General features: G+C 21.4%; 1 protein-coding gene across 1 annotated transcript; it reads left to right on the top strand.

Moving 5' to 3' along the window:
* The first annotated feature begins 20,268 nt into the window (after positions 1–20,268).
* spri (Src homology 2 domain-containing protein sprint) lies at positions 20,269–70,164 on the top strand. Its single transcript, XM_011506986.1, has 18 exons — positions 20,269–20,873; positions 30,702–31,019; positions 47,174–47,336; positions 53,115–53,315; positions 55,666–55,850; positions 56,716–56,897; positions 58,029–58,130; positions 58,310–58,863; positions 60,242–60,962; positions 61,443–61,937; positions 62,858–63,002; positions 64,040–64,293; positions 65,716–65,942; positions 66,611–66,856; positions 67,579–67,710; positions 68,372–68,614; positions 69,402–69,597; positions 69,994–70,164. The coding sequence occupies exons 2-18, from the start codon at positions 30,880–30,882 to the stop codon at positions 70,116–70,118; spliced, it is 4,311 nt and encodes a 1,436-aa protein (XP_011505288.1). The 5' UTR covers positions 20,269–20,873; positions 30,702–30,879; the 3' UTR covers positions 70,119–70,164.
* The last annotated feature ends 1,925 nt before the right edge of the window (positions 70,165–72,089 follow it).

The following is a 72,089-nucleotide window of genomic DNA, read 5'->3' as shown; positions in this document are numbered from 1 at the left end:
ATCTAATAAATGAAAGAAATAATAAAGATTAAAGATGCTCAAAAGTATTTTTCACTAAGGCAATAGAGTTTTCTATCATCTATCTCATATATTATATTATATCATAGTAGTATATCTCACAGTGTAGGCTTATATATTTATTAAAAATAAAAACAGTATGATTTATATAATTGATTCTTTCGTCATTTAATCTTCTTTATGTTAATTATTATCTGATAGAAGACCTTAATTTAAAATAATTTTTAGTGGCATTTTAAGTATAACATTAATTAATTTATTACTATATATATATATATATATATATATATATATATATATATATAGTTTTTAATTATAATTGTTTCGTTGCAATTATTATTTAAAATACTATTATATAGTGTAGGTTTGTTAAGTTCCAATACTTATATATATGGAGACAAACGTTGAACTCTTCTTTTCTAAATTTCTTAGATGGATTTTTGAATTTTTAAAAAAATATTTAGTTTATTGTTTTAAAAGGAAGGAACAAACGGAAATCATTTTGTTTAAACAAAGAAAATACTAACATATTTTCCACATAAACAGATACAAGTTTATACAAATATATTTATGATCGTCTCGTTACGTTACATTGAGAATTTTATAATTAAGAGAAAATATATTACTATTTATATGTTGTTCCAATGATACAAGTATATCACAGATTATATAGTAATGCATAGAGAATCATAAAAACAATAATAATTAAAGATCATAGAATTGATCACCTTACATTATACAATACTTTATATGACAATTATATAATAATTACATAATAATAACTAATAATGAAAATTAATATTAAGGTTTCGAACATTTAAAAGCTTAGTATAAAAGGTAAATTTCAACGATTTAAAATATTTTGTCAAATTACATAAATTTTATAATAATGTATAATAAATAATTTATATTAAAAAATTATATAGTTTTTTTATTTATCTATATATGTAACATTTTTAAACAGTCGACTTTTAAGCATTTTGACGTTATTTATGTATACGTTCAAGAGCTTAATAGCTCTTTTGTATGTATAACAATAGTTAATATAGCTAACTATCATAAAGAAAAGTCCCAAGATAATTTTGTAAATTCTGAATCATAATAATTTGTGCCCCGCATATAACGATTATAGTTAGTCATAAAACTTCCAGTACTAACGTTATAATAGCAGGCGTTGGAGATGAATTGCAAAGTATAATCGTAGTACAAGTCCACTAGTTAGAAGCCATAAAATTGAGCAGCAAACTTCTATTAAAATATAATTTTTTTTAAACAATAGTATTTGAAGTATAATTAGTATGAATTCGATAATCATAAATTTTTATTTATTGTGAAAAATTGTTGATTAATATAAAATTATCTCGTTGTATGAGTTTAAAATTCATTTAAATCTATTTATTATTTAATCTTTCAGGAATAAGCAATATTTTATAATATTATAATAATTTGTTTACTACATTCGTAAATTATTTTTATAAAATGTATGCTTTAATAAAATTTGAAGTAGAAAAAATTATGTTAAGAATTCAAGAAACAAATATTATATTAAATATTTATAAAAATGTATTTATTTATATAAAATACAGTACCGTATTATACTTAATAATGAACTTGTAATAAATTAATTCTTCATTGCTTATATTTTAATAATTATTAAATTAAAAAAGATATTACTCATACACTCTATTTAATGTATGTAATTGACCTGGATATTCATTTTTATATAATTAAAAATATATGAATGGTTAAAATAGGACAAAAATACAGACGTATAAATAGAGTAAAATTTTAATTGATATAAATAAAAACATTTGTTAAATTCCAATTAGTACAGTTTGCTTCATAAGATTCTATACCAAATAAATAACAAAATTAATATTTCATAGTTATGTTTCATAAATTGAACAGTAAGTTTAGTATGCTTATTAATAAATTTTTACATTTTGAAAATAAAATATTTAGTTTCTTAATTTTACAAGATTAAACAATTGCCAAATATATATGACCATGAAATGGGTATAAAACTGTCTATAAGATTCTTGCATTCATTATTAATTAATTAGTGTAATGTACATACAATTTTCAAAGAAATAAATATTCAACAATATTGTATATAAAATATTAATAACCTTATCTTTTTGATACGAAATATTCAAGTTAATAATCATAATCATAAATAATTATTAACATAATTAATCATAAGCATAAATAAATAAAAAGAATAAATATCTGTGTTGCATAGAAATTATTTTCCCTCTTTCTTTAAAGTAATTATTTGTAGGTCAGAAAAAGCCTATGACATTGAGATATAAGTTTGTTACGTAAACAAAAGCACAGGAAAAGTCGGATTAGCTGCACAAACGAGTGAGAAAATTATGAAATTATATTGTATTGAACAATATTTATTTATTTAACTTGGTGTAGTTATTGTTGCATAAATATTGATTGATCGATTCACACTGATTATTGAAATGATCTATATATAAATCTAATTAATAATATAAATTATGAAGATTATCAAAATTATTATGATTAAATAGATAGCAATAAAATAAAAATTACTTTAAATAATAATTAAGTAAATAATTGAATTAAATACATTTTAAATTAAGTTTGTAATATTAAGAATATGAAATAATTTATAAATTAATTTCAAAAGTTAAGATTCAAGTTAATTCAGATATTCAATTCAAGAAAAATTACATGAAATGATCCAAATTCAATCCTGCTTGTTCTTTAAATACTAGAGGATGGAAGCGATTTTCAAATAATTATAAAAAGACCTTATAATCATTTAGGTTTGTATTCTTAAGGGCATTTAATAAAATTATTTTGTCACTATTGTATTTTTAAATGAAGATAATGAATGCTTTTACCATCATAACGTTTTTCCTATTATGTCGTTTAAGTAACTCATGAAATAACCTTTTAGTCTTCTTCGAGATAATAGAAAAAAAGTTATAATTTTATACAGCATTTATCTGTAATAATTAAATAAAAATTGACACTTTTAAATTGTGAGATTGATAATATTGATTTAGTATGATTCTTTAATAGAAAACGTATGGTTAAACAAATTATTCATAATTTAATTGTTTTCTAACTAACAGAATAAAAAATTGAAAAAAGTGAATAAATATTAGTGAATTACATTTATTATATATATTACATTTATAGAAACAAATATTTCTTTAAGAAAAGTTTCAGTTTGCTCAATTTTTCTTAATTTTCTTTTTTGTGAAAATTTTTAATATTATCGAGTGGTCTTTATTATTGTGATTTTTTTTTATTATAAGCATATGTATTATATTATTATATTCAAGAAACATATGAATATTTAATTTTTTAAAAATGACATTATACTTTTTTTTATTTATCTTTATTCAATCACTTTTATAACTTCTACATTTTATGTATGATTTATAAAAAAAAAACATCCTTTTAAAAATTAATTTATATCTCTACCAAAGAAGCACAGTCAACAATGACTACATAGAAATCGACAAGAGATAAGAAATCAAGGCACGTTTTACATTAATCTGGCTTTTCCCTGCATTGTTGATGCATAAACAGAAAGATCACTTTGTAATTGGTAAATCTTGTAATTGTAAACTTGTAATTGTAAATGAAAAATAGAAATCAACTCATGATACTTTTGCGATTGTGAAAAGAACAATATAGCAATATAACAAAAAATATTATAACAAAAAATAAAATTATAAATAAAGTGAGAAAGATTTTATTTTATGTATTCTTAGATATATTGAATATTCTAATTTAACATTTTTAATATAATTAATATATAAAGTATTTTAATACTAATTTAATAGATTAATACAATTTGATAATAAAATATAATCAATTCTGTATATGTTCAATTATTATAATTTCTATTCGCCATATATCTATCCATCGCCATATATCATTATATATCCATTCAGACAGATTATTATTGATGAAATTTGGAATTTCAATAATGTATTAAAAGTTAATATTTAAAAGTAAGTTGTTTTGAAAAAATGATTGAATAATTGATAAAAATAGTATCAAATTCTTAAATGGAATATAATATATATTTTTAATTACACAGATTATATTAACTTTTGTTATTCATTAAAAAAATTTTATTATATTAAAATATTTGAATAAATTATTAAACAAACATAAAAGTACGTAAAAATAAAATATATTATGTAGTAAATGAAATGTTATTTTAAGAAAATATTAAAATGTTAAGTATTTAATATAAGTCTGTAATTTACTATTTTTTTTTTTTTTTTTTTTTTTATAATGAAATAGATATATTATGTATTAGTATGTATTTTATATATTTTTAGGTGTTATTATTTTTATTTAAATAATACACTAAATACTATAATAATACTTACTCATTATTGTTATGTACATGAAAAACACGTGAACGTGTGCAAATATTGTGTGTTGGAATTGTTTTTATATTTATATAGTAAAGGATGTTTGAGTATTTCATTATTCCACTACAATAAGTGACTCTTAATATAGTGAAATATTTATGTAAATTATATTAACTATAATTAATTATATTAAATTATATTAACATAGTTACAATTGAAGTTACTTTACTAAATTATAAATAAATACGGAATGTATATCGAACATGAAAAAAGATACAAAGTTCCTTGATTGAATTAAATTGAAATTGAAATTGAAATATAAATTATAAAATGATACACTATGGTATGCGTTATATGTAAATTATTCTTATTTATAAAAATGTATTATATCATAAAGAGAACGAAATAAATATAGATAAGAAGTAACAGAGAAAAAGAGAGAGAATTATCATTTAAATTTCATAATGATATATATCTTTATTATGTAATATCATAAACAGTTACAAATTCAAAATTATAATTTATAAAGAAGAAATGAAATGTTTTTATTCAGAGTATTCATATATATATATATATACACATATATATATAATATAAATACATCTAGCTACAAGCTTATTTGCGTTTAGAAACCGAATTATTTCAATTGAATATATACTTTATTTACAATTAAAAAGAAAAGATATTAATTTATTTATTATTAAAATTCAATCGTATACTCTACTGTCGTATAATTAATCAAATAAAAATCTTATTAAAATTATTAAGAATTGTTATTGAATAGCTTAATTAATGTATAAGCATTGAATAAATTCTGAATACTAATAGGAACATAATTTTATATTTCTAAGACAACAAAATCAAATAACTATATTTCTTATTATTAAATAATATATTCTTTGATATATGTAATAGTAATAATATACAGTTTAGAATGATGAATTTATATATTTCATGATGTATTTATCTTAATAAATGTAATATTTGTTTTAAATAATTTTATCCCTTTAGATTCTAGATATACAATAAGCAAAAAAATTTATTTTACACGTATACAATTTATTTTCATGCAAATAGTACAAAAAAAATTACAAAAATTAAGCTATTAAATTAATTAAATTACAAAAAAACATTTTACTATCAATTAGATATAAGACTTATATATTGTATGTAAAACTTTTTAAGAAATAATATATAACAGCGATATTCCTATTAAAAAACTGACGGAAGTTTCAAACTTTCATAAATAAATATACTAAGAATCGCCTCAAACATTGACAAAAAGGGTGACACGAGGATCGCAGATCAAAGAGCTCTCGGTGGCGCAATCAAACTGTTTTCATTCCACGAAGTTGTTGCAGTTTTAGTGATAGGATACGCAGAAGAGAAAAGGCGTACTCCAGAGGCCTCTTTGCTTCTATGGTTACTTTTTAATTAAAAGTTTTATTTTTTGGTACTTTGTGTGGACAAAAGCAGTGATGGATTTCATTGCCGTTACGTATATAAGCTATTTGTTGTTATGGTCATCAAAAAAGTCACGGAACTTTAAAAATAGTCATTTGCATTTAGAGTTTTAAGGCTACACTTATGTTACATACACTGTATTTCTATGCCAGTGAAGATGAGTATTTATAATATAAATATTCATGTTCTAATGCACATAAATATATAATTATTTGTTTTAACTTCAGTTTATAAATTGTATATGTTTAATTCTTTCTTGGTGAAAAATGATCATAAAATTATTTTAATTTAAATTTGATATATATGTGTGTTCAGTATAAAAAAGAAATATTTTTTAATTGTTATTAAGAAAGATATATTTTCGTTATATCATATAAAATTTCTAAATTAAAATCAAGTATTTAATCAATGAAAATATGAGTACGATGATAATTTTATTATTTAAATTTATTTAAACTATCTGATTCATAAACAATCGTTTTTCAAAATCTAAAAATTGTATTTTTATGTTTCGGACAAACCTTTTCAATAAAAAATGACCAAAGTTGTTTTGCAGCAAGTAAATGACTGCTGTTATGAATGATATAAATAAATCTTAATTTTATAATCATTACTTTTAACACATAAAATTTAATACAAATGTAATTTCAATTTGTTTCTTCTGTTAATTACTTTATAAGTAAGCATATATTTATTTTTTAAAATATATTTCCAGTATTTGTTAGATAATAACAAACTAAATTAATTTTGACCAATTATATTTAAAATATATTCTTCATTGATTATTAGTATGTTTGGATAAATGAAAAAAAATGATGAATACAGAAATGAAATATTCTGCCTAAATAAAATTATCAATTTAAAATTCAAACCACTTGATATTTTGAAAATACTATGATGAAAGTTTCGTTGAACAACTTACACATGATACAATTGTTCTAAATGACAAAGAATTAAAAATGTCACAAGTAAATATATTTGTATTTCATTTTATTTATATTTATATTATTTATTTTTAATTGAAAAAAATTAATTATTATAAATTGATAATTGATTTTTAAAATCTAACAATAAGTATTTTGTTATTTCCAGAAAATGTTTTAAAATTATATCTTAATTTGGATCTATTTATTCCAATTTAGAAACATGTTTTGAATTTTTTCCACCTTATCTTGATCTTCTATAGATACGTGTATAAATGTAGTATTTTTTATAATAATGGTAAAAATAAACTTTATAAATTATTTAATTATAAATAAAATGTTTTTGATAGCTTTAAAATATTAAATAATTATTGTATTGATAATTTTAATTAAATATCAAACATAACTTTCATAACTTTATTTTTTTAAATATTTATCATTAATTTATTATTAATTTTTAAAACTTTTCTTTAACTTTAAACAATTTTGTTTACAATTATGAATAATTTTACCTTTTTCTGAACGTATAATTTTATACATTTTCTAGAATATTAGATCTACTGAAAAATTATTCGTTTCATAAAGTTATGATCAATCATCTTCATTAAGCATATTGTATAATTGTAAAAAATTAAAAGTTGATTGTACAAACAATCCCTCGTGAATAATTATCGAAATCTCCGGGTCAAGGTAAGGAGCTCTACTTTCTGCGATATTCATACAGCTATGATACTGGAGAGTATATGTTTACGAAAGAGAAAGAGAGATAGAAATAAAACAGAGCTACTCCAGAGATGGTCCTATGTTCAGGATTTTGCTATTAAGCCCACGGGACTAGATCCTACTAGTAATGGAGGAACCGTACTTCACTCACAAGATGAAATTTCGCTAATTAAATTATTCTGAAAATGACGGTGTTGCTACTATCTCAAGCATAAGAAATAATGTATAACTCTAGTATCCTAATAATAAAAAATACAGTTAAAAAAAATTAAAAGACGAATGCAATTAATATTATAATTAAAAATATTTATGGTAATTTGTTTTAAGATAAAGTCGCTATCCATTTTCTTTAAAATATTGACTCGGTACTTTTTATTTATAAGAGCCTATTTTTTTAAGTTAATATACAAATTGTATTTGTAATTTTTTAATTACTTAAATTATATTCTATGTTTATTACATATTTGGTCATATGCTCATATTTTTATTTAGAATATTTTTGTTTGTTAATTATTCTTTTATTTTTCAAATTTCTTTAATTAATATACAAAAAATTGTAGGTCTATTATGTAATATTTTTTTATAAATAACATTATAAATTATTTTAATTTATAATTAAGTAGATATTAAATTAGTTTTTACATTATCCTATTAATATAAAATATATATATATATATATATATATATATATATATAGAATGTATAGAAATTATATATTTATACAGAATTTTAAACTTGTATATATACAATTTTGTTTAAAAACTGTAGTGGAAATTTAAAAAGAAGAATTTTAATTAATTATTGTAATGAATTGTATTATATTTAACTATTATTTAGACGCATAAACTGCATTTTACATTTCATCAATAATTTATTATCTTAATTTATTTATTATGCTGAAATTTATGTATTTATATTGAAACATATAGTATATTATAAACTATAAAATAGTTAGTATATATATATATATATATTTATATATACAAAATATGTAATTTTTGTAACGCCAAACTTCTTAAATATAATTAAACTTTTCACAAAGCAAAAAAATATTTTGTCTTTGTGATTATTACAAAAATTTAAAGCATCATTGTTGGTATAATTGATGAAAGCAACTAATTGCTCCAAGTATTAAGTAAACAAGATATCAAGTTGTTGACACAAGGGGAACTTTAGATTAGCATACTTCATCATCACCATTGAATCACATAATCTCCCTTATTGCAGTTTTGATATTCCCCTTTATCGTATAAAGTGAATTTCCAGAGATATAGTAGAAGAAAAGGAGAAAGATAGAACTTTCATACAATATCTCTACGAAGCAACTACAGAATGGAATCAAATTTTTTTTTGATAGCAAAGAATGCTGAAGACTATGCAGACCTTCGAAAAAATTCTATATTTAACAAATCCATAAAACATGCTCAACAACTTAGTAGACTCCTTTTTATTGTTGATTTAATTAAACATTATGAATTTAGATATTATAATATTAATTTTTTATGCACATTACTAATATAAATAGAAACATAATGTTATCGTTATGGTAAAATTATGTTTTATTGTAAAAAACAAAAATTAATATTTTCTGTAATATGTATATAGTTGTGTTACAATCTTTTAAAATAATATTTTAAGATTTTAATAATAATTAATATTTTTAGTTATTTAGTTTAGTAATTAATAATTTAGAAATAAGCTGTTGTAAACAAAGTACAAATAATAAATTATATAATATTTCACCATTTATTCTTTTCTATGCAAAAATTAAAAAAAGATTAATTTTTATTTATGTTTATTTTTAAATCATTAATATGAATCACACGATTCAATTCTTATCTTATTATATATATATATATTACTTTTTATTCCTCTGCTGTGCACCAACAATATCATTTTACTTTATTAAATATTCTTTGATTTTACTTTAATGCAATTTTTGCCTCTAATGTCTTTACTTTCTTATTGCTGTTTATTATAACTTTTTCCAAACAAGATTGACAAATTAACTAAAAATGATTAGACAAATTAATGAAAAGATCAAATTTATCTAAAAAACAGTTTCAATTAAAAAAGTCTGATATAGTGCATAAATGTGATTGTGTAGTAATTTGAAAATATACTTAGTACCTGGAAATTCTATCTCATTAGCTTAAAAATAATAAAAAAAATATTTTTATCTGGTTATACCAATATATTAAAGTATAATATATTCAAAAATTGCACATACACAACGAATTTACATCCATTATAAATATATTGCCACCAATGTATAAATCATTATAATCATATTCAATTAGATTTTAAAATAAACTTAAAGTAAAATCGACATTTTTTCCCTAACATCGAAAAAATTACAATAAACAGGCACAATTTCAATTTCATCATTAGAAAAATTCTTATTTTTTTTTGTTAAAGACACTTTTTCAAACTATTTGATATTCGAAAATAAGTTATATTTAAAAAACATAACTTACTTTCTTTTTAACATATAATGGGCATAATAAAGATATATTGATAAGTTATATTTTCTAAATATATTTATATTTATTTATTTATTTATATTTATAACATATATTTATATGTTTATATATTTATAAGTAAAAAATACATTTTGTTTTTAATTTTTAATTTTTAACTCCGTAAAGATCAAAATACCTATGTACTAGCAATGAAAATTTGAACATAAAATAATTAAATATTTCGTAACCACATAGTAACATATTTAAAAATACAAAAATTTCTATTATGTTATTTCTATGAATGTATGAAGAAATTGTCATTTAAGATATACTAATAACGTGATGAATATTATTGTATTAATGAATTCTTTACTTATACACGAACCGATAAAAAAACATATAAATTTAAAAATAATGAAATAATTAGAAAATAAATAATTAATTTTTTTAATTAAACAACTTTCATACAAATTAATGATTTTCATAAATACTATTTAAAAAAAAAAAATCAATTTTTTGATCTAATACAAATAAAAATTTCAATAATTAAGTCTACTTAAAATAGAAGTTTTATCATCTTTATAATTTTAGTTTATCAATATAAATTTTATTAAATATACAAGATTTATAATTCTACATGAAATATTACTAATAATTGATATATCAAATTTACATATTTTAAAAAAATAATCAATAAGTCCCGGAAAGATTTTCTATAAAAAGGGTTAAAAATATATAATTTATTTGAAAATACATACGGTGTATGTGCACATATGAATATGTACTTGAACACATTTATCTGTATACTCATATATTTGTTAAAGTTCAAAAGGTAAATTGCAACTATTTGAGAACCCCGAAAAAAACTTTCGTGGCTAGCTGAACACATCTCGACTAGGCTTGTGGTTAATGTAGGAACGTAGAGCACAGAATTTCCCTCTTCTCCCTAACTCACAATCAGGGGTCATATATTTACAGAGAAAAGGCCAAGTGTGTTCGAAATGGGTATGCTATCCAACATCGGCTCGACTCTGAGAATTCACATGTTTCAATGCGAAATTAACATTGTTTGAATTCCATACATTCTCGATAACTCATGGTGAACAAGGAAAGGTGAAAAACTTATAAATGAATCAAGTACTGAAGTTATTATTTATTGACATAATATCAATAAAAATATGGATTTATTATGCGCGTACGTGTAATTTCTTTTTTGAGTACTTACTTACTTCTTCGAGATTTTTAATAAATTGAAGTTAATATTGAAAATTGAAGCATTAAAGGATATAAAACTACATAACTGACTTTGGCTGTGAAATGCCAGCACAATTTGTAATTTACCTCTTATTTATAAAGGATTAAGAGCTTTTGATTTTGACGTAAGATACAAATCAAACTATTTATTCGCCATTCATCAGATAAAATTTTGGTAAGCAAATGTACTATTCTTTTCGTCAAATACTTATAACAACATGTTATTGTCTAGTATATACGTATATATATATATATATATATATATATATATTTAGTAACTTGTGTATATTTATATATTTTATATATTTTATATAGTTTATAAAATTAATTAATAAGAAACTTCTTCTTTTGGAGCTTTTAGTTTTATAGAGTTTTATAGTTTTTTAGCTTTTAGAATTTCATTTATAATAGTTTGTTCTATAGAGTTATATTTTCTTCAAAATTCTATATGCAATTAGTATATAAGCGATACAACTTAATAAAAGATTAATTTTTTCATTTAACTGGACTCTTCATTTTTCATTCTTTTTTTGAATATTATCCTTTCCTCTTTTTTCTTTTTTAGATTTTATTTCATATACGCTATTTCATAAAAAATAAAAAAAAACTCGTTTTATGTATAAACAAAATATTATTTTACAGTGTATGTGCATTAGGTAATTTTCAAAACTAATTTTGAAAAAATATATATTGAAAATCTGATTTAGTGCATTTTTTACTTATTTCATCTCTCTCCCTCTCACTCTCGTCCTCTCTCTCTCTCTCTCTCTCACCCTCTCTCTTTCTCTCTAATTTTATGAGATAAATTATAATAAAGAAAATTGAATTTTCAATGTAAATTCGAGAAGTATGACTTAAAAGTAATTAATACAACAAGAAGAGATATTTGATTATACAATTTGCATATTTTTTTTAAAGGTCCTTTATTTATTTAAAAAAATCTTCATAATGTTCGATCGAATTTATGATCAATAAATATTATATACAATAAATTAAAATTTTCTTAACCTAAATAATAGTTCAATAGATAATATAATGATTAAAATGATAAAACAAGTATCTACTTACGCGTGTAGGTATATCAATCTTTCCTTTATGCAATATACATTAAATAAATATAATAAATATCATTTCTACAATGTATTAAATCTTTAACATAGATTAAACCTAATAAAAAATATATAACCCTATATTTTTTAATAATCATTAATTTAAATGGGCATCAAAAAAATAATCATTAAAAATTCATGAAATTAAAATATTATCATATGTATATATTTGTAAAAGTATACAAATTTTATAAATATATATATATATATTTATATATATATATATATATATAACCAAAGACATGCAAATGAAGAGATCAGATAATTTCTAGTTTACATTACACCTGATCTATATTACGCCTGATAATTTCGATGTTCGTCAATTCTAAAAAAAGTACACGATAAAAACTCAATAAAAAAAGTAATATTTTATAAATTTACGCGATCATAAATATTTAAATTATAAAAATTTGTTTAAAAAATGTAGGTATATAATACAAAACATAAAAAAGAGTAAAATGCTTTTTGTTAAAACAAATTTTAATTCTAATCACATATTCTAATCCTAATTTTGTATAAATAAAGTATATAATTATTTTACATTCTTATCACTGTGATTCAATTATATTAACTCAATTAAAATTATCAATGTAATTTTCTAGATAATGATTCATTCCACATTAAAAATAATATGTAATTTGTTATAGTTAACATTAAAGTAATGAGTTTCCATTAAATTAATTGCAATCCAATTACAAGTGAGATTATAATAAAAATTAGAAATTATTTTAATTATTTAATTATTGATATATATTTTGTGCTATATACTAAGTCTAAGCTCACTTAGAATTATTTTAAAAAACTTATTTGCAATTAATGTTGCTTGTAATTACAATCAAGTTTCTATATAATTGGAAGGCATTTAGGATATAGAACTTTATCTGATTAAATTCACTTGAGTCTCGTTTTAAATACAAATCTAAAAAAATTTTAAAATAACACTTTCGCTCTTTTCGTTGAAATGCAATTTCTATTTCTTCGTCGTTTCATTAACTTGACAAATAGTTTCTCCAGTAGCAATTCAAATAAAATAAAGAAGAAAAATGTAGCGAAATCGTAATTCAATGATATAATTTGCAGGGATTCTCACAACTATTGCTAACGAGTAGTTGCCCGGATTGAGTGTTGCGACCAACCGCAGACATCTACACGTCTTTCTTAACGATGGACTGGTCGTTTAGATTTTTGGCTTGGACCTGTTTCGGAACAGCGTAAAGTGTATGAGAAACTTAGAGAAGTCCATTTTATGTCCGTTCTCATTACATGGATTAATTTATTATTTGCACCCACGTGAAAAAGACAAATGGAAAAGTGGATAAATGAAAAGGGCAGGCAAACATTAAATTCTAATGATAAAGAAATTACTTAAAAAAAAAATGTTTTTTACGTTAAAAAACATGAATTTTCTTTTTGTAGAGTAAATTTGTTATTACTCTCAATATTGATCGAATGAATTTTTATGAAAGTTGTTGATTTTTCACTTCTTTTTTACTTTCTACTTACGATTTCGTCTTTCTCTCTCTCTCTCTCTCTCTTTCTCTCTCTCATTTCAATCTTTTACTCCTTTTTTCTTGGTTTACTTCATATTTATATTTGAATCAAATAGTTATATTTTATAATATTGAACATACTATTAAATTTATTTGTATCTTTTCAAAACTCCTAATTTATATTTATTGATATTTACATTTTGTGAAAACTATATCGAAAATTGAATTGTATTAATAGAAGAATTAATTATTGATGGATTTTTTAAAACGTTTATTTTGTAAGTTATGAAATTACTTTCAAATAATTAAGTATTCTGAAAAACTGTAAAATTGAAGGATGATAATTAGACAAAATGCAATTTCAATAATATAAAATTATAACTTGCCAATAATTGCTATATATGTTAAATATAGGATAAATTCCATTACAGAATAATTGAAAAATAATTAAAAACATTTATTCTATTAATACTAAAATTATATACAAAAATTTAATTATTTTCATCTAAGTTGGTATGTCTTTTTATACTTTTAAATTATGATTACTGCAGTTGAATTAAACACTATTAGTAAAATATTATGGATCTATTTATTAATGTTTATATTTATAACATACTATCTGTAATTAGTATGAATATTACAAAAACATATAAACTTTATAGTATATATATATTTATATTTTACATTTATATATATAGATTAAAGTCATAGATTAAATACCATTAACTATTTTTATGCTATTAAAACGAATCGATAAACGTACAAATTAACAAAATATTCTATGGAAAATTTTTCCCCACAATGAAATTTTTTTTGTAAAATTTGAGTTTCCCATAGTCAATTTATTTAAAACAGTTCTGAACTGGTTATATTGTAAAATAAAATAATATTTTTCATTCGATCGTGAAATTGATTTTAGAAAATTTTAATATATAAATTTATATAATAATTAAAAAAAAAATAATGATTTACATTAAAATATAAATATAATTGATATGTATTATTTTTAAATAAATTTTTATTTTATTACGTACTTTTAATTTAGTATTTTGTTTTATAATATTCATATCTATTCTGCATTTCTGTTTTTAAATATTTATAATTCAATTTTTACGAATAAATAATATTAAAATATATGAAAAATAATAAAATTTCAATTTATCTTCTTACGTAATAAAAATATCATTATTTTTATAATTACGTATAAAATATTTGCATTAATTATTATGTGTGCTAATGATTATGATATCTTTTATATTAAAATTTTCAATCTAAAACTTTTTCAATAATAGTTATGTAAGTCTACAAATATATCATTATATTATTAATATATCATTATATATTGTATTATTATATAGTCTCCATTTTATAACAGTTATTATTAATTACTTTATGTTATATGTAATCACTTTTTAAAATTAATTCATATATTTTTAGTAATGTTTTTGTTCGTATTAAACATAATAAATTATCATAATAAATTATTTTCTTTGTCATTTTGATAATTTTCAAACATTAATAATTATAGCAATATATTAGGTAGATTAATAACGCCTTAGGAATTAATCTTAACAATTAAGCAACACTTTCAATAGGAAAATTAATATATATGCGTTCATTATTTATTATTATTCTTTAGTACGTTAAATTAAACACTGGTAATTTTTCTATGAAAATATTATGTTATTTAATTGAAAATTTCAATATCAAATTCATAGTATCAAAAGCTTATTAAAGACATAAATAACTCACATTTGCCCTTCAAAAGCATTGGTAAATCCCTTCATATGCTACAGCAATTTTTGACTCGTTTGAGATGCCGCAAAGAATTTTATGATTGTCATAAATTAGCACGGAATTGCTACTGGGGTTGAAACATTCGATTTCTGAAATTATAATTGACATAAAGTTATTCGAAATAACATTTCTGTTAAATTACTTACCTTTTACTCAACATGATACAATCATATAATTAACATCAAATTCGCATTAAATAATATAAACAATATTTATTAAAAAATTCGCGTTCACTTAATAATTTGTAAAATCAATAATTTGAATATTTATTAATTATAACTTAAGTTATTTGTCTTCAATAACTAAGTGTAATTTATTTTTCACTTTTTATATTTTTAATTAGAAAGAAAAAAAACTTTCAAGTAACTTTGAAAGTCGCAGTTTTTCAATCAATGTAATACATATATATATATATATATATATATATATATATATATGAATATGAGTGAAACTTATTAAACTCTATTTCGTTAAAAATATATAATTATAAATATTTTAATTGCTATTAATACTCTAAATAGTTGTTTGACAAAATACGATTAAGTTTTGCTTCTGGTATAATTACATAATTAATGAAATACTATGGATAAAAAGTTTAAAACGTTCAAAGTAATTCCTGGGAAATCAATATTTTTATAATAACGTACTTCAATAAAATGTAATCAAATACAAGCTTATAATAATGAGATCAATATCAAAATTATTATTATTTTATTAATAAAATAAAATATATTTTGTATTAAAAAATAACAGGACAATGGATTCCTTAAGGATTTTGTTTATTCGTATATTATTCCAGTAGCTACTTATGAATATTTAAAACATGTGGGTAAAGCTATATATACAGTCATAATTAATAACTAATAATATATTGAAATTTATCTACATTTAAATAATTTTATGTAATGTAGAAAAACTTACAAATCTACATATCTATACTTTTAAGTACTTCAAAGAGGTAAAGGATATTATTATAATTTCCTGTAATATAACAGAATGAAAATACATATGAATCGGTTAATTAAACATAACTCAAAATTAATTAATACGCATGTATCGCAACACCTTGCCCTCTTACTCACAGTCAATACTCTTTACCATATATAGTGTGTTAGTTTTCCTCTTTCCTCGTCTTTTTATTCTTTACAGTCCTTAAACCTTTTTATATATATATATATTTTTCTTCTACTCTAGTTGCTTTTCTTTCTTTCTATTTTCTTTTTATATCTTTTATTACATTTTTACGATTGACTTTCTCTTTTACTTTTTCTCTTTACTTTTTACTATTATTTCTCTTTATTACTTATTCTTTACTTTTGCTTTTTCTCATTCGGTTTAACTATGATTAAGTTGCATATTGCTTAATTACGCTATTCATTTTATTATACGCTACAGTTGTACAATTTTTTAATATCTATTTGCATGCCAACTTTTCTCTTTTATTATTGCTCCTTCATTTTAATAATGTGATCGTGTAGCTATTCCACGTATAGGTTCTTTGTCTTCGTTTTTATTTCGCAATCCTTCGTGAATTACAAATTACAATTTATTACGATTGAATATGGTACAAAATTTGCTTGTACTTTTTACGAAGATGCTTTGTAATTATAATTGAACTATATTGTTTTACGTAATATTGAATTAATGATAAAGGATTTTAATAATATTTATCATAATAATAATATTTATATCATCATAATAATATTTACTTACATATTTGTCATTGTCTTAATGTAACTTAATGTACATTAATATAACGATTTCTACTGTGTAATACCAAATCTATAATATAAATAGTCAAATTATTTTCGACAATTTTCTTATGATTATTAGTGATATTGATTTAAAAATAACTATGGCTTTATATAATTAGTACATTAAACTACTCAGTTATTACTTTGTTCATGACTACTTTAACGAAAATTTACATTAGTATATCTGAATATCTTTACTTATATTAATTCTTAAAATTCATAACAAAATACTACGTAGAATAAAATATTATAAAAACTGTACTATTAGAAGTATATCATTAAAAGATGCACAACGATCAAAACATCTTTTAATTTCAATATTTAGTATCTTTTCGGTTAAGATTTATTGTTAACTTGAAACTAGTGTCAAATTTGTACAATATTGGTATTTATAAATAATTTTGGCTGAATATATAATAAAAATAAATCATTATAAAACTCTGGGCCAATGCTTGAATTTACATGAAAAACCATTTGTGCTACGTTAATATTGTTATCGTTCTGGAATTGTTCATCAATTTCTGCGAATATAATTTTCTAAAATCTAATTTGATTATGATTTATAAATTGTAATTTTTATGCACTTGTATTGTTGTACATTATTGGTGAAAACTAATTTATTCGATCCCATGTACATAAAAATATTTATATACAGGTACTTATAACAGTATTTATAACTGGGCTAATCTAAACGTTTTATGAAAAATAAGATTCTATAAAAAATAGTTGGAGAGACAAATATTACACTTTTATTTATAAATGACACTTATATGAATATGCTTTTATTAAATTTTTTACATGTGAAATAATCTTAATTTTATATAATAACTAAGCTATCTTAAAGACCATCCACTGAAATTAAATCCACTTTATTAAAATTGTAAGAAAAATTACCTCTTTTGATTATAATTTATGAAATTTTTAAATATGTAGGAATTCAAAATATGCATTTTTATTTTAAGTATAAAAACTGTGTTTTATTAAGAAAAAAATGTATCTAAATAAAACGTATTGCTGGTAAAGTATCTATAAACTTGAATGCAAGAAACAGTAAAACAGAAATAAAAATATTTGAAAGCTTCTTACTGTCATAAAATATTTGGTTAATTACTTTATATTTTTTATTTCACAATATAACATTCTTGATTATAATATGTAAATCTATGATAGTAGTAGTACATTTATTTTAATATTTTTTCGATATTATTCTAATAATATTATTTGAACGTAAATTTTCCAATAAAAACTTTTATAATTTACATTTGATTAATTAAGAAATATCTAATTTAGAAATAGGTAAGATACACCAAAAACCGATGTTAAAAATAGGAGTAAATATATTTATAAATCTGAACTGTTTTATGCTTTTAATTTTTCTATGTAACATTTATATTATCATTTATTAATATATATATATATATATATATATATATATATTTATATTAGAATTATTTTTTGAAAGCTTCTAACGTATTGTATATTATTTATTTAAAAAATAGGTTTAAATTTTTTTTAATATGATACACATACAATAATACCAATCTACAAAATTCTTAGTTTAATAACTAATACATTTTCAGTATTTTAATTGTAACTTCTGTAGAACTTGGATTTCCTGAAATCTTTTAAGTTAAAATATAAAATATATTATGAAATATATTAATTTGTAATTACTTTAAGGTATCACCTTAAAGTTAATTCAATTTCCGTCTGAAGAATAAATGTGTACATTATTGAAATTATATATACATATAGATAAATTATGATGTGACCTTTTAATTTAAAATTTATTTTTGTTAATAATTAAAAAATATTTTTCATGTTATTTATTTTTAATCATTTTATTATAATATATATATAACTTATCTAAGCTTTTTAAATACTAGGTGGTTTTTTTTTTCCATAAAGATAACATTTTAAACAATATTTAAAAGTATCTCTCTTGAAAAGAGTTATTGTTATGATAGATACAAAATTATCAAAAAATTATTCATTTTTAGTAAGACTTATTTGAATTCTAATCAATTAATAAATTTATAAATAGGTCAAAATTTCAATCTCTTTTATTTAATTTTAAAGTTTTATAATAATGTTACAAATAACATATAATACAAGAATAATTGTTTTTAATAATAATATTCATATGGTATTAAATAGTTATTTATAACCATTTCAACATTATTTCTATTCAAAATGAATTTGTATATGATTTTTTTTAAGAATTATCAAATCATTTAATAGTTTCTTTTAACGTAATTTTCATTATTGAACGTATATACCAAACACCTATCAAACTAGTGTATTTATAAAATATTTTTAATCTTAAATACAAAACATTAAAAGTCTGTGATTTATCCGATAATATACAAATTATATATTCACACAGATACGGTATATGTTAATTGAATAATAACAATGACTTCTTACTTCGGATGAATATTATTTTTTATTAATTTTTATGTATATTGTCAACATTTTTAACATCGAGTAGGCTGTTTATTTAGTAGTAAGTGAAAACACGTATATTTATTTCTTAGTGACAAAAATGCGAGATTCAAGTATGGAAATTTGTGTGTAACGAGTCAATTAGTATCGAACAAAGTCAGTGGACTTTGAATCTTTTTCATAACATATGCATGTAAGGTAATTCACTTCGAACCTTACGTATCTACGCGGTTCAACTGGTGCAATACAATGTGCACACAAGCCGTTTGCATTATGCGCATGCGCATCCCCACTCGCGACATGAATTAAAAATCATGGCATTATATAGAGTGAGACGGATAAGCAAGTGTATCTTGCGCCAGTAAGATAGACAACGATAGAAGAATCGAACAGCGGTTGGTGGGAGGGCGGTAGGGAGGAGGGCGGGCGGAGAAAAAGGCTCTGGTGCGACGAAAGCAAGCAGCTCTAATGCCGACCAAGTCGTGAGACTCGAGAGGCCGCTTTAGTATCCTCGCGAACATCGTAAATTTACGTTATCTAATATGTGGTAATTTTGATATTTGACTTTGGTAGAACCGTCGGTCTATCCAAGGTTCTCGTTTTCTTTTAATAATAATAACAACAACAACAAGACATTTAATCAGTGCTTGCCAAATATTGTCGTTGCTATCAATGAATACCGCACATCGTGGATCCAAGCGTTATCTTCGATGTTAAAAAAGTTTCTCCGATTTGTATTGCGTATATTTACGGGAACACAGTGCGGGTTATAACACTACAGTATATACTCGCTTGTAGTGGTTCTCGCGCTCCATGGCAACAGAGCGACATATTTCATCCACTATCGTCGGGAGTAGCAAAGTAGTGGCAGCGACAGCAGTATCAGCTACGAGACTTGAATCAGCATTACTTTGTCCAACAAGGGTAGAAGATTCTTTTCATCTTTGATTTTGATATTCTTGCGAAGATAAAGTGTCTGGATAATTAAATCAATTGGCAGTTTTGGATATTAGTAGTACTGTGTAACTTGAACATGAAGCATCAATCAACTCATCGATAATGTAATCGAATATATGCTCAAATCTTTTGTTTTTTTGTTTTGTTTTTGTTTTTGTTTTTTTTTTCTTCAATAATTTTATTAGAAGATCTATTTGAATAAAAGAGTGATAAATAATATCAATGCTAATAAAAGACCGTTTTGCACTTATATGAATCGGTATGCATTTGTTGCCAAGATACACCTACTCAAATAGGTTCCCTTTATTATAAGAATTGTCGTGAATAAAATGATGATAGAACATTAATTATAAAATAGAATTATTTTCTACCCATTTATAACAAATTTTTTTTATACAATTATAAAATATTGTATTAAAATATTCATATTTTTATAGCAACCTTTACTTTTACTTTTAAATCATTCATTCCTATTATTAAAATAGAATTATATTTTTAAATAATATTTCTTTTAATATTTCTTTATATAAATATGTTATTATTTCACAAAACTGTATAACAAAAATATATACGATCGATTTCATTCGCTAAAATCGATTTCTAATATTATATTTTACAGAATTTCTGTAAGAATTGCTCTTGTAGTTATAAAAAAATTAATTTAGTTAAATAAATAAAATCTATAGATTAAAATTTAATATTTTTAATTTGTTATATTTAATTTTTTCATAATGTTAATGCACAAAGTTATTGCATAATACATTTTGTCTTATTTCAAATTCTTTTTTAGTTTATTAATGTATATATATATATATATATATATATATATATAAATAATAACGAAATAAAAATTCTTGATATTATGTTACTTTAGAAATTTATATATTATATGATTAAAAAATAGACAACTATTGAATTTACTAATAAACGTTGATTTAAAAATCATCAAGTTGAAACATAATTTTATTTAAAATTTTAATCTTAATATGAGAATTAAAATTAACGATGTATATAATAAATATAGAATTAATATATAGAATTAATGATTTATATAATAAATAATTCACATATTTGTAACGAAATATTTCAAATTTAAACTGTAATTTATCCTTATAACTATAAAATTTCAAGAAATCCAGGAAATAGTTAAATTCATGAATAAATAAACAAAATTTTTAAGTATAACGCAGATGTTTATTACATCGGTGGAACTTGAATAAGTTAGTGTGATTTTGGAATTTAGTATGTTAATCAATTTTCCATATTATTTAGCTGACCAAAGTACATTACATTTACGAATAAGTTTATCATATTGAAATAATACTATAAAATCTTTCAAAATTAATATCTGTTAAAATAACTTTTAATTTTACAAATACAATAAAGGGAAGTAAATAGAAATGAACAATTTCATTACAATATGAAGTCAATTATGCAACTACGATAAATTAAAATATTTTAACATATGCACTTTTATTGATTGAAATATGAAATAAGAGATGTAAACTGGGCATATTTTTGTTACCATATAATTAATTTCAATGTTGAATTTTTTGTGATATTTCGTGGTATTTTAAAAATTATAAAATAATCGAAATAAGTACATCATCTTAATCTGTAGAATATTAAATAAATTATATATTTTTAAAAATACGTGTAATTTATTGTTGGTATAAATTTATAGAAATTTTTTTCTCAAAAACTATATTAATATCAATTATGAATTTAATGAAATTAAATAAATATTAACATTGATTTGCATTTGATTTATTGGTGATATAAGGAATCATTTCTGATTTATTGTCCCTTTACATATAAAAATACATTAAGTTTTAATCACGATAGTATTTCTCAACATAGTACTACTATTAAAAAAAAAGCCACAATTATAATTAAATCTTAATTTCAATTTATACTACTATGAAAATAAATGTTATTCCTAATAATAATTTTATCGTTCAAATACCTTTTTTTTTGTTTTTTTTTTTAAATTCTTTCAACTCCATTTAAAGTACAAATGGGAATTCTAAACTAAAATGTATAATAATACTACGTTTATTTTTAAATATTCTAATCTTTTACAATAAATTTTTTTAATAAATCCATCATCACAATATTTGCGTATTTTTCACATTTGTAGAAGGAAAATTTTTGCATATATGAAAGTCCAAAAAAACTTCTAATTGATACTCTTTCATGCATATGAAATGCCTTTATATACACACATAAATCTCCGTGAAAAAATATATCTTTTCTTTAGGTTAAAATAAAAACTGCATTTGGCCGTCTGCATATATCAAAATATTAACACTCTTAACGATCTTATACTGTATAATACAGAAGAAAATTCGCTTTAAAAATTTCTTTAATTAAATAGCAATTAATTGCTAGTGAACAGTAATTTGGATTTACAATTTTTAATTTTAAAATATAAAAACATTTTATTGCTTAGAAATTTAATATTTTTCTTTCACTCTTAAATGAAAATAATTTTCTGAAAGTAATTAAATTTAAAATATTAGTACTACTAATTTATTGAAGGAAAATGAGGTTATATAATACATTTTATATAATACATTTGATATTAACAAGATTGAACTATAAATATTGCTAATAAGAAATATAAAAATAAATAGTTGTTTTTATTATGAAAATAGAAGGAAACTGTGATTGGAAAGAATAAAATAAAAAAAATATTCAATTTTATTGAAAAATAGTTTTAAAACTTTGGAAAAATAAAAATATAAAGTGCAATTATCGTATGTTGTATTTTAAATATATACATTTAAAGTTCATCAAAGCTATAATACTAAATATAATTCAATTAAACATACACTATGTTAAACTTTTATTTTAAATTGAACTGAAATATTTTAATTTGATATTTCCATTTGTTAAACAATACCTAATAAAGTAGAGATGTAGATTTTACTAAAATAATTTAAATGATTCAGCTTCGGCTTAGTGAATTAGAAAAATATAAATCTCATTTATACAATATAATTATCTTAAAAGTTATAATATTTGTTATTTTAAATATTAAAATAATAAATTTGAATTTGAATAATTCCTGTTTATCAAATAAATTTTTAATACTTATTCTTAAAATAAATTTTTTTAATATAAAATTATAAGGACTATAATTCTAATAACCTTAATTATCAATTTTATAATCTAGTGAATGAATACAAAATTAATTTTCTTTATCTTCATACATATTTTTACAATACTTTATTATATAAATCAGTTAAAACATAAAATTAAATAAAAATAATGTGAATTAATACATAAGAGATATTATTTAAAAATTTTTTTGTAGAATTTGAGTATTAAATTAATTTTTGAATATATATATAACTGTCATAATTTGGCTTTATATTTTTTTTATTCATATAGGATATATTTAGTAAAGCAAATTTTCATAAATGTAATTTAATCATGAAAATTCAGTATACAATTTAATAAATAACTACTCCATAAATTAAACAATAAAAACAAATGGAAAAACATATGGTAATAATATTTTTGTATAGAAAAATTATAAATTCTTTTTAATAATTTTAATACGAATTTTAGATATAAATTTAATTATGCTATGATAATATTTAATTTATCTATATTATATTGCTTAATTTTATACTTGAACGAATTTATATTTTCTGAATAAAAACTGTCAAATAATAATATGAATTAAATAAACTTAATTCTTTTGATTAATTTATTTTGCTTTCTACTTAAATTCTTTAAAATATAATGAATGTAATTTAAGTAATAATTTTAATAGTTTAAAAGCAAGAATATATGTTTATGTATTATATATATTATCAGTATAATATATCTTTTTATTTTTATTTTACGTTTTATATGTATTGATTTGTAGAATAATTCTATATCGAAATAATAATAACTTTATTATATATTTATATGAATAAATAATTATATAAAAGTAAACTTTTTTGAAGTTTAGTTATTTATTGCATTGAAAGTTTCTTAATTAAGTCTTAATTATAAATGAGACTTAATTCACGTGTCAGCTTACTATGCAAAATATATGAAAAAGAAAAAATTTATTTTTAATTTATTGATTATAAACACTGTTAAGACAACTGCATCATCATAAATTAAAATTTTGTTATTATAAGTATTTTACTATAATATATATATATATATATATATATATCTTTGTAAAAGTTGTAACCTTAATAAATTATTGCTACGATAATAAATCTATATACTTTAGTAAATATATATGTATATATGTATATTAGTATATAGTATAAATATATATACTTTAGTGTTTATAATCAACAAAATTAAAAAAAAATTCTAAAGTAAAATACATCAAATGAAAATATGAGAAAAATAAAGACTAGATTTGTCATTTGTTTCTATTTCGTACAATTGGTCCTCCATTTAGAAGAGCTTCTTGCTTTCTTACTTATGATGACGTCAACTCTAAACTACAGATGCTGACTCATTAGTAACCTGCTTCCTTTCTCTCCCTCTCTCTCTAACTCTCTCTGTGTCTCTGTCTCTCTGTCTCTCTCTCGCGCTCTCTCTCTCTCTCGCGCTCTCTCTCTCTCTCTCTGTCTCTCTCTCTCTCTCTTTATAAGTTTATAAACTTTATTTACATACTATTGAAAAATTGTTAATTCAATAATATTTAAAAAATTTCGGATTATGTGTTACGGGATACAGTAGAAACAAAAAATGAAATAAAAATAAGTACAAATATAAATGATTGATTATCGAACTTTAATAAACAAAAATTTTAAATCTTAAGCAAGGATAATGTACATGAGATTTTTCTATAATTTGTTTAAGATTTTACTCGTTGTAATGTTTTAAGAGATGTATTTAAAAGATGTGCAAATTAGACAACTTACTACTCAATTACTTTATTACACCATGTATAATAAATACGTGTATTCAAATATTTTACATTCATACAGAATTTATTCATATTATTGAAGAAATTGATATTTATTCTACATTCCGTTTTATGTTTTGTATATTATCATACATTAAGCGGAAATAAAAATTATATCAATGCCTAGTATGGTATAGTGTAATTTTTTAACTTATTAATCGAACATCTAACGTTTTCTCAATGTAATCGATTTAATTATAAATCAAAACAATTGATTTTTTTTAAATATAAAAGTAGATTTTATTCAATAAAATTTATGTTTACATATAGAAATTAAAATAAATAAAATAATAATTGTTTACGTTATTACATCAAAATCATAGTTTAGAAATCTAAGGATCGCTTGTATATTTTTGACATCTTGAATAATGTTTGGATCAAATATCTATATTTATTGAAATATTTTTAGCCTTGAAACAAATGAAATTTTAATTTTAAAATTGAATTAAATATTATTGATTTTGAAAAATAAAGAAAATACCATTCATAATTTTCACTATAATTATCTATTTTATAAATTGAAATATAAAATGTAATTTTATACATTTGAATTAAAAAAATTTGTTAATTTTTTTATACATATAATGCATGATAAAACAAAAAATGCATATATTCATAGTTTTCTCAAGTATTTATTAAAATCCATTATTAAATATTTTAATTTTTAATAAAACTTCATTAAAGTATAAATAATACATATGTATTAAGAAAAAGTTTTATATTTATTAAATTATCTATATGTATTAAATTTAGCAATAATATCTTTTATTGCATGCGTATGTATGTATGTGTATTTATGGTTATTATTATGGATATTTCTAATTGTAATATATTATACTAGATCCATTAATTAAAATTTTTATTGCAAACTTCTTAAAAATAAAAATATTCAGTAATTGTATGTAATAATGTCATATTCGTTTTCAAACTATGTAAAAAAACTGTAAAGATTATATATATACTTAGAAATTAATATTTTGGTATATTTATGAATATTTATGAAGGAAATATATTTATGAAATATTATCCTCTCGTCAGACATAATTTTGAGTAATTTAAGAAAGAGAACATAACACAGCTTAAATGATAACTGTAATATATTATTTTTCTACACAGTGTTATATTAAATAATTCATTTTATTAATTATAATTTTACTTTTTAATTCTATATACAAACTATTCTGTAGAGAAGATACATGATTATTCACTGATTTAATAAAAAAAATTTTTTAATATCAGTTTATAATTATTACTTATAAGAATAGATTATTATTATTATTGAATTTAATTAAAAAAATTATTTAGAGCTCAAAAGCTGTAATCAATAGTTGAAATAATTCAGTACAAGGAATCTATAATTATATTCTAAATATACTAAGTAAGTAAATGCATATTTATATATGAAAAATAAAAATAAGTAAAAATGAAGAATCTAATTAATGGCTTTTTAATGAGTTATTTAGCGTTAAGCTATTCTAACCATTTGATTTAACAGTGATGTTTCCGTTTGAATTTTTTAAAACTATCAATTTATAATAAGAAATGCTACTAGATAATATGTTTATTTTATAACTACTGAAAATTCTCATAATTAATTGTATTGAAAAATTATTAAAATTTATGTCATATATATATATATATATATATATATATATATATATATATATATATATATTGATCAGAACTAAATTTGGATTATTATATTTTAGTATTTCTTCGATAATTTCATTTTTAGTATTTTCATTTTATTTGTGATTTGTTGCATACTTATTCAACTATAACCAAATAAATTATCAATGTAGAATCCGTAGAATTCGTTTAATTACTTATCATGACAATTACCGATCTTGTTCTATATAAATAATGCAATATTTATAATTCTAAAATACTATAAAAAATGTATACCATAAAAATATACTATAAAAAACTACAAATTAGATCATTGACATTATCCTATGATTTTTTTTTAAATTAATTTTATTATGATTTAATTCATTATAAAAATTAATCATTAATAATCAAATCAGTGTTTGTAAATAGTCGATAGAGTTTATAAGTATATTTTATAAAAGATAATTTATTTATGTCATCTCGTATTATCTGTCAATATCTTTAGGAACAAAGAGAGTTTTAATGACACGAGAAATTCTGGTTACTTAAACGGATCTATGGAATCAACTCGATTTCCACTTGTGAAAAGGTGAAGAGTTTTGTCTCTACAGATCCGCGAGAATAGATACGCAATACATGAAATCTAATTTGGCACAGCATTATTTTGCACGTGTACATATATTTGCTTCTAAGCATATTCGAAGTAAAATTCAACAACTCAAGTTACGCGTTTCCTCTCTTTCTATACTGTTTATGTCCTCTTTATAATAGGAGCACATCCGTACAAAAATTGCCCCTGAATTCTTTGTCCCTTTCTAATTTTATCTACCTATTTTATACTTGTATCCAAAATATACACTAACAAATATATATTTGCAAAAACATTAATTTGTTATATATACTATATTATGAATACTCTCTTTTACGTATTTTATTTACATATGTTTGTTATTTAATAAGTTTTACTGTACAAGTAATTAATAGCATTCAAAATCTTATTACATGCATAACATAAATCTATAAAAGTGAAAACATATACGAATAGTAAATTCTGATGATTAATACGAATTATGTTATAAATACGTATAAAAATAATATTAAATATATAATTTGAAACAATAAGTTAAAAAATCTATATTCATTAAATTAAAATTTTTTAATTAATATTTTAACGTTTATAAACGTTTAAGTGAATTATTCTCTTAATAAGTCCAATTTTTTATAAATATGAACTAAATGATACTTTTAAATAAAAAAAAAAACTATTAAATGTAGATAAGGAAAATGTAATAAACAAAAATACAAAAATAATATCATGTAATATATGTAATGCACAAAAATAATTGTAATGATATTACATAAAATCAATAATAATCAAACTACAGTAATACCTGTAATCGTGAAACAAAATAATATAAAAAATATTTTAATGCATATAAGTAAATTATTGTATGATAGACAAATTTGTGTACGGTAAAGAAGTAAAGAAATTTTTGTTTAAGTAATAAAAAAGCAAAATATATTATAATTTTATATTAAAATAAAGCAATGATTTAACAAATATAATAAATAAACTGCAAGTATGAATCTTATTTGTACATTACCTTCTATAATAATTACAGTTAAAAATCTAATGGAAGAAAAGTTATATCAATTTTTAAACATATATTCTCATTTTTTTATTAGATTGATATAAGAGTTAATAATATTTTTTTACATACTATTCTTAATATACTTTATGTACTGTTTTATACTTTATATGATTTCTTTATATGACCAAATAATCTATAAGAACTGTAGACAAGTTAATTTAAAAAATTTATTAACATTATCCTTGCTATTCGTAATGAGCATACAGTCAGAAAGAAATTTAAAAAACTAAAAAAGAAAATACTATATATATGAAAGGCACTAATTTTCATAATTTTAATTCTTCTGAATACTTTATTAACTTGCAGAAATTTTTTAATAAACCACTTAACCATAAAACCATAAAAATTCTGCAAACTAATATTGCAAACATCAGTCTACATTCTTTATCAATGTACACGTCAGTTATTAGTATCTATGACACGACTAAAACACTTTTTATGCAAATAATACTTGTAACTTATTATTATAAGTGAAAATATGATTAACGAAGATGAAGTATAGTGATGTTGCTCAGAGTCGAATTAAAATATTTTTTTTATTATATTATTATAATACATTTCAGATAAGATAAAAAGGATTAATTTATTTTCATAAAAAAATAACGGCAATTGTTACATGGTGATCTTATAACAATTATAAGGAATATAGTTTATTTCATACAGTCATATTCGAATCCTATAAATATCTTATAATATTGAACTATAATGATTATTATTTAATTGTGTATGTAATGAATTATATAGTGAATTTTAAAATTATTCATTGTATTAGTTATTAAATGGTATTTAATAATTGAATTGTGATACAGTAATGTATAATATATTATTATAAGTAAAAATAGTGTTATTAGCACAGTGTATTTAATCTATAACATTTATAAATTAGTCTTATTAATAAATATAAGCTTAAAATGAATTATTTTTGAAAAATTGCTCATAACATTTATTTATTATTTATCATGTAAAAAACAAATAGTATACAACGTTTCTTTTAAAATGTTTTTAAGTTTTAGTTTAAATAATGTGAAAAGTTTTATATTCGATCCATCTAAAGTTTCTGAAAAATGTACGCAAACTTAACTCAAGAAAAATTTAAAGAGATATTTCATACGTGTATTATACAGTCCTTTACGCGTATATAAAAAAAATGGAAATTAATTAAAATATACATATCCTTCACTAATCATTATTATTGCTTTTTTAGTTACAATTGCAGATACGGTTGTATTAATTTCCTATTAATACAGAGTTTGAGTAGTTAAATAATAGATTCTAAAATAAATGTTTTACAAATAATTTCAAATTAATTTATACAAATAAATTTTTGTTATAAATTAAAAATAATTAATTTATATTTCAATTCTTTTTTATTTTATATTTATTTAGTTCATGTAAGAGACTTTTCCTTCATTTTCCATTTTCTTTCACAATTATTCTATTGTCAAGTATAAATATTTTATCCAATATTGTCTTTATATTAAAAAAAATTAATTTTATTGTTTAATTGCTATTGATAAGATTATCAGCACTTGTAAATATTTGAAATAATTTGCAATTATAATATTTATAATGAAATTCTGTAATACATATGTTGATCTTAATATGATTTAAATAAATAATTATGAAAGATCGTTTCATCAGTAGTACTTTTACTCTTACTTTAGCTTCCATAATTTATGTGAAGATATCCTTATAGTAGAGATACTGAGATACCTTTAATAATTTTTTTATTATTACAGTGTAACGTCTATGTATAAATCGATTAAACATAATAAATTGGAAAAAGGAAAAAGCATCTCTTATTCACTAATTGACGATTAAGAAAATGAGCCTTACTCTTAATTTTTCATCTGGCTCGACAGAAATATTTCGATGAAAGTACGTAAAGTAAAACGATAATTTACGTTAATAGGTAAGATGCTGCCGCCTATTATGAATAATATAAGCAGCGAGATCTTAACTTTATATACGAGCCGAAACAGAAATGAGACCAATAGGACCGAAGGGACGGTGATTCATACTACACGGGCGAGGTATGCTGAAATTGGAGTGAAAAGGTAAGTTATAAATTTTATTTTTTTCTCAAAGACTATTGTACGTACTCTTATCTGATGCATATTTTGGTTCCATTTTTAATAATTTAATTTTAAAATACTATGGTTCGAACAACCTTTCACAATAAATTGTAGCATGCATAGTCTTACAATAAATTATGTGTATTACATTTATATCACAGATTTAAAAGGTAATATAAACAAAATTACCACAATTAATATATAAATTTTATAGCTAATATAATTTATACTAAAAAATATACTTTTATAAATGACTTCAGCATGAGAAGTAAATTCAAAATTTCTCTTATTTGATGTACTACTATAGTTTCTTTACTATAAAATATTAATTTTTTAGATAAATTATTTTATAATAAACAAGTTAAATACTTCAATACTTTTTCAAGTCTTCTATTTATTTCATATTTATATTTCACCATTTTTCAAATTTGAAAAATCGTTATTGACATAAAAATAAAAATAAAAGTATATAAAAATGGAAACATACATTTTACTGTGGAAAACATATTTTATGTCTAAAAATATATTTATCAGTATAATTATATTTCAATAATTATACTATTATATAAAATACTCGTGAATTACTTTAAATTCATTCGTCATTAAACTTAATAGAATAAAATATTAAATTATAATATAATAAAAATTCACTATATTTTGCAATTTTGTAATTTTGATATTAAGTATAATTCCTTAATAATTAAGTAAACAGTGTATCAAACATTTCATTCTAAATTAAAAGAAAAATTTTATTTACTTTCGTTTGATATTTAAAATATACTATAAAATACCTTTTGTACGACTAAATAAGAAAGCAACATTTAATAAGTAAATATTATATTCACTTGATTAATTTGATATTGTATGTTTAGATATTGTTGATTTATTTATTATTGTATTCCTTTAATAAAAAAAAAAATTAATAAAACAATTTATATATCTACAATCTAATATATAATACACGATATATAATGGTGAAAAATCGTAAATTAAATAGGTATTATCATTTCCTTATAAGTATGAACTTTGAACAGCCTTGTCAAGTGCAATATTCATAAAACATAAATTGGAATGCAAATAAAATTTCAATTAGTGTTTATAGATAGTCTCAATGAATTTAATTATAAATGCATTTTGCATAGATGACAAGGAGCTTCAATAATTAAAAAGGAATACTTAACTTTCTAAATGACAGGAAATTGTGTGAACTAATAGAAGTGACTATGAAATCAAATCAAAATATTTCTTTTTGGGAATTCATAATAAAGAGCTACTGCTCAATGGTTCTTGTCTAATGGTGTAATTTAAACTTGAACAAGAGGTATACAATATAGCATGACGATGAACATTGAAATATAGAAGTAACGTATAGTCTGTATAGAGGCTTATTCTAAGCTTTCACTCCAACTGCCTTAGAATTCTTCTAAAATCAATAAGAAATCTCGTTATTCTGTTTCAACGTTTTCTATTCAAAAACCGCAGACGATTTATGTATATATATATATATATATATATATATATATATATATATATATTCTTTATTTAAATCTGTATATAATCTCAATTTGTACTTATATGTTTAAATTATATACCGATATGCACATATAAAATCATAGTAAAATATGACTATTATTACTGCTGAGATTATTCAACAAGTATTGAAATGCAATGACAAATAACAATAACATTTTATTAATTTTATTATATTAATTAATAATGTCTGTAAATATCTTGTACATATTTAAATATTATTATATTTTACTTGCTTGATACATACATAAATCGTTTCGTCACTTTTTGTGAATAAATGTCCATAGAAATGAAAACTAGATATATTTCAATAATTTTCATAATAAAAAAATTAATTGTTCACTGCTGACTATCAATGTCAAAAATAAAATATTAATAAATGCATAACTACCTGTATATTTGCTATATTGTATATGTTGAATTAATATATTTAGTATAGACGGTATTTTATAAACTACAGAAATTTAAAAAAAGAGTTAATACCAGACTTATCAACTGCAAGTAAAATAATAATTTAATAGAAAAATATTGATTATCGCATTGTCGCTTAAAAGTGATTCTACTTTATGATATAGTTTAACTTGACTGTTATATTTACAAAATTATTTTCAATATTTATAATTTGTTTCATTAAATAAGTCAGGAAATCACACACAAATATATTAACGCATAAATTGTAAAAAAATATCAATAAAAATATTTATTTTAAATCGGTTATTTTAATGATTATACAAGTGCAATGACTATATCATTGGCTGATTTGAGAGGCTACAAATATTTTAATGTATCTAGAGCTTGCAATTTTTGATGTTTTTTATTCTAAAATTCGAATTTATTTATTTTGTATCCATGATATCTATATGTACAATTTTATGAAAAAAAAATGAGATTTCTAACTACGTGAGTGAATTTCAATGAACATATTGAGCAATAGGATTAAATACGTTTGCAAAATAATTTTTTTCGATTCAATTAAACTATAATTCGTTAATCAATGTTAAATCTAAATATCAAGGGGTTTAAATTTTATTAGTCAATAACTTTGTAAAACTTTGTTTTTTATTAAGAAGTATTGTATTAAAAAATATATTCATGAATACGTATTTTCTTCAGTATACAAGAATATTGTTTATTTATAATATAAGATGATTGTACTGTAATAATGATACCAATAAGTTCTTATAGAAGTTTAAATGCTTCATTATTAATTATTTAGAGATTCAATTAATATTGAATAATTAATAATATAGCTAAGTTATTAATAATTATCTGGATGATTCAGTAATTTAATTAATTTATATTATCGACTACTGTTTCTTAAATATTCTAAATGTAATTGTTATAAAACAACAAATAATACATTTCATAGATGTATTCAATAATATAAGCAATATTTAAAATGATATTCATGCTATATATTTTCGAAAATTATACAATTATTTCTAAATAATATTTTAAATAAAAATTTAATATTATTTTTAGAATATGGTTCAAGTATTATAATATGACTAAAATATATTTTAATATATTGAATTATATAAGATATATGTAGCATTTCATTAACGCATTTTTTATAAATAATATATATTTATAATTTCATATAACAATTAACGTAAATTTTTATTTACCAACTTTTTAATGATTAAATAATGATTCATTTCTTCATAAATTAAATTCTATATTCACATCACAATAACAAAGTATTATAATTTAATTGAAAAGATTTGATGGCCAAGTAATTCCATCCTATCCAAATAAGAATCGTTAAAATCTATTAAAAATCATTTTTTGGTCATCATTTTATTTCTTATTTATATTTGGCTTGTTTAGTTGTTACACTCGATACATAATTAAGGGCCCTAGTACGGTTCTCTCTCTCTCTCTCTCTCTCTCTCATTCTCTCCCTTTTTCTTATTTTATATTTCTTTTTAATTTTGTTTTTACATTGTTATTGTTTTACAACAGCAACAAAAATATATAGAAAGACATTTTATTAATATAATATAATATAATATGAATTTTCGAAATAAGAAAATTAGTTTCTATATATACAACAAACAATATGAGACATGTAAATTTATATTTATAGTTTAAAGTAACAAATGCGAAATAAAATATTGTTTCTAAGTGTAATAATTTTTAAATGTTACAACTCTATTATTTAAATAAATCATATTATTATTAATTTTTTAAATAGACAATAATATTATTTTCAATGAAATTAAATTAAAATTTTCTTATTGAAAAATTGTTGAACAAACACAATTTTTTAAGCCAGTGAATTGCAATAATAAAATTATGTTATTATTTTATTCGAGATTTATTATAATTTAAGTATAAACATATTTGTGTTATATAATTTAATTTGTATAACAAATTTTTTTGTTTTTTTGTTTTTTATATTATCCTTTCCATATATACTGCTTGATTAAAGGTGATTTTATAAAATTAGCAGATAATTAATGTAATTTTAATTGATATTTTATAAAAGATTCTGTAAATTATAAATATTCACAAATGTTTTGCCTAATAAAATAAAAAAAAAAAGAAGAAAAAGGATAACTATATACGTTTATCCCTCCATGATGTATTATGCTTGGTAATAATTTATTTTAATCGAATTACTAATTATACGATTATATGATAATAAAAACAAAAGACATTTTGTAGAGGGGATAGACTTAATCCGAGCATGAAAGGCTGGAGTTTCTACATTAAAATCTATTACAGCAACCTAAATTGATACGGAGACTAACATGTACTTTGATTCAATTTGTTAAAAATATTAAATATCTAATTATTATAAATAAATAAAAGAAATAAAACTCAAAGAGTATGCACTAGAATGTAGCCTGTTGTAGTAGTGAATGTTAATGGTCAATTACTTAAGGAATGGTCGTATAATATAAGTGACCCATTCAATATATGTGATATAAAACAAATTCTATAACTGATCATTGAAGGATACTATTAGCATAAATCAAATCTTGAATTTTCTTAATGCTTTCCATAATATCAATAAGTTTGGAACGAAATCTCAAAAAGTCAGAAAATATGACAAATTTATCAGTAAGAACTAAAATAAAGTAAAAAGAAAAACAATGTCATACAATAAATAGATGCATGCTAACAGAAAAATAGATGCAGTGTATCTAATGAGAAAATAAGTTAAAGATAAGGCCATCGGAACAAATTAGATAAATAAAACCAAGAAATACAAATGTACGAGTCAAGCGAGAGAAAGAAGCTTGTGAATTTAAGAGTATTAAAAATATAGGACTTTTCGTTTTCTATCGTATACCACTGCCTTCGTGAATAATCTAAGAAGTAACTCGAAGTTTACTTCTTAAATAACTGGGAACTAGATACAACAGCAAGTGTATACAGTAATCATCGTAAAACCGCATTTCACATTATACTGAAAAATGTGGAAACAAGTATTCTCAAATCGAAAAGTTCATTTCAATACAAATATGTAAAATATATGGAACAGAGCATATAAAATTATCAAAATTAATTTAGTTGATTTAATAGTATTATATTATTAATTTCATAAAATATTTTTATTAAGTTACACACATATTATTGCAATTTTAGATATATATTTTAAAACAATATTAACGAATCTATTTCTTTTAACAAATTATATACTTTTAATATTTCTACTGAATAAATTATTAATGTATATGAAACATTAATAAACAAAACATAATTTTTTAAAAACTTTAAATATAAATTTTATAAGTAAAGAAAATTCACAGTAAAAATTTATATATCATACGAATCATGTATTTATGAAACAATCTTTATTTTGAAAAAAGTAAATATACATATTCCAATTGAGATTACTTATCATCAGCTATTTTTTTTTTGTGTATATTGATTATTTTAAAAATATAATATTTTAAAGCTGTATCAAAATACATATCTAAATGACCGATTAATTTTTAAAAAATATTACATATAGAGAAGTAAAATAAGGCAGGTATACATTGATTTAAAATAATATGAGTAAAAGAAATGTTTTATTATTTATTTAATAATCTGAATTCAATAAAAATTTTGTATATTTTGTAATTTAATATTTTGTAAATTTAATAGCAGAACGTATTGTTGAGATGAATAATTATTATAAAAAATAAGATTAACTGACAAATGATATAATTTGATATTATTAATATTCAACATATATTATAGCTTTAGATTAAAATATTTATAAAAATAATTCGTAAAAAAAAATTTACATAATAGTTTAAGATACCGTTATATTATAAACAATCTGTAATATTTTGACATTTATGTTATATATTAAATTTTATTGAAAGAATTTGACTTTAATTTATACTGAGCATTTAGTATTATTAATTATTAATCAAAACAAGAAAAAGCCTTTTTCATTATAAAGATTTTTAAAAGAACACGACGACTATATTTTTTCTGAACTTTAATAATATTTATATTTCTATACTTATTTAAATAAAAACTTTATTAATTATAATATATTATAGCGAGATTTACTAATAACGAGAAAAAAATGCTACTAGGGATCGTGTGTGTGTCAGAGAGGGGAAAAGTCATACAAGAAAATACATCTGTGATTCATGAGATGTGTTGATTTAAAAAAAAAAAAGAAATGTAAATAGAAAAGGATGAAGATAAATGGAAAAGATGAAATAAGCGATGATCAAGTTTGAAGTGAATACATTGTGATAAAACTGTAGTATTGAACAAGAAGAACGGAAAGAGGGGACAACGGAATAAAAGCAAAAAAGAAATCGAATAATGATAAAAAAAGATAAAAATAAATTGGTAAAATTTTTAAAATAATCTATAATTGTACGACGTCTTTTTATGATATATGTAGTTAAATCTGCATTATAATAAATGAATGAATGATTAATAAGTCGTTTTAGATTTTTACGAAGAATAATTGTATTATTGCCTCATTCTCTTTCAATTAATAACCGCTCCTTTCATTCAAGTTTTCAATTTTTCGATGAATACCTCTATAACTGTAAACTTACACTTCGAGAAAGATGTTTTTTTTGCGATTTAATATATCGACACTACATATATGAGAAATGAAGACAACTTAAGCAATATGCTCAAACGAAATATATAAGGTGCGTTTTGTATAACAACAAGATAACTACAGAAAAAAATTTATATGAAAAAATATTACATATAAATTTTTTATTTAATACAACGCTTGTAATTTATGTTTTAAATAATTATTTAAATAATTATATATATATATATATATATATATAACAAGATAACTACAGAAAAAAATTTATATGAAAAAATATTACATATAAATTTTTTATTTAATACAACGCTTGTAATTTATGTTTTAAATAATTATTTAAATAATTATATATATATATATATATATATAACAAGATAACTACAGAAAAAAATTTATATGAAAAAATATTACATATAAATTTTTATATATATATATATATATGAAAGTACAGAATATATTTCCATTTAATTGCGATAAAAATATTTTTTCCTTCATGTTCATATATTACTTAATTAAAAATAGAAAGGAAAGTACAAAATTAAGATTGAGTAAATTAAATATCAGCATTTAATTTATTAATAACAATTTGTAAAATTATGTAGAAATTGTGATTTTTACAAGAATTCAGAATTTATCCATTATATAGTGATATAATAATAAAAAAAATTATACAGTAAATAATAAAAATATTAGAATTGTGATAATTATAAAATATATTTTACAATTCGATGTCATATTATTGCGCGATCTACTTTTTTCACTTGATTTTTATTATTTGTTAAATCCGCACAATTTTTATTAGTTTATTTATATTATTATCATTTATCAGACACAATGTTCGAATTTTTTATTATAATTAAATAAGGAAATATTTTATTTTTAAATACATCCAATCTATAAATCTTGACCTTTTAAAATCCTTTCATATTACATAATTTTTCAATAATTATTTTAAAAGTATATTAATTGTATACAAATATTACGATAATATTATTATACTTTATAAATAATAAATATTCAATGTATTTAGCACGATCAACATGTCAGATATATAGATTAAAAATTAAGAGTGATCGATTTTAACTTCGATTATTAAGAAGTCAAAAATTATAACAAATTTCATTTCTTGCAAAATCTAATTATTAATTCTATAATGAAAATTATAAATGCAAATACACATCCAATAGTTGGAATGATTATTAATTGAATAGCCGAGATATTTTGTTTATAATCAATGTGAGAACTTTTAAGACTATTTGGACTCAAATATTTAGAAAAAATATATTTCATAATACCAGATTCTAAAAATTTTTGATTAATAACATCGAATTTTTCGACAAAGGGAGAGCCTGCTTTATAAAAAAACGCATCTGGTAGAGAAACAAAATTAAGATTTGACGTTCTTAATACAATTCCTATGTTATTTTTTCTGTATTTAGTTATAAAGAATTTTGCACGATTTTCGGCTAAAAAGCAAATGCTAGCAGTTTTTACTTGCAATAATGTATAGCATGTATCAGGATAACTGTATAATATTATTTTTGATATAGTTAAATCATTGAACGGATCCTCTTCGGCAATCACCAACTCAAGAAATCCGTTAACAGTGTATGGTTGCACATTCAACTTTATTATATCTGCATACGTCGAAATTACTTGTTCATCATGCGCAACTGCAACTCCTGTTATTTGAGCAATGATGTCAGGCGAATAAATTACGGATAATAATGCAATAGAATAGAATATTATTCTTTCTGACGTTATAACAGGTTGTCTTATCACAGGCTGACCTAATAATATTTGCATATTCTCAAAAAAGCCAAACCGCTTCTTCATAATTCCTATACAATTGAGTACATATTTAATAATTAAAATTAAAAAAATACTAATAGCGAATGGAAAAATAGTTGTAATAGATATATTAACACTGGTTTTTCTCATAGCACCATACAAACCGCAAGATTTTGACATGGATACTGGTTGACCTATTTCTATAGTTCTATTAAACAATGCATCGGTAATGACAAGTGGAAAGGGAGCCATATCCACCTCGCCATTAAACAACGAATTCATAGCAAATGTATAATTGTTATTTTTAATATTTACAATATTGATCTTGAAGTTTAATGTTGATTCGAGAAATTGTAACGTATCATAACCTGTTCCGGAAAATATTGGAATATTGTCGATTTGCTTCTTTATAACATACGGCTCTGCATTTATATAAGGTACTTTCATTATATATCCACTCATGTCGTTTAATTTATCCGGGAAAAGATTCGTATTTGAAGTATAATTTTTACAACTATAAATCTTGGAGAATGGATTATAGTTAAAGATTTTTACAACTGTTCTATTCTCTTTTACATTAAAACTTATAATTGAAAGATCCAAAAATTTAATCGACCAACCGTAATATAAAACTGATTGAATTAATAGTTTAGGTGGCAAATTATCTCTGGAGATGATCAAACATCGTGGTCTTCGGTATTTATACGAAAATTTTACATAAAAATCCAATGTGAATCTAATTTCTTCTGGTTTAAACTCTTCTTGAAATATAATAATTAATAATGATTTCTTATATCTATATATCAATTCTAAAACGTTATTGAAATGCTTCTTATTCGTAGTTTCCAATTTCTTCAAATCAATGATAACGGAAGGATTATTTAATACAATATTCTTTAGAATATTTTTGTTTTCTATTATATTCCCATCACTTAAGCTATTAATTAATACTACAATCTGATAATATTTCATATTTAATATACTCTTAATTAAATAATCATCAATATTCTCTTTTGTAATATCCATGCAATAACTATTATGAAAATTTATAATCAACGTTAAAATACAAATCATTATTTTTAACATTTTACATATAAATTATAATCAATTTTTTTTTCAAAAATATTATTTTAGTATAAAACGTATTTGAAGAATATTGTTTATTCTGCTGTGCAATAGAAAAACTACATGTACCTCAATATATTTGTTTGTATCGATAATTACAATTTTAAATAAAAAATAAATGTGGTAATAAAAAGAATGTGTTAACAATCAGTTGATAATAATAATTGTAACACATTTCCATTAACAATTATGAGAACGTATGACTTAATATGTATTTCAACATTTTATTTTCTCTGAATATCCGAGATCTAATCGAAATACCTGAAAAGTTTTCTTGTCAATTTAAAAAAAATCAATTTTAACAATAAAAAATATATATGTTTTTATATAAATTAAAATTAAATGCAACATTACTCTATACAATAAGCATTTAGTACAAAGATTGCGTATTTAAAAATAAAAAAAAAATGTTACATCGTTATAAGCTTCAATGTTAACTAGTAAATTATTATTAAATAACAACAATTTTATAAAGTATTTAAAAACATTTTAGATAAATAAATAATTTACTATACTTTCAATTGTAAAAAAAACTATTAAAGTAATAGCAAATAAGAAAACTAATAAGAAATTTTGTTTTTTCGACATGACGTAGATTTTCTTTCTTTACTGTTTTCTTTACTTTTTCTTTACTACTATTCTAATACAATTAAACTTTATATTTTTTGAGTTATATAAATGATTAATTATTTGCCTAATTATTTATTAAATATATATTATGTATATAATATTAATAGTTCTTAGAAAATATTATCTTTATCTTAATCTTTTGACATACTGTGTAGAAAAAAATCATTATCGGGTGGCTCATAAAATCTACAATTGTTTTTTTAAATTCCGCCGTTCAAAAGTTTATTTTCACTAGAAATAGCATAATTAAGAAAATAACTATAATTATAAATTAATATATATGTTTGACAAAGTTTTTCAAAATTCAAACGCTAAGTTTAAAGCTATAACTGAGGGTAAACGAACAGTTTAAAATACTATTATTTATACTTCTATGCAGGTCTACGTTTATTATATTCAATACATAAAATTAAATAAGATTTTAAGCAAAAAATTATAAATAAATAAGTCCATCATATAAAGTCAATTATAAGAAATACTATTTTTCATTCTGAGACATAATTTTATAACAGACCGAAATTTTATATATTAAACGTGCATCATCAATCACATAATAAATCATTCTTGTTATTTTTCATCAACATTATTTAATGTAATTGTTAACTTATTATTTTGCATTCGACGAAAATATTTTTCTATTAAATTTGAAATTTTCTTATATTTTTTATTCTATATGCATGCAAATTCTATCTATATTTATAAATTATTATTTTTAAAAAACTATAGATTTTGTTATTATCATACATTTGTATCACTTATCACTGTTTTCTAAATATAATTTAAAATATTTTATTAAATTTAAGAAAAACTGATGACTTGTATAGAAGATGAATAACTGATAATTATTAATTTCAATAGTTGTGTGGCACAACTTTTTCTATTTATTTTTTTCTAGAATTATGCTATTTCTTTCAAACTTAATGAAGCAATGGAATAATTGATCAACGAAAGGTGAATTCAATCAAACAATCATTTTATTTACCAAAAATGTGAGGTTATCTTTCGTGGATCTTCTATCCAATAAATAATTTATGGCACGAGAAAATTAGGTGCATGTATATTATCATATATAATTATACCATATAATTATATAATAAATATACAATATAATTAATAGGTCTCTTTTTTTTTATCAAAGTCGCTACGAAATTCCAAAAAATTGAGTACATTTTCTAAATTAGTGATTAATGGTTACTCTTTACTCTGCTTTTAGATTCATCTACGAGAACTCAAAAAAATTCTATTGTATGTTTTCTATATAAAGTGACTGATATGTTTGTAACAAACTAAGGAAAATATTAAATAAAACAATTATACACCTTCGCTCAACAGCTTTATTTTTAACGTTATCTGAAAAATTATAAACAGTATCGTTTTTATTTCATGTAAAATTCTATTTTTTTTTTAGTATAAACATAATCTCTCATAATATGAGATATGCCTATATAGTAAAATTTGTTAGTCGATTAAAGGAATATAACGAAATTATTGTAGTATTTATTGGCATGGTAGTATAAGAAAATTTAAGTTAAATTTAGTAGCTTAGAAAGTTTTCTTGCTTTTTATTAAGATTGACTGTCTCGAAATAAAAAGTATTTGATTTTTTTGTGTATTTTCGATTTTACATGGAACTTGCTATCCTCTGTCTTTTTACGAAATTTAAATTATCATCACAAAATTGATTGTGATCTATCTGTCAAGTACTTTTTTTAGCAATATATATGACGGCAATTAGCCGTCATTAGCTCAATTTAATTTCTGCGCGATTTGATATATTTCCATAGAGTGATTCGAATTCATAAAAATACCTCTTATTTAGATGTCGCTTAAAATTTGAATGATTTATATTAAAAAATGTTTTAAGAACACTTTAAGAAAAAGTGTGGAACAAAATACAATATAATACAGGCATTATTTTTAACATAAATGCATCCTTGCGCCTATATTGCATCTTCCGGCATTTTAAATTGTACACACAAATAAGTTGTTTCATGATACCTAATGTATATATATATTGTCTAAAATTAAATTAACAAAATCATGTATTTAATTTTTTTGAATTGTGAATCAACATATTAGAACAAATTGCAAGAACCATTGTGAATCCGATCGTTGTATTTAAAATTGAAAACAATGTAAATCTGAAAACCATAAAGAAATCTGAAAATTTTAAAGTGCTTGGACATCACTATATCAAAATATGAACTGTAACTGTCTAGGAAGCTTTGGTAAATAAAGACTTACATCATATCTTAATTATTCAGCTACACAATTTAAACATTTTCTCCTGAACTACTCTTAAAAATCTCTACTCTATGAATATTTCGACTTACATTATTATATAAATACTTAAATACAGTTGGTCACTCTAATTTCTAAACTCGACATTTTTCACCTTGAAAAAGTAATACACCTCGTTTATGAAATCGAAAATCATCAACAGGATGCGAGAGATCTGGTTATCGTAATTTCTTCAATTCTTTTTAACTATTAAGCAAAGTAAGCAAATATTATTTTTCTGAAAAGCTTGATCCACTTATTTTGCAATTTATTGAGTAATTGTCAACCAGCATTATTTATGGAAAATGAAACATGTGTACTTCAATAAGCAAAAAAATGATTGATTATTTACATTAATCTCAAGTATTCTTGTTCAATTTATTATTATTTTAATATGTGAACATTAAAATTTTTCATAAGTAATAAAAATTACTTTTGTTAGGTTGGCTTATGGAATTAGAACAAGATTAAAAAAAAAAAAAAACAATGTTTTATCTACTTAATTTAATTAATTGTTAAAATTTACCAATTCAATATAATTTGCTAGTGTACAGTTATAAGAAACAAAAACATGAAGTTAAAAAAAATATTATAATCTTGATTCAATTTCCACCTTGAGTGGCAATATTATATTTGATCAATAATCTAACACTCGCCATTGACGTTTTTTCTTGTCTACTCCAACGATCTGATTTACAACTTATTGAGTATATTTATTTTAAAAAAGTTGTTTTATAGTTTGCTCGAAAATTATTATGTTGTATAAAATCTGATTTCTATCTTATTGAGTATATTTATTTTTAAAAAGTGGCATTATAGTTTTCATTAAAATTGAATAAAAAAACTTAGTATCACTGTTAAAATTTACTAAGGCAAAAGATTTCTCTATATAGACCTCATTAATTTTAGTTAGTTTTCATTATTTTAACTATGACTTTGTGATTAGATTTGGTGAAATCATGATGATTCACCAAGTTGTTTATAGATTAGTGAGTTGTATCCTCTAGATAAAATTGACTTCGCACTGAAAGTCAATTCAATTATACATAACATCCGGATGCAGAAAGTGAATTTCCAAAAATTCAATACCTTTAACCCATATAATTTGCCTAATTATTAAACGATTATGTTAAAAATGACAGATATAAATCAAGTTCCATTTCTAATTATTCATGAAATGCCCTTCTTATAATTTCTAATTAATTGTATCTGCATCGTCTTGATAAGCAATCAATCATGTATTTTCTTTATAATCAGAAGTGTAATTAAACGAAATATAAAATAAATTAGAAGATTAGAATTAGATTAGCTAAATTAGAAAATTATGAGTATTAAAAACCAAAATTCAGTTAAGCGTACAATGAATATTTGATAATCAGTGGCCTTGCACGATCTTAAATAACATTAACAATGTCTTTTTGGAGTATGAATGTCAGTTTGTTATTCTTTCCTTGTTAACGACTCTTTTTCATTATCTATTATTTCCTTGTAGAAGGCATAGATTTATCAATCAAGAGTACTATCTGCTCCACCATTGAGTAAATGAAGCAAGCTTCCCCAATAAAAAATACCCTCTTTGCTATGCTTTTAATTGTAATTTTATACAGAAAACAAACCGAAAAATTGCTTTTATCTCCTATATTTTACTCTTAATTTTTTTACACTTTTGAGAAATCGTAGTATTTGAATCTGCATACATTAAACAATATAAAAAGATAAAAATATAATCTTGGGCGTAAATAAATCGTCTTAATCGATCAAGATTACCATTTTAAATTATATATTTATGAATAATTTCTTAATATCTTAAACATATTGATATTATAGTATTTTTTAATCAGTAATATTTATGAGAAATTAATTGAACAAATTCATAATAAAACTTTAACCATTCGATTTTTAAAGGAGGTAAGCTATATTATAATTTATGTGCGCATATGTGATTAAAATTTTGGTTTCATAGACGATTAATTTTAATTTTCTTGCAATTATAAATTTTACTCGCTTTAATAATAATAACTATAATTAGTATTAACTATATAATATGTACAATCTCTATAGTAAACTATATATATTACAAAATTTTAAATTTTAAAAATCAAAAAAGTTTTATTCGAGAATTATATTTTTCTAAATATATTGCATAACATAAACAATTAATTTTATAGCATTTATTATTGCACCATAATACGATAATTAAATTTTTCATTCTATTATCAGCTGTATTAATTATTTGACTGTTATCAGATTACTGATTATTAAAATTAATAAAACAAAATTCAAAATAAAAGTTCATAATTACTTATAAACTATGTTTGAATATAAATTTTAATAAAGTTCTCAATTTAATTTATTTAAAGTTTATCTTGGATATTTCATGTTTATATTTTGTATTATATAGAATAAGTATAACAATTTTTGGATGAAGCTAAAATCGAAATACAAAAGTTAGCAAGAGAAATTAATCAAATCCTGTGTTGCTACTATTCCAAATATAATAAATTCAAATTTACAGCTACTCTGCTTTTAATTAAAAATGCGCGTATAAACTTTTGAATAATTTCGTAAGTCCCGACTATCCTAATTTTTAATATATATTATATATAAATACATTATTAAAATAGTTAATAAATGAAATAAGATATTGAAGAATATAAAAATATAGTTTTCTTTCAATTTGCTGTCTGTGTTTTATAGTACAAATTTATATGGTTTATTCATTATAAATATTATGAATAAAATGTTTTCAACCTGAAAAATAATATTTGTTCATGGCTTAACAGTATCAGAAGAAATTGTTTAAATTACTAAACTTTGTTTAACAAGCTATATTATTTAATTATTTAAAAAATTAATTAAATGTTTTCACTTGTTACAAGTATAACACAGAAATAATAAGTGGTATTGTGTATAGTATTATTTTACAAATGTTTAAAAAATTTATGATTTAATGTTTAAATCATAAATTCAAATTTAATATATTTTGTGTTATAATAAAAAAAAAAAAGAATATTTTTTTTTTTTTACATAACAATCATTTTCAACTGTTTTACACTATGCATATATTGTTAATTTTATTCATCCCTGAGTAAGTGATTGAATAAATTACAATTGTCAGTATATTTCCGAATTAATATTTTTTATATTTATTCAATAGATTATTCGTACAAATTAAAAATGGAACCTATTAGACATGAATCCAATAATTTACTTTAATCACGGATTTAACTATCACGCTGTATTTATTGATATATAAAATGTTAATTAAAGTATTATTAAATATGTTTATTATTTATTATAAGACTTATTCATTAATATACATAATAATAAATATAGAATATTAATTGTTGCGCTGTACATTTATAACTTACTTTTATCAATTTTACGTTGACATAAAAGGAAATCGTTTATCTATTTGTATTCCTTAATATGCAAAATTTAAAGCAAATTTTTTCATTTTACACGATTGTTTATTAAATGTGAAATCTTTTTAATTTATTGAAAATTTAAAGAAATTAAATAAAATTAAAATGAAATAATATTCAATTTTTAATAAAAATTCAATTATATTCAATTATATTTATACTAAACGACATTCTTTAAATATTAATGATAGTTATTTTTAATAAAATATATTTTCAATATATTACCATAGTACAGTTTTACCTCTTTTTTCTTTTGAAAGACAATTTATATATAAATAATATTTATTCAGCAACAAAACTTAATCCATAGATTATATATATTTCAGGAACGATACCTTTGTCGAACCATATTTGCAGCATCAACATGAGTACGAACATCGGCAACAGCAACAAGAACATGACAATATATCCGTTCAATCTTTGAATTCACCGAATTCACCACCTCTTGATCCTCTCCAGCAACAGCTTGGGCAGCTCCATCACGTACAAGTAATAGAAATTATACAATTTTGTCAATCCATTCATTATATATTATAGACATACATTCATTCTCTCCATTCTTTGAACAATTGTCTTGTTTCATCTAATTAATCTTTCTTTTATCGTCCTTGGCCTTTCTCTACTAACAGGCACTGCAAAATATTTTTGTAATAGCTAATGATTATGAATTAATAGCTTCGTTTTTCATCCAAATATATATATATATATATATATATATATATATATAAATAAAATTAATTTGAAATACTGACACTATATGCATATATCTCAGTTATCTAATAATATTTCCGTACTTATTTATTTTCTATATTTTCATTAACGAAATTTCGTAAGTAAATAAACGCAGAGATTCAAAAAATTATGCATTTTTTCGTGAAAGTTTAATATTGTTTCCTTGGGTTATTTTATGTAAATTGATTTGTGATTATATTTGTTTCTTGTAAAAAAATTCCATTGTATAATAACATATGACATATAATAAATAATAACATAACATGTAAAAGATCTTCATCCAGTACATATCTATATATAATCAAATTTATGTTTTCTAATCTTATTGTATAGAATAAACAATTTGATTTAAGATTTGCTGTAAAATTTGATAATTAGTTTGTATAATGTTATTAAAAGATAATCAAAATTTCTTCTATTCTCGTTATTAATCAATTAATCCTATAAATAAATTTTTTTATATATTTTTGTTGCTTTAAACTACCAATATTGATTAAAAAATTTCCCGAAATAATATGAGTTTAAGGGTTTTTTTTCCCTGTTATTATTTATTTTTGAACACAAACATTAATATTATAAATAAAAATTCTTATTTAATACATACATTATTTATTAAAATTTTACCGCATTGTTTTAAATTAGAAAGATATATTCTCGGACAAATGAAAATTAGCAAAAACCAATGGTGACCCTTTTTTTCTTCTGTGAATTTATCCAACAGCTGTACGATCAGAAACGGGAAAGAAAATTTCGTTTCTGAATATAATTTCATTTGAAATGCAGACTGTCACATACAGTAGTGGTAGTAATGGTTTAGAAGACTAAAGGGATTAAATGTAAACGTGCAATGCATACTGAATGACAAATACGACGGTCACTAATTGCAAATGTCCTTAATTGCATGTCACGTAAACTTCGGTAGTTTATGTAGATTAGATGAAAATGATCATAGTATTTTGTAAACGTTTTAATTTAAACTTATAATTTCTTCCTCTAACAACCCTTCCCTGATTATACAACAATATCTCTATCTATTCTGCTCTCCCCCTCCCCTCCAATAATAATTATGAGCGCACGTACTTGTGTATTAATAATAACTATTAAGAATGTTTATAATCTTTAAAACACTGTTATTTAAATTTCCTTATTCTATTGAAAGAAATATTTGAACCGCCTTTATTCATAACTATATATCACCTTAAACCGGCATATTTAATAAATTTATATATTTTTTATAATAATTATTTATAAACAAATTATAAATTGCATCAATTGATTATATAATATATATATTTTTTATTTCTTATATATATATATATATATATAATGCACTTGGTTACTTAAATTTTTCGTCCTTTTATTATAAATAATAATATTTTTTTATTAAATATAACTTAATAGTTATAGTTGCGTTTAATTTATATTATATCTAATTAATATATTTTATATATAATATTTTTTCATTTATACTTCGAAATGTTTTTCAACTCAATAGTTAGCTCTGATTAAATACACATTTTTCTATTTTAAAGGGTTTAATCTTAATTTTAATTTCTCTCATTTTCAATGTAAATCGATTGTTATTATTACACTACGTATTTCAAAATTACAAAAAAAAAATGATTCGAAACAAAATTTTTATTTTAGTACAACTTCTTAACTACAGTATAAGTACTTAATGCATTAAATTGTTAGACTTCAAAACAAAACAAAAAATGGTGAAAACAATACATAATATAAAATTTAAGATACATTTAATATTACAATTAAAATTAAATAAATAGTTTTTAATCGGAGTTACCAATAGTTTTACAATTTTACGATATAAATAGGGAAACCACTAAGAACGGAATAAAATAATTAACGATATTAAGCTTAATCTATAACAAGTATAGACAAGTTTAAAGAAATGCTATTTTTTTACTGTAAAAAATGAATAAACATATGTCTCATCATAGATTAAAACTTTCATACACGAAGGATTTTACATTGCGATAAACAAAACGAAATATATTTTCCCTTTTTATTCAAAAACTTTAACGGATATAGAGACCGTCAACTTGATTATTAATAAAATTATGATATAATTGGTACTACATTGTATATTAGGAGTCAGTCTTCATTATTTTCTTGCATTAATGATCTACGGCATACATAAACGTTTTAAAGAAAATATTAGGGAATGTTAAATCAATAATGTACAATTAGCAATGAAGAAATTAGTTATGCAGTATTGCTGAAGTTACATCTTTTAGAGAAACGAAACTTCAAATAGCCTGAACTGGTATATTACGACTACTACTTCCATTTATTAATTAACTTAGGAATACTATTAGATATAAAATATTTTGCATTGATCCAGAAATATTTTTAAATGCCAAACAATAAGAAATAAACATATTGAGCATCCAGGATTAAAAGCTTACGAAAAGTATTAAAAGATTACAAATTTTCATGAAATAGTATATTATTTATTGGTCATTTAAAATTAAATTACTTAACGACATTTTTCATAGATATTATTATTGAATACAAAATATAATTTAATAGAGATAAGTAATTAATTAATTGATTATTGTACCATCATATTTAAATATAGTAAATTTTTTTTTTAATCATTCAAGTAATAACACGATAAATAATCTTATTAATTATAGTGATATTCTGTACATTTTTTTTCTCTTAGATTTGTTCTTAAACAAATATTTTCAAATATAATTTTAAGCTTTGATAATATAATACTTAATGTTTCCATTTCTAACTAAAGTAAATGTATTTTATTACTTTTTAAGTGAATATAAATACGTCCTTTCTCAAATCTAATATTGAATCTCATATTTTATATTTAAAAGAATTGTAACATTTACTAATATCACATTAAATTTTTAACAGAATTTAATATTCTATATAAAACTTGTTTGCCAATATATTTAAATAAAATATTATAAATGTCTTATTGTAATAATCATTTATTACAGAATATCTTAACTGTTATTCAAACATAAATATTAAACAATAAAATATTGTAAGCTCGTAAATACACATTATACAAGTTATCTATATCTATTGTTTTATGGGAAGATATATTCTGGATTTTCATTGGCAATTATGGAAACCGAAGATAGAGATTTAGCGATTCTCGATTCATGAATATGGGCGTGTAATTTTCTGTAATAATACGCTCTAATGCAATGTTATATTCCCCACAAATGCCACCACTTTCTAATCCCTAGATTTATCTTAATTTACAACTATGCAAATGTATAATATCTATAATTCTACAAACAGCATATATATATATATATATATATATATATATATATATATATATATATGTGTGTATATGACATATCGGGGATCTGATGATTTATAAAATCATAAGCAGAGTATAATCAACAATCATTAAATATTCAAATAAAAAATTTGATAAATAATTTGGAGTGTGTTAATTATAAATACAAACTAAAAATATACTATATTTAAATAGTCAGAAATTTATAAAAGGAATGCGATTATAATATATAAAATTTAATATTCTATATAACTTTAAAAAAATTATTATTATTTCAGTTGTTAATAAAACAGCAAAATTAATTTTTTAAAGTATCGAAAATTATTATCCAAATTAATAAAGTGTTTCCAGTAATTTGCATTTACTATTTTATATAAAAAATTTATTTACACTACAATTTTTCATAATTCAATTAAATTCATAAATTAAAAAAGGGTAATTTTCAAATAAACTGGAAATATTGTACATCTTGAAAAAAATAATTATTTACAATATAATACGGGTACATTCATAATTTATTCGATTAGTATAAAAATAAAAAATAAAAGTGTTTCTTACCATTCAAACTCTAACGCACCTTTTTTGAATAATTATATTAAGGAAAAATTGTTGAAAAATATTAATAAAATATAATGAGGTACTAGTAGCAATTTAAATAATCTTTGGAAATATTGTAAATAATTTATAAATTGTATTTAAGAATTTTGCTAGTTTTTCTTTTTAATTACAAAATAAGGTTTATATGGGAAAATGTGTAATAAATTAAATGGGTATAATATAATAATGAATGTTTGAATGGGATATATAAAAAATATTTAATATTATAACCTACTATATTTTTTATGTGTAATGATAAATGTCTCATAATAATTAATGTTACAGCTTTTAATTTAATATAGAAGAATAATTATTGTAATGTAGACTATTTAAAAATTATCGTACTATTTACAAAAATCATGATTATTAAAGTTACTATTATGATTTATATTTTTTTATTATGATTTTTCTATGTATATTCTACGTATTTGGAGTAATTTTAATAACAAAAAAATTATATTTTGTACTATAATAATTAATATATATATATATATATATATATATATATATATATATATATATATATATAATGTAAATTTAATTTAGGCGATGTATAATTATGAAGATATTAGTAATACATTTCATATGTAGATAGAAAATGTAAGAATAGAAAATTGATTAGATTCCACTAGGTCTATAAACTACCAGATTCAATGAAAAAACCCTTATTTTAACAGAGAAAAGGAGAACATTTATTTTTTTTTTGATAAATTCTGGAAAATTATGAAATACTGAAAGTCTTAATATAAGAGGATAATTTATAACTAAATATAAAATGATATGTAATTTTACTAAAACACACTTTTATTGAAGTGTTTAAAAAGACATATGTTTCCAGGAGTGATAAGTATAATATGATGCAGCATTGACTTTACAATTAATTGAAATGATTGGTATTATCCATAAATAGCTACAGATACACATACTAGCACAACTAATGTGCAACAATTGACGATAATTTAATTATATTAATATAACCACATGTCTATGTAATTCATCTAATAAATAAATTATCCTATCTATAAAAAGATTAAAAAAGATAAATTAACCTATACTCTGCACATTATATAAATGAGATACTTTGAAAAGTGAAAAAAAATTTCAAGTTATTTTTTATCTATCTAAAAAATTAATACTACGAAAGAAAAATAAAATATAATTGATTCTAGATAAAGAAATTTATTATTAAAAAAAGATTTGATAATATATATATATATATATATATATATATATATATATATATATATATATATATAACATACTTTCATATGATGCAGTAACAAATTCTTAATCATAATTTGGTCATTCACTATTATATGTTGATAATGTTTGATTTTTATTTACAAATCATAAACTACATAAATTTATTTATAAATTTAGTTTTATAGTGTAGTAAATATCCTAAGTAATAGAACACTAACGAAATTCATAAAATTAATACATTCCAAAATTGTTATAACTTATATAGTAAATAAATTTAAGAAGTTGTGTTATCTATTAATCATTCGCTTTTCTGTTTTCTACATAAAAAATATCTTGTATAACTTAGAATAAATTAGTATTATACTTTATACAAAAATACTTTATATTTTTTTACATTATCGTTACACTTCGTAAATCTAAGATGAAAACATTAATGTTTGCAGAGTGAAGATTCGTTAATATCTGAAAGTACTGATACATCCGGCAGTAGTTCTTCAAATTCAACTACGGAAGAAGACTCGAGCAGTGAGGTCACTTGTAACATCAACCTCATCGAACGTCTTATACGCTCGCATCCAGTCTGGTTCTTACCCGGTATTCAACGGGCTGGAGCCTTTCACTTGCTCCAAGGAAAAGAAGAAGGGGTAAGCAGCATATTATATGAAACCAAGCTATATACGTTTGAAAACATGTAACTCCCTTATCCCTTTTTTTATTTAATTTTAGTATTTTTTTGACAAATTTACTTGACAATTAATTAATTCATGCAATATATGTGCAATTATTTAACAAACAAAGTTTATATATTGTGCCATCTGGGGAAAAATTAGCTAAAAATGACATGAAAATTTTTGCAATTTTTCTATTATATATTATATATATTAACATATATAAATTAACTTTTTATTAACTAAATTTCAATTAAATTGCTTTGACTTGTTTCTTATATTTTGTTTCGATTATCTTGTGTGCAAAATTTGGTCTGTAATAAGTAAGTTAATTGATAGCCAAGAATTTTATATTACATTCTCATTATAGTTATTATTATTAATATTTATATTTACAGACTAATACTATATATATCAAGAACGTTGATTATACTTTCTAAAGAAAGCACATATTATTCAAAGATATTGAATGACAGTTTAAAAAACATTCTTTGCCTTTCTATATTGTAAGATAATAAAACGATACTACGTAGGTAATAAGCTTTTGATGTCTATTTCTATATTTTAATGTAATAAACAAATTTATGACATTTCGATACGTTAGTATACATTACAGTATTATTAAGGAAACTCATATTTTCAATATAAAAAAAAGATGTAACAAATTTATATGTTAATTATAAATAAAATATTTAATATTTCATAAAACATTCAAAATAAATTTAATGTTATTTTATTATATAGACTTAGAATATATATATATATATATATATATATATATTATATTAATCTACGTAATTTTTAAAATAATAATTAATAAATAATAAACCATTTAATTAATAATTTTTATCAATTTTAAAATGATTTTAAAATATAAGTCATTCTTAGAAATAATAATACAACATAAAAATATTATTATGATTATTAAGTAAAGCATTAGAAATCGTTAATAATGACTTATTTTAGAGAATATAGTATCTGATAAGAATTAAAGCTAATTTAAAATTTACCAAATCAATAATAGTATAAAAACCATAATCAAATTAAATTTAATATAAAAATTTGGTTTAAATTAAGACAACGCGTAAAGCTGGTCTTTATTACTGATTTATTTATTTCTACTCATCTCGAATAATTTCTACTTTTATGATTATTATTAATAATACTATTAATATTTTCATTATTAAAATATTTTATTGTATATATAGGGTGAGAATAAAATTTTATATTTTTATCAAATTTGAAATAGATTTTTTATAACTAGTAGGTATTTAAATTGAAAATAAAGACTAATACTATAAAAAAAAAAATATATATATATATATATATACAATCTTTTCGATATAGTGTACCTACAGACAATTAGTTATTACTCTTGAAAGTATAATGCAAATATGCAAAACTTAAATAATATTATTTTTACAAGTTAGATGAACAAGTAAATTTTAATCAAACTTATTAAATAGGTTGCAATATAAATGAAACATCGAGATTGAGTTATTAGTTTATATAATCATTTATAAAATGCAATAATTTTTTCATTTATCATGAGAAAATGTAAAAGGTAGTAGATTCAAATATTTTATAATTTGAATAAATTTGTGATGATATTATACAACTATTATTTATTTGTAAAAAATAAAACGTTTAGATAATAATTTAAAGGATCAAGAGAAAAAAGATAAATAATTAAACTATTTATTTTAAATAATTATTTAAATACTAATAATTTCTAGATTAGATCAAAATTAATTTGATAAGTCTTCTAATTTGATAATTTTTCTATTATATTCTTAAATTACTCAATATTCTTTAGCCAATTTTTTCGAATAATATTTAGTACTAAAAGATGTTTTTTCCGTAAATATCATTACAATTTCAATATATAAATACACGTTATAAAATAGTAATTCTATATCAAAATTATTTTTAAAATTAACGTATTTAAAGAATTAAGATATCGTTTTTAGTACTTTGACAATATAATTTTAACCTAAACTGTTCTTCTGCAAATTCTTCTGTTTTCTTATATTTATGTTTATAAGTTTTTTTTTCTTATTAAATAAAATATATAATTAAAATTTCATTACATTAAAAATTTCTGAGAAGATGTTACATAAATTAATTTGAAATTTAAATTTTTAATCAATCTTATTTATAATTATTAATTAGGTAATTAAAATTTCTAAATATTTAAAAATATTATATCTGAAATATTTAAATTAATTTAACTCAATCGTACTAAATTCGCAAAGTATTGTGCATTAATTGTCTTTTTATCCTCATTACCTATACTCCACTCTATTATTTTAATTATCTTTTTCAGAATTTTGTTGTACGTCAATCCAGTCAAAGTGACACTATGGCCCTCTCTGTAAGATTACCACCAGGTAAAGGACCGTACATTGAACATTATCTTATTCAAGCAAACAAAGGGAAATTAAGCTTGGAAACGAGTGAAAATGTGTTCGACAACATTCCCTCTTTAATTGCTCATTACTCTCAATGCTGGTGAGTTAAAAAATTTAAACATCATTAAAATAGAATTTGAATAGAATTCTTTAATATTAAATGTACTTTAAGCAACCTTGCAATATAATTAGTTAATTAATCATTTATCCAAGATTATCATGTTATATATAAATTATGACATATTTCAATTTACTACAAAGATAAAAAGGATTCAATTTTCTTTGCTTTATTTTTTATAATTTTAGCATAATATTTTCTAATACCAAAATATATTTAATGTATGATCAATATTTAATACAATTAAGTATCGATCATAGAAATAGGTATATTTTTATCGTTAATAAAGACTATCTTTATATACAAACAGCACATTAAATTGATATTTATTATCATATTTCATATAATTTTTTATAATATTCAATTACTTTAATAATAATATTAATTCAATATTATAATTTGCATATAAATAATTTGTATTATATTTATTAAAAATAAATGAATTTACTTATCTAAAAATTTTATCTAAGAATTTTCTGCATATCTAAAGATATTATAAGTGTTTGTATAAAAACTACTATATATATAGTATCGTAAAAGTATTTTCGTTGATGAAATATCAAACAATAATAAAATAATAAAAAAATGAATTGCAAATTCATGTAATTATTTATATGTAAATACTATTTATATTGTAAACTGCACATGCTAATTACTGTACATTATGACTCAAACACTTTACGAATTTTAATATTATTTTGATAGATATTTACAATTTAAGAATTATAATAAGAATAAGAATTTTTATATCCGCTCATAGTATTATATCTAAATTTTGTTGCTTTTCTGCTAACCTGTTTTTCAAATTTACATAACACTTATTTGATATTGTCATTGGTGAGAGCAGCGATGAACTTCCGGTTCAACTGACACTACCAAAAGCAATGCGCGAAGCTAAGAATAGACAACAACTCTCATCACTGGCACTTCTCGGACAAGAGTTCTGGAGGTATCCAATGGCAAATTCTAAATCAGCCGAAAGCAGCAGCAATAATAGTAACATCTCGAGTCTCAGTAGTTTTCACACTGGTAATTGGCGCATATGAATTTTTTTATTATTCTTCGTTACATAACTTTACAAATCCCATTAAGGTACCATTGCTGAAATATATCGTTGATGATATGTTAATACTATCGGTAATATATGAGTATAAATATATGTATACTATAGTAAATTTATATATTAAATGAATAAATTATTGCATTTTAGATTTCAAATGAATTATTTTGGATTATATCTATTTTTATTGTTTATGTAATGTATATTATCTTCAACTGTAATTCAATAAAATATATAATTACATATTATTATTAGTATAATTTCTATTGGGTAAATATCAGTAAAATTTAAAAAGAATATTGTAAAAATGTTTAAAATAATTGTTTCTTATTACGAATACAAAAATGAAACACGAATTAAATCATTGCAATAAATCATATTAAAAAAGTTAAACTTAATATATAAAAAGATTAAAATTTATAATAAATAACTAGACAAACATTAAATTTATTGTTTTTAAAATTATAAATTTACTATTATTAGCAAGAATATATTTTCTTTATTCTAATATTAATTTATATATTTTTTATAAAATCTTAAGACGAAATGAATTATAGCAATACACGTAAATTAAATACTGGAATTTATTAATTAGCTTATTAGCATGAAAATTAGTACTTTGGGTTTAAAAGTCGATACCTTTTGAGAAATAGTAAACGCATTATTATGTTTTTTTTTTTTTTTTTTTTTTTTTTTTTTTTTTTTTTTTTTTTTTTATAGTTCTAGTTCATTTTTTATAATACTAATTTTATAGAAATATATTACTGATGTTAATATAATTCAAGAAAATTAAATATTAATAAAATTATTGTCGTATGAATATTAGTATTTAATTACGAACAGTATTTTTTTCTAAAACTTATTTATGATATTAATAGCTTTATACATCAATTATAATCCATAAAATTACACAAGAAAGATTTTTTATATAAGTTCATAAGTTTTTATTGAAGTGCGTCATAATAATGCGATTCAGAAAATAATAGGTACATGATCGATCCATTGATTAATTAATTAATTAAGTGGATGTCAACATTTTAAATTCATTTAACGTTTAATTATAACAATCAATTATTTACTGAATTTATTTGTTATTATAGGTAATAATAATAATCACCACCGTAATCATAATAATAGCCTGAGTACATCCGCAATGGAAAATATAGTATTAAATCTCACTCCGATCTCAACAAAAGAATCTGGTAAGTGTTATATATTTAAATAAGCTCAAATCAATATAGAAATACATATTTATTTAGCCTCAAGAAAATATTAATAATTAATTAAAAATTTATGTACTATTATTATTATTACAAGTCAATTTTAAAAAATTTTATAATAATATAAAATGTAAATATTATGAAATTTTATATTGTCTCAGAAAATACGCCATCAATAAATACGAAGCCTACGTTAACTTTAACTACATTGAAACCGCGTTTACCACGTCCAAAACCACCAAATACATTGAATTTAACTACCTTCAACGATCTATTAGATATTAAACGAGAAAATAAACTATCACCAAATGAAAAGCTGTCTCAACGATTAATTTCTCCAAACCTTGTTCAAAATTTTGTGAAATCATCGTCACCATTAGTTCACAATATTGACGCATACGTTGTGAGTCCAGCAAATAATTTAAACAGTTCCTGCGAATTAATAAAAGTGAATAAATTGAATAGTAATAATTCATTCATTACATCCAACATGCATCGAAATATCGCAAATGGATCTAATAACCTATCAAGAAAAACTTCACCAAACATTATTCAAACATCAACTGAGGAATATCATTCAAAAAGTCCCCCACCACCACCCCCGCGTTGGGCTAAACCTGGACAACAAATGCAAGAAACAATGCAAAAAAATTTTTTGGTTACGACTTGCACGACATTCACTGTTAATCAAAATTGCGATGCTGAAATTATTGAGGTAATTCTATTCTGTAAAATTTAAAAAAAATTTATATTAATTTTGGTTGAAAAATAATTGTCCATTTATATTTAAATAAAAGATGCTTCAAAAATTGTAATTTTAATTTCGAAATATTTTTTAAAATTGAAATATAATATAAAAATACAAATAAATAATAATATAATAAAATTATAAGATGAATATAATTTTAGAAAAATAGAAATTAATAAAGTTAATACATAAAATTGCAATTAGTATTAATATCTTGACTAATATTAATTCAAATGATAATTTTCTTAGAAACTAGTAATACATTAAACCTATTAATATACACAATAATTAAAGTATTTACAATAATATTAATCATGCTTTTAATCATATTTATTGAAATTTTTATGTAATTTAAATAGAATTGAGATTTATATAAAAATCATAGTCGTTCAATTTAATTCAATTTAGAAAATGAAATAAAAATTTATCGATTTTTTTTTATAAATAGCGAATATACGGTTACTTAAAATAAATGGTTGGAATTAATGAAAACAAAATATTTTATTAATAATAAAGTATGAAGTGGTAAAAATATATGATGTTTAGCAGTATTATTCAAATTATTATGAAATACTTGTCATAAAATAATTAGTATTTACAATAGATAAAATAAAAACCAGATAATTGACGTTTTTCTTTATGAATATGTATAGTTGTAAGCGAAGATATATCTATATATTTTGTATAGCAACACCTTTTCTCATAGATATAATTTACGTATTGATCTCTATATCAGAAAAATAGTAAATATTAAATAATTTTTTCAATTTTTTCAATTCAACAAGATATATATAACAAATATATATATCAACAAAATATACCATAAAATAAACATAAAACAAAGTTATAAATTTGTAAATTAAATCATTATTCTAAATATAAGTCATTAATTAATTATTAATATTTTGTGTGTGTGTGTGTGTGTGTGTGTGTGTGTGTGTGTGTGTGTGTGTGTGTGTGTGTGTGTGTGTGTGTGTGTATTTTTAATAAATGTAACTTTCTCTTCATTAGTTTTATCGATCTTAAGCTGAGCGTCTTATCTCGCAATCGTATCTCAATCAAAACAAGTTGCTTATTGTATTGATTAAGTATTATTACACTTGTTACACATAATTGAGATTTTGTATAAGAGGCTAATTTTATTAATTCTTTTAATATTTTTAGTTAACGATGATTGGAATTTTTTATTCTTTTCAAGTCAAATTTCTATAAAATATATTAATATATTTTTTTATTATTCAATAATAATTCATGTTCTTTTTTAAAAAGTCTCTCTAAATTTGAGATTATATAAAATATTGACGATACAATCGTATTTATCGGTGTTTCTTTGTTTGTTTTATAGTCAGCATCAATGGATGGAAATACACCTCTGTTGCTGAGTCCACAAAGCGCCTATTCTAATAAATCCCTAAGTTCCAATCCCTCATCCAATAAATCTTCATCAACAAACTCATCATCTTCAATACTTTCTCCGACCCCCATACTTCTTTCAGTCTCTTCAAAACTTACTAACGGAATTCGTACTCCTCAAGATCTCTCGCCAATATCAATAACACAATCTGGTACGAATAAGATATCGAGGCGACGTAAAGAAAGAGATGCTCGTAAAAATTCACAACATTATCAAGAATCAGATATTATGGAATCATATTGTAGAAGCTCACCAGCTGATAAAATCTCTGATTACGAAGACATTTGGAATACAGCTGATCATTCAATGTCGACTAAATCAGCAAAAAACAGCATGTTAACGGGTATTATTAATGAGACAACAAAAGAGCAGAACAATGAATGTGGGAATAAAATTGTAAATCCTGTAATTGTTCAATACCAACCATGTGAATTAAATAAAAATGTACAGCAACGGCAGCTAACGACAATGCACGATAAGTTAATAATAAGAAGTGATAAAACATGCGTGAATGAGAAACTCAGTTATAAAAAAATCACAAGCCCGGAATTCAGTAGCTTTAAGCCTCTTCAAGACATAAAAAATCTAAAAACTATATCTGCTTCGAATCACATGACAATAGAAAAGCGGCTAGATCTTTTTTCCAAAGTTTGTAAGTAAATACATTTTTCACCAGTGCATTTACCACATAAATACAATAATAAAAGTGTATTCAATTATTAAAATTTATTGTATATAAACGAAAAAAATGCTTTTTCTAAAAATTGATTAATTATCATTAATTACAATGTACAACATTTTTCCCGATTTATAAATAATTACAAAACTATAATTTTTTATAAAAAAAAAAAATTCATAATATATTTTTATAAATCTGTTATATTTTAATAATAAGAATAAAGATGTTTTGCCTTTTTTCTTATAATTTCAAATATGTAAGATAAATTTTTATAGTATTATTGATATAAAAATTAAAACAAAATAGTACATATATTCGATCTTTTTTTCATTTAATACCCTATAATCACTAATAACCATCTAATAACAACGAATAATCACCCAATAATCACTAATAATAGTATTGTATTTTGAAATTGTCAAACACTGACAAATTTTATTTATTGATTCACAGGTAGTAGAAATTTAGTCGATAGACCTTCGGATCTAACATCACCATGCAACAATTTTAGTCCCGTGTTCGATTCTAGTGAAAATAATAGTTCAATAACATCTGAAACTAAGCAAAGTAATTCCTTGTATGCAGAACCTGCAGATGCTATAACACGGCCTATCATCGGCTTTGTTGCCCGTAGGCATCCTAAAACCTTAAATAAAATAACGAATAAGTTTCGACATAGTGAGCCGAGTAGGCTACAAACACAGTTGATTACCAATTGCAGCCTCGAAGTAACTGCATCCCATTCGAATGATTGTGATGACTCAGAAGAGACAGAAGACAAAACTCCACTTATTTCATCTTCTATGGATAATTTAGCGAAAAAATTAAATACCAAAGAACAGAAAAAATGTTTACCTTCCGTAACCAAACCTGTTCATCCGCCAAAGATCAAACCTAGGATCTTTAAAGATACTTCATGGACTATAGATTCAAGTTGGGAATTTATTGGTAAGTATCGGTTATTATAAATTTTTTAGAGCTTATAATATGTTTCTATAAGTAATAGAAGAAAAACTAATTAATCATAAATTCAAAGATAATAAAAAAAATGCATTAAGAAGTGCATTATTTGTTCAATGATTACCTACCTTTGCATTAAAAAAAGTAAAAATAAATTTGTATGCATCTCAATTTGATAAATAATAAATATCTTTAATCTATCAAAATTCTGTTTCTATATTTGCAAACTAAAATTTTAAGAAATCATGCAATATTGCTATATAATAATATCGTATGCAAGTATCCGAATTTTAGCAACAATTATCATATGAAGATTAATTAGAATTCATTGTTGAGAATCATTGAAAAGCTATATCAAACTATAAAAATATAGTAATAGTTTAAAAATTACAATTATAATTTAATATATTAAATGTTAAATAATTAATGTACGCTTTCAATTTTTGTATTATAATTTTTAAATATTCTAAGCACTTTATTTTTATCAAAATTAAAAGATATAATTATGAAACTGACTAATTACATGGAATATGAAAAAATTCTACATCAACTAACATCAGTCGATATAAAAAAATAATGAAAACATTCGTTTAATGTTATAAAATTAGAGAAAGCGTTTTTTCATAAAAATATAAAGAAAGAAAAAGAAAAAAATTCATAATTATAATCGAAAACAAAAGTAACTAAAAATTTAATTTACTGTACCTATAAAAAATGCTATAAATTTATAAAAGAATTTTATCAATTATTTAATAAAAGTTTGCTAACTTAAACCTTTCAAAATAATCGGCGTTTTTATGATGTAATATATATATATATATATATATATATATTTATATGTTACATTATATTAATAATCATCATTTTTGTAATGATATATCTTTGATACATTTCTTATTTCAAATTAGGTCATGATACTAATGAATGCGAACCCGATTGTGATTACGATGTTGATTACGACTCAAATTATATAGGACAAAATTTTCCAGATGAAGAACAAGACAAATATATTCTACGAAATACTTTAACAGCACAAAGTATCATTTTACAAAGGTAAATAATCTAATTTACTATAAAGAATTTATTTTAAATATTTTGAAATTATGTAACGCGCAATCAATATTAAAGTATCATATTTAATTTCGGAATCTAATTAATAATAATTTTTATAAAAAATACATTTTTATAAGCTTGGTCTATAACATTTTTTAACGTCATAGTAACGAAAATAGATTCTTGAATATACATATAAACGTGATAAAATTGTAAAAATTTGCATGACTTGCATATTTAATATATTATATATAACTGCGTGCAGATATAACAAGGATAAATAATGAAAGTACAATAATAGAAAATGCACATGAAAATTTATCCTTAAAAAAATATATATTTAAGTATAATTTATGTTTGACCATTTGATTTCTCTTAATACGTCGATTTCAATTATGAAAAAAATGTATATCACCTACATTATTCAATCCCATAAAAAAAAGTACCTTATCATTTATATATTTTTCAAATCCGTGTTTTATTTTAACATAAGGATTGTCTATATTAGCATTTTTGCATTTATTTTCAAACATCAAGAATTCATAATTCCATAAAACCCGAAATAGTACTAAATCACTTAAACTATGAATTTAAAATTATTATCAATTATCTGACAATTATATTTAAAATTATTAAAATACTAATAGCTACTTGATACTAAAAAACGATTATAAAAAACTGGAAATTTCTTTAATTGTTCGACAAATTTGTATATGTTACCTTAAATAATTGAGAAATATCATTGTAAGAAGGAATGTTAAGCACCAACATTGGTAATTATATGCTTTATATAAAGCGACTATCGTAGTATTGTGTAATAAATGAAAAATATTTTTCATATTTCTATAAGATATATTAATTTGATTCTAATAATTTTAATGAGATAAATCTATTTATTTTAATAAATGCCCACTATCACTAAATTATTGAATAATATTAATCACAAAAAAAAAATAATAAAAATAAAGAAATTTCAAATTTATATTAGCTTTTACTAATTTAATTAGGATTTTTAAGATCGTTGCTTAATTTCACAGATATCCAGAATTGCTAATTCAGTCAGACTTAGCGGAAAGTCTTTACAGTGATCGTAATTCATCGTATGACAACGTAGAAAAGCGACAAGAACGAGTTAGTCAAACTACGAGTTCAACGAATATGATAACGACATTGGATCCGAAAGAAAATCGAATATATGGTCCGTCTGAGTCGCAAGCGATATCGAAAGCAAATGATAATGACCACGAAAGGTGTAACAAAAGCTTCAAGGAACAAATCGATCCACTTCTATGTAAGTTGAACATATTTTGTCCGTACTTTCATTATAGAACTTCTTATATCTTCTCCATTGTATTTCTTTCTCTGTTTTTAAATACTACTTAACGCTAAATCAAACAAACCATAATTACTTATTACAATGTTTGCTTGAAATTTTTTTTTTAAAATTTATTCTTAATTGTAAAGAAACCTTAAGATAAAGATGAAGATAAACAAAATTAATCAAAAATAACTTTCCAAGATTCAGAAAAAGCATATTTTTTTTCAATATTGAATTTTATAATGTATATTTTTATTAAATTGATATCATTTAATTAATACGAATAAATGGAGAAAAAAGTTAGTTGTATATAATCATTATTAATTTTTTATTCTATGTATCTAAACCTACCACAAAATAATAATAATTAATATCTGACTTACAGTTTTTCATGGTTATTTTAAATCTCTATTAATTTATATTAAATCAATATTAATTTTTATTAAAACTTTCCATTTATATTTTATAATTCTAATTAAACCTTAATAAAGTATTGAATACTAATTATAATAAACATAAAATAAGTACAATAATCGATTCACGAACTCCATAAAACGTTTATTTTTCTTTCCATTTTATGTATTATTAGCAATATCTTTCATTATTAGCAATATATTTCATTACCAACAATATTATTATTTTTATCTTTCAAATTACATACCTACTAAAGTATGATTCAAAAAAAGTATTGATGTATTCGTTTATTGTAATCTACTATACTTTCGTTCATATTATGTGCCTCAAATAAATAAAATATGGTAATTAAAATAGTATTTAAAATAGTAATTGAAAAATTTTTTATTTTAATAAAAAATGTTATATTAATATGAAATATAATATATCGGAAGAAAAAGTATATTATTTTAATTTAGTAAAAGTTAATACATTTTTCATATTTAAATGCATAAAAAATAACATTTTGTATATATAATAAAACAAAAATTCTTATTGTCAGCCAATGTGTTATTTATATATATTTTAATAGTTCCAAAATATGTTAATGTTTCTATTGTAAAAGAAAATTTATACTGTATATAACGATGAATGAATGAATTATACCTAATTAACTGAACAATTATGAACGAATTATAACATGTAACGATATAATCAAATAATTTATACAATTCTAAAATACTAATAAAATTTAATTTATAAACTATAATTTTACAAATTATTAATTTCTTTGATGAAATATTGATGAATAATTGATATTTTGACTTCTTGTAGTAAATCTTAATTAAAAAAATAATATTTTCCATTATATGAAAATTTTGTAATTATCGTGCTACAAAAGAAATATTTCTATTATTTGTAATAAGTAACCTTCTGTAAATCACTATTATTAATAAGTAACGATAAAAATATTAAATAAAGAATATGCTCATGTTCTCACAGCACCACCTAGACTACTGGTACTGAAAAATCGTGAAAATGTTGGTGATTCTAGCGTCACAGGTTTGGCAATACGAACTTATGCACTTGAACTTGCTACTGACAAGACAACCACCTTCTCTCAGAATATCGAAAACTTTATTCAATGTACGAAGGAAGGTAAAGAGGCTTCGCCCCATATTGTTATGCGTAACATGCGTCAATTCATGTCTGGCATGAAGAATTATTTGGTATGTATGTATGTATGTATGTATGTATATATGTGTGTGTGCGCGCGCGCGCGCGCGTGTGTGTGTGTGTTTATGTAAAAACTGTACCACTTGTTAAATATTTAAATAGTTATAGCTTTCAATATATACTAAAATTATAACAATTTATAATGTTACAATAATAATAATAATAATAATAATAATAATAATAATAATAATAATAATAAATTAAATAAATTTAAAAACTTTACTGTAATATTTTTTGTATGAAAAACTTCAATTAGAAAATTCTATAAAACATGTATCATGAATTTTAAAATATTTTAAATTCAATAGTAATAGGCAATAAATTTTCAAAGTCTTAAATAAGTTTTCATAAAGAATATTTTCAATCTTAAGATAAAATTATAATATTTTCTGTATCAAGTAAGTTGTATGATAATTTTTTTCATTTAAAAAATCATGTTACTATTCAAATAAACTTTAAATAGAGTTCATGAGGATTTATGGTAAAGAAGAATTAAACGTTAACGTTTAGTATTCCATTTACGACAAATAAAATTGTGAAAAATTTTTAAAGGATTTAATTTAACAAGCAAACTATATTAAATATATTAATATAATATTAAAAATATTACTCAATACTAAAAATATGTTCTTAAAATAAAGAAATTTAAAAATGATTCAAGGTTAAACACGGGGAACGAGAGTTCGAAAAAGAAGTAGAGAAAGAGCGATTAAAACTGAAAGCCAATGAATTTCTTAATCTGGATGCGATACTTGAGAATGTTATGATGAGCTTGGTTGTAAGGCCATTACGCGAACATGTTTATAATCTCTTTGTTGAACATTATACAGCGAATGACTCAATACAAACTCTTGTTGAAAGCATACAACTTGCACAATCAAAACCTATACAAGATTTCGGTGTCCGGGTAAGTTGACATTTAATTAATGTTTCTTTTATTATTTTTTTTAGGATTTTTCTTGTTTTTCTTTATTTTCTTTATTAAAACTTTCTTTTACTTGCTTATTTGAACAAACTTTAATTCAATATAATAATTTCATAATTGTAAGCTCGTGATAAGTATAAAGTTGTACTTCCATTGCTATTAAATGAAAATAATTTAACATTGGATTCTTAAATTTATAAATTTATTATGATAATAGTTATCATAAAGGTTGATTTTTAAGAACGTAATATTATATTGAAAATAATCATTTTAGTATTTCAATTACAATAAAAATAATGTATTATTACATATAAAATTCATTTTGATTAAACTTTTTTATTGATATTTAATGCTGGGAGTTTTTTATTAGAAACTATAGGGAAATATAGAAATTATAATTTTTAGTTATTATGCTTGGCTAATCACAAAGTAATTCTTATGTATTAAATTGTACGTTTAAGTTTAATAAATTTTCTTTTCAGAAGACAAAATTCTTTTTAATACTATAAATATTTTAATTCTGATAATTCTGAATATGTTATCGCCGCTATGTTGTGATTTATTTTCTTGCGTACAAGAAACAGATAATTAACTGTATTAAAAAACATTGTAATTTATTTTAAACGACAAAATAATAAGATAATAAAATAAAACAAATATTGGACTACATTAATGAATTTTCGTCTATTTTTTTAAATTCTCAGCCCAAAATTATTCCTCCAACAGAGGCAAGTTTGAATCGCATTTTAAGGTACATCGAAAGATTACAAAAGGTTGATTCCCCATTTGAGAAACTTGAACATCTCCTTGCCGCTATTTCTGCCATTATAAATTCGGTGAGTTTAATATTCAAATACTTATAAAAGTTTAATTTGTGTTTTTTATTAGTTAATAATAATAATTATACATAATTGTTTTTCTTTTATAATCGTATAAAAAATTGAAAATTATTTATTACTTCTTTTACATATTCCAAAATAATCACAATTGAAATTGTTTTTAATTGTTTATTTGATTTCATTTATTGTAAAGTCCGTTACTTTGAAAGCCTATTTCCATAACATAATATCAGCAGTTTTTAAAGTAACAGAATAATAAATAAGAAACAATTAATAAACAAAAATTAAATACATATGTATAATATGTTATATTATTAAAACTGAAAATAATTAATTAAATAATAATATTTATCTATATGTAGAATCCCCTGTATGGAATTATATATATATATATTATATATAATAATTTATTATTCTTTACATTAAAAAATACAGCTATTATATTAAATTTTAGATTCTAAATTTTTATTGAAAAATATCTTTTCAACACCATTAATACAAAGGACCTTTTGTTATACATTAAATACTCCATGCGTGTACATTTATTATTACCAATTATTAAATAAATATCAATACATTTGTTGGACATTCTTCGCCTAAATAATTGGACTTAATAATTAATATTAAATCATATTATTGATATCATTATTATTGACAGGTAAAACACGCGAATTCAAGTAGATCAGTGACGTTAGGTGCTGATGATCTTCTACCACTTCTCGTATGGGTCTTGGTTCGAGGGAAAATCATCGATGCAGAAATCGAAGCTGAATATATGTGGGGTCTACTTCATCCATCTCTTCTCACTGGAGAGGGAGGTTACTACCTTACAACCCTTTCCAGTGCCGTACATGTTTTAAAAACCTTCAAATCTAGTCAAGGATCTACGTCCACTACAAATGTATGTCTAATATAAATACAAAATAACTTAGATCATTCTTAATACTTATTTTGGACCTTCAACATTCGATTATTAAAAGATCAATAAAATGTATATTTTAGTAATAACCAGTGTATTGTGATTTAAAAACTGAATGCTATATTTTTATGTTTTCTGAATATTCAAATTCATGAAATATTAGCAAATATATAATATTTAAAAAAATCACAACCATAATATTCCGAATCTCGATTTCATTTATTTTTTAGTATGTTTTTTCAGCATATATGGAGATGAAATAAATAATGAAATAAATGTACGCCAGTATATTATTTTAGATGAATTATTTTAAATAAAAAATTATAATTTACCAAGCTAATGAAAATAATAAATTTTATAAATCATATCAATTTTGTAAATAATATGAGTATAACTAAATTTCAATATTAAAATTAAATGTCAAAATATTGTCAATATCTATGAATTTTTATTTTATAAATTATTCATTTATATTTCGAAGCAGTTATTCTAAGTACAGTAATTAAGTTTAGTTACAGTTACAATTAGACAATTGAAGTTCAAAACGGAACTTCGCGAAACTCTGATTGACAATATTTATTAATAAATTTATTAATAAAATATTATCTATAATTGTATTTAATTAAAATTATATTTATAAAATATATCTCCAGGACTTAATTTAAAATAATGATGAGTTTTTTTTTTTTAATTTTATCAACATAATCATATAATACTTGTAAAAATATGCGTAAATAGTGTAGAATTAATAAATTGATTTTTATTTAAGTACGGATGTGGAACTCCAGATTGCTCCTCTGTACTTCGTATTCTTGTACCAGATGAATTACATGGCTCTCTTAACACCAGAGTACTTCCAATTCGACCAAATATGAATACCCGCGACGTTTGTCGTATTCTTGCCCATAAAATAAGATGTACAAATCCTCAAGATTACGGTCTTTTTAAACTAGTCCTTGGTGAAGGTAAATATTTATGCATCATTAACTGAAAATAAATAAAAATTTATTAAAATTCCTTATTTAAACACTAAGATTAACTTTATTTCATAATCATTAGGCAAATTGATTTGTATTTATAAAAATGATAAACATAAAATGATAAAAATATTTGAACTATATTTATATGATATTGGATTATTAATTAAATATTTATAAACATACGAATACAATATATGGTAAAATATCGATTGTCATTAATAAAATTAAAATATGTTTTTCATCAATATTTTTATGTTTCATTTAGAAAAATGCGTTAATTATAATAATTCCAATTTATAATTAAGATTACAATAACACATATCACGAGCAAAATATATAAAATGAAAATCAGGTATTGAAAATATTATCTATTCTTTGCAGAAACGCTTCTTGGTGATCAAGAATGTCCGCAAGAAATATCTCACTGTCTTTTTGCATATAAGCGAATCGATGCAAAAATTGCATGGCCGAAGACTGCCAATTCAGCAAGCGTCTTTAATTTTTGACTTTTTATTAACTGTCTGTCTCCAACGTATCGAAAAACATTTTTTTATAAATTTATTTTAATTGTAAGAATAATGAGAAAATATATATAAAATACCTGACAATAGAAAAATTATATATTTGACACTCATATTATTTTATACATATAATATTACTATCACTGTATCAAATAAGTAATCACTAATTATAAACTAAATTATATAATCCAAATAATTGTTAATTTGTTCATAATTCTCAAAATTTAGAAACAAAGTTTTTTGAATAAATCTTTGAAAAGTAATGATATTAAATTTTTGTATATAACAATTAATTTTATATTTATGTGCAATATATGCAAGCAAATGTTTATTATTGTTTCTTTTATTGAATTTTTATAGTTAATACATAAAAACTCAGTGATAAAGTACAATAACAAAGGACGAATGAAGAATGTGTTATACGAAGCATTATAAAAAAAAAAATGTGTGAGTACGTTTCATTTATAAATAAATGAATAAGCTCTTTAGAAAATAATTGAGAATTATTATATTTAAATTAACATATTATTGTATTATTTGTATCATTAAACTTGCAAAAATGATTATATTTAACGATTCTTAATATACTTTACTTAAAAATATTCTTGTAGTATATATAATTCTGGTGAAAATATTGATTTATTGCATGTTAATTTAAATAAATAAAAGAAAGAAACAATGAACTACAAGATATTTTAAACTGATTGATAATATAAATGAATATGAACTCCGAATGAGATTTAACTTAAAAATGTGTTTTTTCCTTAAAGATTAAAATTAAAAAAGTATTATATATGTGATAAAAACAAATGTATAAACATTTTAAGTATATAATAGATAAGTATTACCGATATTTACTGCCTAAAGAATTACCTCAAAATTTCTGTTGTTATCGTATTCTTGATCTAATACATTTTTTATAAAAGATTTAAGTATAAAAATAGTATCGAAAAATAGCTTTCTATAACGAAAAGAGATAATCTTCAAAAAGTACTTTCCACACGAGATACTTTGATGTAAAATTGGTATTACATGATTATTTAAAAACAAATTAGAACAAAAAATTACAGAAAATATGAAAAACGTAATAATGCCATGACTTTAATAAATAATTCAGTGTAACAGAAAAATTGATTCTATTATTTTATTACGTAAAAATGATATTTCTTAAGTACTACAAAAACATAAAAATTGTAATGTCTACATTGTGGATACGTCTTTTAGATTTATCAGATAATAATTTAATATACCTTTATTGTATTTACTTACGATTGTTCTTTATTATAATATTTTTATTATAATATTTTAAAGAATGCATACTGTATTATGTAAGTATTATTTGTACATAATCTGATAACATACAAAGAAAACGTACTTTAATATTACTAAATTTATTATTATTGTAAGTAGAACACATTAATCGCAAGAAATTAACAAAATTTTCCTTATTTTAAAAGAGGAAATTAAAAAAAATTATTTCAATTTATAAATATTTTTTATTTATTAAAAAATTTATAAGTAATATACAAATGTGCAATATTAGATATTTTTACAATATTGATAAGACTTCGTTTCAAATTACATTGAATCACTTATATAAAAAACTTTTCTCGTTCTTCCTGTAATCTAAACTTTGCAATTGTTTGTTTATATGTTGTAATGTAATCAAAAAATATATCTACACATTTGTTTTATTTACTGTTCAATTGAAATTCAATCTCCGAGGGGTAATAAAATCTTCTGTTGAAATCATTGCATTTGTAAATGTAAGTTTATTTTATTATATCTATATATTTTAAAAACTATATCTTAAAATTTAAGATCTTGAATTCGTAAAAATATACCAGAAGCGTATGTTCACGAATATTTATAAAAAGATACAATCATATAAATTTAATGCATAATAATAATAATAATAATAATAATAATAATAATAATAATAATATCAACAATAAT

This window comes from Ceratosolen solmsi, unplaced genomic scaffold (assembly GCF_000503995.2).
Source record: "Ceratosolen solmsi marchali unplaced genomic scaffold, CerSol_1.0 scaffold6, whole genome shotgun sequence".
Classification (NCBI taxonomy): Eukaryota; Metazoa; Arthropoda; class Insecta; order Hymenoptera; family Agaonidae; genus Ceratosolen; species Ceratosolen solmsi.
The sequence above is the reverse complement of the archived record's forward strand: the minus strand, read 5'-3'. Positions and strand labels throughout refer to the sequence as shown.

Bases quoted from the DNA above. Each gene is read 5' to 3' on its own strand.
- spri (XM_011506986.1), top strand. From the start codon at position 30,880: ATGCTGCCGCCTATTATGAATAATATAAGCAGCGAGATCTTAACTTTA. The intron at 53,316-55,665 runs GTAAGCAGCATA...TATCTTTTTCAG, and splicing joins TCCAAGGAAAAGAAGAAGGG to AATTTTGTTGTACGTCAATC. The intron at 58,864-60,241 runs GTAATTCTATTC...TTTGTTTTATAG, and splicing joins GCGATGCTGAAATTATTGAG to TCAGCATCAATGGATGGAAA.